This window comes from Arvicanthis niloticus, chromosome 1, assembly GCF_011762505.2.
Source record: "Arvicanthis niloticus isolate mArvNil1 chromosome 1, mArvNil1.pat.X, whole genome shotgun sequence".
Classification (NCBI taxonomy): Eukaryota; Metazoa; Chordata; class Mammalia; order Rodentia; family Muridae; genus Arvicanthis; species Arvicanthis niloticus.
In genome coordinates this window covers 116180280-116252368 of record NC_047658.1, presented here as the reverse complement: position 1 = coordinate 116252368, position 72089 = coordinate 116180280, and the positions used below count along the sequence as shown (strand labels likewise).

The 72089-nt window shown below is 39.1% G+C and overlaps 1 protein-coding gene across 2 annotated transcripts; it reads left to right on the top strand.

Moving 5' to 3' along the window:
• The first annotated feature begins 26743 nt into the window (after window positions 1-26743).
• On the top strand, window positions 26744-70074 carry LOC117718614 (solute carrier family 22 member 27-like). 2 transcript variants are annotated; one of them, XM_076916538.1, is made up of 10 exons: window positions 26744-27402; window positions 28467-28570; window positions 32175-32329; window positions 32420-32588; window positions 34581-34704; window positions 62047-62162; window positions 62781-62995; window positions 63691-63799; window positions 67426-67629; window positions 68035-70074. In XM_076916538.1, exons 1-10 carry the CDS (start codon window positions 26998-27000, stop codon window positions 68105-68107), a joined length of 1674 nt encoding a protein of 557 aa, XP_076772653.1. In that variant the 5' UTR covers window positions 26744-26997; the 3' UTR covers window positions 68108-70074. The 2 variants fall into 2 exon arrangements, with proteins under 2 accessions (XP_076772653.1, XP_076772648.1); XM_076916533.1 differs by having other exon boundaries at window positions 68015-70074.
• The last annotated feature ends 2015 nt before the right edge of the window (window positions 70075-72089 follow it).

Here is a 72089-nt window from a genome sequence, read left to right as displayed (position 1 = left end):
TATATTTATTTAAGACCATTTATACAGGTTGATTATATTTTATCATATTCATTTTCATTATTTTATAATTGTTTTATTATTTCTAATTTATTCATTATTCTTTCCAAGTGAATGTTCTCATACCCGATTTTTTGAGGTTTGTGAGGTGTGGATGTACGTCTTTGAATTTGCATACAATGCATAAAATGGTTGCATTATAATGTCATCACTGAGATGCTTTAACTGTTGATCCAACTCTGCCAGTCCTTGGTCCACACTTCTGCTGGTCCCCTTCTGTTGCTCAGTAAACCCCTTTACATTTCATGTAACATTTACACTGAAAGTCTTGTACTTTTTGAATCCTGCTTTTACCCTTTATTATCTCCATCCCAGTTTTAGAGCCTATACATATAACCCACACATGTATACACAAATATAAAGCTGAAATATAGAATTTACACATAAGATAAATTAGACAGTATTATTATTTGTTTCATCATCTTTTATAAGGAAGTGTCTTCATATTATGAATCTGACCAAAAAAATATTGCAAAGTAAAACAAATTTGAGAAAAAAACATCCTTAAGTTTCTTTGCACTGGTTTTGACTCCAAGAATTGACCTATAATCCTAAGTCACAAGTTTCAAGTGTGTATCTTTACCAGATTTATTTTTGTTCATTGTCTTCTTTCCCAAAGTCAGGAGTTTTAGAAATCATTGGAGTAATTGGTAATACTAGATTATTCCTGCCTCCCCTAATTTTGATGATTATGGCATACTCTGCTTCCTTGTTCTGTATCATCTGTGGAAGCTGCTCTATCCCATCTATGTTTATTGTGTTTCTCCTTCCTGAAACCAAGAATCAGCCTCTTCCTGAGTTAATTCATTATGTGGGAAATGATTGAGTAAAACTCCTTCCAGATTTGGGAGGGAGTGGTTTGCTAATGGACTTTGCTGTGGAAAGCAAAGAAGCAATGAAGTACCAGATGAATTGGGTTTATTTAATAATGGTCACTACTTTGAATGGGGACATTCAAAGTAAATTTGCTGCCATTTAAGTTTAATTGTGGTCACTATTTTTGAATGAGGATATTTTGTTAATCAATTTTTTCTGTAGACTCAGACACTGTGGATTCAGATGTTGCTGGAAACTCTCTTGGTCAAAAAGTCTACCTATGTAAAATCTGTGCTAAGACACAATTATTGGTATTCTCTCCTCTCTGACCTATCCATCTATCTATCTATCTATCTATCTATCTATCTATCTATATCAATATATTTATTAATATATTGGTATGTATTTATGTATCAAACTATGTATGGATACACACACAGACACACACACAGAGACACCACAAACACACATATATATACGTGTGTGTATGTTTGTATATGTCTATATATGTGTGTATATGTATATATATGAATTCTTGTGATACTCCACAAGCACACAAGCTGACCCATTTATAAATGCCATTTCACCTTTCAGACCTAGTTACATTTCATGTCATTTAATGCTTATAGACTGTCTGAAACTGACTGTCTCTATATGCTTGATTAATACTGACTGAATAATTCAGGTGAAATAACACACAAGACTAAAGAACCTGCTATAGATGACTATTCATCTAAGGGAAGCACCCTTCTATTTTATGTCACATTTTGATTATCTTGGTTTCTCTAGAAATGAAAGTGTTTATAGTATAATAGAATGGACAGATTACTAAAGGGAACATAACAAGGAAATTAATGGAGTCAATTTTAACATTTTTGGTGTACTTCACATGCTTTCTTCCAAAACTTATTGGATAATACATTAATAACCAATATAGAAAGCACCAAAACTTACAAGGGAACTTATTTTACAAGATTTACTCAAGTTCTTTGGAAGTAGTCATTTTTACAGTGGTGATGGATGGAAGGGTAGCATTCTCTAGAGAACACATGGCCTACATCCTTTTGTCTATGTTTTATAAAATTTTGTTTCCATGTTAATAATTTTGTTGAATGTGTTCCAGGTGCCAAGATTCAAGACCAACAAACAAGAACCATCTTGTCATCAAAGTCACAGGTTTTAAGGAACACCTGGAATTGGCATCTGTCCAAAAATTTATTGAAAGAAAATATGTTATTTAAGACATGGTGACAAATTTCCCAGGATGACTACTCAGGATTTATTAATATTACCTAACTTTTTAATAAGTAAAAGTAAAATACAAACCATGAATCACATTGAACTTGTTCCCATAAATTACTATTTATGAAACACCTATAACTAATCACATAAGTGATTTGAAAAAAACATAATACATCAAAAAAGATCCTCCTTGACTATTTCTGAAATCATAACCTACCAAGCTTTTGTATGGAATGTGTATTAGCCTTCTTTCCACTGCTGTGATGAAATATCTGAGAAAATTTAAAGAACAAAATCTTTATTGTTTTTCCCAATTCCACATCACTGGCGTCAGTTCATGTTTATTTAGAGCCATTTCAGCCCTAGTGTGAATCAGCATTATGGTAGAAGATAGATGCTCATTTCACACTGTCAAGGAAATAGGTAGAAAGGAAGAGAGATGGAGAGGTAGAAGGATACTGAAACAGAGATGGAGAGGGAGAGGGATAGGAAGGGAGAAGGGGAGGAAGAGGAGAGGGAGGGTTAACTGGAGCAGGAGCAGGGAAGAGAGAGAGAGAGAGGAAAAAGATGAAGATAAACACACAGAAAAAAAGAGAGAATACTAATACTGGATGAAAAGAAATTGAAGAAGAAAAATGACAAGTTGGAGAAAAGAGGAGAAAAGAAACTTTATATGAACAAAGAAGAATCCTCAAAGCAACCTTCCACACAACTGCTTTGTCCAAGTGACCCTCCAAACTGCACTTCCCCTACCTCAAATTTTCATTTATCTTCAATAGGACCAAATAGAGAAAACCAATTCTTCAGAAGATGAAATTTTACAGTTATTTAAATCCAAGAAAGTCATTTAAAACAAGAAGATTGACTACATTTTAAAAACTGTTTTTGAAGCACTACAGAGAACACTCGAAACATTGCATAGATATGAAAATAAGAAACTGCATAATGAAAATACAAGTAAAGCAAATGTTAGGTGATAACTGTCTTATGAAATAGGACAATTACACTAACAGTACCAAAGCAATACTCTGACAGCAGTGACACATAATTTCAATCTGCTCATTTGTGTCTATAACCTGGATTGCTAATAGAATGCAGGCAAAGAGAAACAGCACACTGCATATAAAGGCAGACCTATCAGAATTATACCATTTTTCTCACCAGGGACTATAAAAGCCAAAATATCCTAAACAGATGTGCTACAGACCCTAGGAGAACACAAATGCCAGCTCAGGCTATTATACCCAGCAAAATTCTCAATTACCATAGATGGAAAAACCAAGATATTCCATGACAAAACCAAATTTACACAATATCTTTCCACAAATCTAGCCCTACAAAGGATAATGGAGGAAAACCACCAACACAAGGAGGGAAATTATACCCTAGAAAAAGCAAGAAAATAAACTTCTTCCAACAACCCCAAAAGAAAATAGCCACAAAATACCTCTAATAACAAAAATGACAGGAAGCAACAATCACTTCTCGTTAATATCTCTTAACAAGAATGGACACAATCCTCCAATAAAAAGACATAGACTAATGGACTGGATACTTAAAAAGGACCCAGCATTTTGGTACATACAGGAAATGCATCTCAGTGACAATAACAGACACTACCTCAGAATAAAAGGCTGGAGAAAAATTTTCCAAGCAAATGCTCCCAAGAAACATGCTGGAGTAGCCATTCTAATATCAACTAAAATCAACTTTCAACCAGAAGTTATCAAAAAAGTAAGAATGAACATTTCATACTGTTCAAAGGAAGAATCAACCAAGATGAAATCTCTGTTCTGAACATTTATGTTCACCAAATGCAAGGTCACCAACATACATAAAAGAAACTTTACTAAAACTCAAAGCACACATTGCACCTCACACAATAATACTGAGAGACTTCAACACCCCACTCTCATCAATGAACAGATCATGGAAACAGAAACTAAACAGAGAGAGAGAGAGAGAGAGAGAGAGAGAGAGAGAGAGAGAGAGAGAGAGAGAAACCAAATAGATTTAACAGATATTTATAGAACATTTCATCCAAAAATAAAAGAATATACCTTCTTCTCAACACCTTATGGTACCTTCTCCAAAAGTCACTACATAACTGGTCACAAAACTGGCCTCGATAGATACAAGAAGATTGAAATAATCCCATGCATCCTATCAAATCACCATGGACTAAGACTGGTCTTCAATAAGGAAAAGGTTAGTGGAAAGCCTATATACACATGGAAAATGAACAATGCTCTACTCAATGATAACTTGGTCAGGAAAGAAATAAAGAAAAGAATTAAAGACTTTTTAGAATTTAATGAAAATGAAGACATGTCATACCAAAACTTGTGGTACACAGTGAAAGCAGTGCTAAGAAGAAAACTCATAACTCTAAGTACCTACAAAAAGAACCCTGAGAGAGCACACACCTTCTTGACACACACCTGAAAGCTTGACAGAACAGCTGAAAGCTCTAGAACAAAAAGAAGCAAATGCACCCAAGAGGAGCAGAAGGCAGGAAATAATCAAACTCAGGACTGAAGGCAACCAAGTAGAAACAAAAGGAACTGTACAAAGAATCAACAAAACCAGGAGCTGTTTCTTTGAGAAAATCAACAAGATAGATAAACCCTTAGCCAGACTACCAAACTATCACAGAGACAGTATCCAAATTAATAAAATCAGAACTGAAAAGGGAGACATAACAACAGAAACTGAGGAAATTCAAAACATCATCAGATCCTATGTCAAAAGCATATACTCAACAAAACTGGAAAATCTGGATGAAATGGACAATTTCCTACATGGATACCAAACACCAAAGTTAAATCAGGATCAGATAAACCATCTAAATAATCCTAAAATATCCACTAAAAAATAGCAGCAAAAACCAACAACAACAACCAAAAAAAAAAAAAAAAAAAAACAAAAATCAAACAAACAAACAAAAAGAAATAGCAGCAATTTTTAAAAGTCTCCCTACTTAAAAAAAGCCCAGGACCAGACGGTTTTAGTACAGAATTCTATCAGACCTTCCAAGAAGACCTAATACCAATTCTCCATAAACTATTCCACAAAATAGAAACAGAAGGAACATTACCCAATTCACCAATCAACCATGATCAAGTAGGCTTTATCCCAAAAATGCAGGGATGGTTCAATATATGAAAATTCATCAACAAAATCCAATATATAAACAAACTCAAAGAAAAAGCCACATGATCATCTTACTAGATGCTGAGAAAGCATCTGACAAAATTCAACATCCCTTCATGGTAAAAGTCTTGGAAAGATCAGGAATTCAAGGACCATACCTAAACATAGTAAAAGCAATATACAGCAAACCAGTAGCCAACATCAAACTAAGTGAAGTGAAACTTGAAGCATTCAAGGCAAGGTACAAGACAAGGATGCCCACTCTCTCCCTACCTATTCAATATAGTACTGGAAGTCCTAGCCAGAGCAATTAGAAAACAAAAGGAAGTCAAAGGGATATGAATTAGAAAGGAGAACTCTTGAACCTGATAAACACATTTCAGCAAAGTGGCTGGATATAAAATTAACTCAAACAAATCATTAACCTTCCCCTACTTAAAGGATAAACAGGCTGAGAAAGAAGTTAGGGAAACAACACCTTTCACAATAGTCACAAATAATATAAAATACCTCGGTGTGAATCTAACCAAGCAAGTGACAGATCTGTATGGAAAGAACTTCAAGTGCCTGAAGAAAGAAATAGAAGAAGATCTCAGAAGATCGTAAGATCTCCCATGCTCATGGATTGACAAGATTAATATAGTAAAAATGGCCATCTTGCCAAGAGCATTCTACAGATTTAATGCAATCCTCATCAAATTCCAACTGAATTCTTCACAGAGATGGAAAGACCAATTGTCAGATTCATTTGGAATAACAAAAATTCAGGATAGCAAAAACTATTCTCAACAATAAAAGAACTTCTGGGGGAATCACCATCCCTGACCTCAAGCTGTACTACAGAGCAGTAGTGGAAAAAAAAACCCTGCATGGTATTGGAACAGAGATAGGCAGGAAGATCAATGGAATAGAATCAAAGACCCAGAAATGAACCCACATAGCTATAATCACTTGATATTTGACAAAGGAGCTTAAACCATACAGTGGAAAAAAGGACACCATTTTCAACAGGTGGTGCCAGTTGAACTGGAAGTTAGCATGTAGAAAATGCAAACCAATTCATTCCTATCTCCTTGAACAAAACTCAAGTCCAAGTGGAACAAAAACTTCCATATAAAACTGGACACACTGAAACTAACAGAAGAGAAAGTGGGGAAGATTCTCAAACACATGGGCACAGGAAAAAAGTTTCTGAACAGGACATAAATGTCGTATGTTCTAAAATCAAGAATTGACAAATGGAACCTCATGAAATTTCAAAGATTCTGTAATTCAAGGAACACTGTCAATAGGAAATAAAAGCCACCAACAGATTAGAAAAATATCTTTACCAATCCTGCATCTGATAGAGGGCTAGTATCCAAAATTTATAAAGAACTAAAAAAATTAGACTACAGACAATCAAATAACCCTATTTTAAAAATGGGGTACAGAGCTAAACAAAGAATTTTCAACTGAGGAATATCAAATGGCCATGAAGCACCTAAAGAAATATTCAACATCTTTAGTCATCAGAGAAATGCAAACCAAAACAACCCTGAGATTCCACCTCACACCAATCACAGTGGCTAAGATTAAAAACTCATGTGACAGCAAATGCTGGAGAGGATGTGGAGAAAGAGGAACACTCCTCCATTATTGGTTGGATTGTAAGCTGGTACATTCACTCTGGAAATCATACTGGAAATTCCTCAGAAAATTGGACATAGTATTACCTGTGGATCCAGCAATACCACTCCTAGGCACGTACCCAAAAGATGCTCCATCATATAACAGGGACACATGCTCCACTATGTTCATAGTAGCCTTATTTATAATAGCCAGAAGCTGGGAAGAATCCAGATGTCCTTCTTGATTTTCTTTTTTTTAATTTTTTATTGGATATTTTATTTATTTACAATACAGTTGTCATCCCCTTTCCCGACTTGCCCTCCCTAGAACCACATATCCTATTCCCTCCTACTCCTTTATGCTTTAATACCATTTTAATTACATGCATGTATTAAGGTAAGTTCTAGGTTGAGGGTCTAGCAGTACAATAGATGCAAATAGTCAAGGAACAAGCAAGACAATAACCACAAATAGTCAAAGAACAAGCAAGGCATTGAACCCAATTATGTGAACACTCCTGTGATTACTGATTCTAAGGGCTTATCAGGATGACCAACGTATCTGAGCCTACTTTCCTGCCCTAGCCCAAGGTCATATCAAGTCTGTAGCCTACTTCCTTGTTCTAGCCTAAAATTTAGATTCCTGTCTGAAATTACTTCTTCATTCTAGCCTAATGTCAGATTCCTCCCTGAAGACTACTTCCTTGTCCTTGGCCAAAGTCATATTCCTGTCAAGCAGCCCACTTCCTTGTCCTTGGCCAATGTCATATTCATGCCAAGCAGCCCCAAAGGCTCTCTAAATCTCCTAATTTTTTATTTCATTTACAAGACTGAGCCTCTTTTAGGTCATTCTAACAAGAATGTCTTTCTTACCCATCATGGAATATTCATTATCAAAAGCAATTCACTTCTCTCTTAGGTTGGTAAGGCTATGTACAGAATCTTACCCATCCTTGGCTTGCCAGGCTGTTAATTTAACAACTCTGTCTGGGGATTCAGTTTCATTTTCAAGCCATGTACTTTGGCTGCCAACATGTAGATGTTGTTAAAGTACTCATGCCATGGGTAATTTTATCTGCAATATCTACTGCATCAAAGCTCAGCAGAGCAGCATTTTTGAAATTCACACATTCCCTATGTATTAAAACATCCCAAAAATGTTAGCAACCTTATTTATAATATCCAGATGCTGGAAAAAACTCAGATGTTCTTAAGCAGAGGAATGGATACAGAAAATATAGTACATTTACACAATGGTGTACTATTCAGCTATTAAAAGCAATGAATAGATCTTGGGTGGCAGCTCTGTCCCCAACCTCCAAGAACCCAGAGGAAGCAGGGATCCCAGGCGATCGAATTCAGGCAGTATCTTAGAATACACAGCCTTGGTGTATCTACTCATCAAGCATACTGAGCAGACCTGCCCAAACCTCTGATGTCCTGGAATTCCATCTGGATTCAGTGAAGACACAGCATCAGAGGCTTATCAACTTACTCTTCCCCCTACTCCTCTTCTAAAATCTCAACGCCCTTAATCAGCTTGAAGAAGTTAAAGAAGAGTCAGCGCCCCTATTCCCTGAGCTTGGGGACTAATGTGGTTAATAATGGTCTGTCTTTCTAGGGACAAGTAGTGGTTTTGTTGGAACAGGGGGGACTAGCTAGGACTAATTGCATAGCCATAACCTATTGGTAGAAATCTGTATAATTATTATCAAGATGAAGTTATAATTTCTTAAATGGTACAAAATTTACTTTGATCTCAAATTTAAGGCTTTCATTGGTACGAGCCTCTTATTAATATAAAAATGAGATGAATATTAATACGCTCATGGGCATTGTGTCTATATAACACATTTAGGAATACAATGCCTAGACCCAGCCCTTTTTAAACTTTTTTAACTGATTTGGGACAGTTAACCTATGAGTTAAGGGACTATAGCAAATTCATATTTTTGAGTTTATTGTTAGGGTGTTTTCCATATTTTATTTAGAAATAGCTGAGAGGAGTGAACAGACAACAGTCCAGGTTACCTTACATGGATAGTTGGTTTTCAAAACATCAGAAGTCCATAGAACTGACACTACAAATATTTATATATTAATGTTCATATTGATTAGAGACCTGTCTGCTCCTGACAGCTTCCTGTCGTGGATTCTAAGAAGAAATTGAGCATCCTTGGAGTTACTCCAGTTGTGAGGTAACAGCCACTAGGCAAGAATTGCCTCTTTCCATCTACAGACAAATTACTGTCCAGAAAAGGACACACATGCAGAATAGTCGACTGATTATATCTGCCTAGACAGAGTAATCAGCCCTTAATAATCCTGCATCACCAAGGTCTATCAGATGATTCTGGGCCAGAAGGCTGAAGATTTGATGCTCCAACGTTCGGTAGTATAAGGGCTTTTCAGGTGTTCAGAGGTCTCTATAAATTGGCTAACTTTTAGAAGCTATGCTTTGTGCTTCCCACAGTTATAGTTAACTCAGTCATTCTGGATTTCTGACGGGGTTGAAAACTTATAGCTATTTACCGTAAGAGAAAAGATTTGAGTGGATGGTCGTCAGCTGACATTCATCCTAAAGCCAGGTTCAGAACTAAATGTTTTAGTTAGGATAGATGACATAGGTGCTGGTTAGTCAACAAAAGGATGGACGGGGTATTAGGACTATCTTGTACTTCACTGGTACAAATTGGCATAATTATGCTCTAATTGTATTTTGAGAGAAAAGTTTCATTTTAACAGGAAGGGTGATGTGTAGGAGGAGCTAAGGTAGGAGGAGTACTGAGAGGAAGAAAAGGAGTAAGAAGAGGAGAAGAAGAAGGAGAGGAGAAGCTAGGTGATGAAAGAGAGAAAGAGGGGAGAGACAGGGAGGCAGATATTCATGTATCTCCACCAGTCAAAGATAGTTGTTATATCTAGGTTGGTCAGTGGGTTACACCTCTGATTGAACAATTCCAAACTTATAACGCTTATGATTAACATTATTTTTTAAAAAATGTATAAATGCAAAAAGGAAAAGGGGGCATGGGATAGAGGTTTTCTAAGGTGGGGGGGGGAATGGGGAAAGTGGATGGCATCTGAAGTGTAAATAAAATATCTAATAAAAAATTTAAAAATTTAAAAAAAGAAAAAAAAAAGAAAAGCAATGAGTTCATGAAGTTCTTAGGCAAATGGACGGAACTAGAAAATATCATCCTTTGTGAGCTAATCCAATCACCAAAGAACACACAAGGTATGCATTCATTGATAAGTGGATATTTGCCTAAAATCTCACAGTACCCAAGACATAACTCAGAGACCACATGAAGCCCAAGAAAAAGAAAGACCAATGTGTGGGCTCCTCAATCCTTCTTAGAAGGAGTAACAAAATACAAGAGGAAGTATGGAGGCAAACTCTGGGACAGAAACTGAAGGAGGGGCCATCTAGAGATGGTTCCACATTAGTATCCATCCTATGTATAGTCACCAAAGGTAGATCCTGATGTGGATGCCAGGAAGTGCGTGCTGACAGGAGCCTGATATACTTGTCTCTTGAGAGGCACTGCCAGAGCCTGACATATCCAAAGGCAGATGCTCACAGCTACCTATTAAACTGATCATAGGGTTCCCAGTGGAGGAGTTAGGGAGAAGACTGAAAAAGTTGAAGGGGCTTGTGGCCCCATGGGGAGAGCAACAATACCAACCAAACAGAGCTCCCTGGCTCTAAACAGCTAGCCTGGGAACACACATGGAAGGACCCATGTCTCTAGTTGTATTTGTAGAGATGGATGGACTTGTCGGCCATCAGTGGGAGAGGAGGGCCTTGGTCCCTTGAAAGCTGGATGCCCCAGTAAGGGAGAATTCAAGGGAGGCAAGGTGGGAATGGGTGGATGGGTAGGGATCATACCCTCATAGAAAGAGGAGGAGGGAGGATGTGTTAATGGGTTCCTGGGGTTGGGGAAAGGGGATAACATCTGAAATATAGATAAATAATGTACCAAATTTAAAAAAAGAAAACAAACAAACAAAAAAACAGGTAATGGAACTGACTATGGCAGTCAAATATTTGAGATGTTTTAGCAGCAATTTAACATTACACATATTGCAGGGATTCCTTATAATTATCAAGGAAAAGAGATTGTGGAAGGGGCCCATGGAACTTTAAAATAATATCTTCATAAAATAAAAAAGGGGGCGGTATACCCAATTTTTAAAATCCTGTTCCTTTATTTTTTATTTTAAAAAAATTTAAGCAATTTGGATGCCAAGGAACTTTCTGCTGAGTGTCTATGGTACTCTACAACTAGGCATACTTATATATAGGTGAAAGGAAAGAATCCACTTACTGGCATATGGCATGATCCTGACCAGGTATCTAATAAGGGGAAGCGGGCACATTTGTATTTTTTTCTGCAGGATGCTGAAGGAGCATGGTGGTTGTCAGAATGATTTGTGAGACATCCTGTTGCTGAGACAAAGAATGATGCTGACCTGTGAGCTTGCTGAGTGCCCTAACAATGGTGACTGGGAAGCTGTATTGGACATAAATTCCCGACCCACCTTTGCTTACCTATAACCCTGATGAGACAAGCTGCCTTGCCTCAAGTTCTTAGACATTGTGGAACAGAGAATCAAAAAGAGAAGTTATAATGTCTCTCATATTATTATTAAATGTGACCAGTTATTCAGTCTCAATCATGCACTGGTCTAGAAATCAATCCAATATTGGAAATAACACTCTTCATTTGGAAGTCTGGTACTGGACATTTTCAGTGACATATATGGAAATCACCTGCAGTTCTCTATGATGTTATGTTAGCAAGTGATAAAGTTGGGACAGGATTTGAATTTCAAACAGGTGTTAGCACATGTGTTAAGGCTCTTTTAATTGTCAAGTTAAAAATACTTTTGTTTCTTCCACAGTATTTAATATAAGTTGTATTGATTATACACCTTCAATTGTATTTGTGTTTTGAAATCCAGCATGTCAGCTATGCAGGTCTATCAAACAGATTTGTTTTAGTGCCCTGAGTATTACAGAACCTTGGTATTCTAAAAAATAGCTTGAAAGTACTGGAAGAAATGAGTCAGGCTTTAAGCAGAAGCAAGAAGGTAGTGGGCTTAATTACTGCTAGTATAACAGCCTTAATTACATAATATAATTGCTAGCACCATTTCTTCTGCAATTGCTGTGACACAGAATTTAAGACAGCTAATTTTGTTAATTATTTGGCAAAAAATGTTACGAATGTGTTGAATATATAAAATGATTTAAATAGGCATTTGGAAGAATGGATTGATGCTCTTTATCCTATTCAAATTACTGGAAGGAGGTTCAGAATTTAAAGGTAAGGAGCCATCTTGAGTGTCATGCCAAATACTATTGGACCATGTTAATTCTAAAATCTACAGTATTAATCACTATAATTAGGAAAAAGTTTAAAGACACTTGCAGTATATTTGGCATAATTCTAACACCTCTCTGGATGTTTTAACAATACATAGTGAGTTTATGAATTTCAAGAATGCTGCTCTGTTGAGCTTTGATGCAGTAGATATTGCAGATAAAATTACCCATGGCATGAGTACTTTAACAACATCTACATGTTGGTACCTGAAGTACATGGCTTGAAACTGAAAATGGACCCTCAGACAGAGTTATTAAATTAACAGGCTGGCAAGCCAAGAACAGGTAAGATTCTGCACAGAGCCTTACCAACCTAAGACAGAAGTGCGTTGCTTTTGATAATGCATATTTCATTATGGGTAACAAAGGCATTCTTGTCAAAATGACCTTAGACAGGCTCGGTCTTGTTATGAAATAAAAAAGGGGAAAATGTGGAGAGCTTTGGGGGCTGCTTTGCAGGAATCTGACATTGGCCAATGAGAAGAAAATGTGATGCTTGGCAGGAATCTGACATTGGCCAACAAGAAAGAAGTGGGATTCAGGAAGGAATCTGTCATTAGGCTAGATCAAGAAAAGTAATGTTAGGCAGGAATTTAAATCTTAGGCTAGAATAAAGAAATAACTTCAGGCAGGAATCTAAATCTTAGGCTAGAACAAAATGTAATTTCAGGCAGGAATCTAAATCTAAGGCTAGAACAATGAAGTAAGCTTCAGGCATCAAAATGAATTTTTGCTACGACAGGGAATTAGGATAAGGTATTTTGGTTATCCCTATAATCCTTCATTTCCTATCTGGTAATAGAGGAAAATGGGAGGAGAGGGGATGAAAACAAAGGTGTAAACATAGAAATAAAGTGTGGATTATTGAAACTACTCTTAAATTTTAAAGCTATTACTAGCTAAGTATCTTATATTGGCATTGATCTTTGTATTATGACACAAACATAAGATTATATTTTGCTATAACATGCTAGCCAAAGTGTCAGATAACCTGGAACCTTGGATCTCTCAGAGACTAAACCACCAACCAAATAGCATACAGAGACTGAACATTGTCTTCCCTGTACATATACAGCAGATGTTCAGCTTGGTCTTTATGTGAGTGAGTCCCTAACAACTAGAGCTAGAGCTATTCATAAAGCTGTTAACTGTCTGTGGGATATGTTCTTCTAGGTGGGCTGCCTTCTCTTGCCTCAGTGGGAGATGTACCTATGTTCTTCATGCTAAGTTGTTTTACCTATGCCATTCTTTTATTTAATTTTAATATTTTTACTTATTCAATTTACATCCCACTGACTGCTTTCTCCCAGTTACAACTCTCCACAATAGTTTTGCCCATAACCCCTTTCATTCTTTGAGAAGGTGGAGTCCACTGGGTGTCCATCTACCTTCATACAAGTCTCTGTGAGGCTAGGTACATCTCACACTGTTGTGCAGGTGGGGAGAAGTAGGGGGTGAGGGTGAGAAGCAAGGGTCCTGGCTTCTGACATCTCTCCCTTCTCTGTTTAGATGGAGAGGGTGTCTTGTGATCAACCCCAACTATGTGTGTTTTAGAATTTGGAGATCTAATTATGGGGGGGGGTCTTGGACAAGTTCATAACCCCAAGACATTGACGTGAAATGAGTCACGTTGATGGTCAAAGGCTTTAGGCTGTCGACGATGGGCAACGTCAAGGGACCCTGAGGTAGGTGAAAGGAGGGTGAGGGCCCTGTCTTAGGCTATGTAGGCTGCACCCACTCCCAGCACCATGCACTCCTTTTCAGCTGCATTGGGTGGGCCCCTGGGAAGTGGACCTACAATAATCCCGTCATCGTGCTAACTCACAGCCATCCTAATCCCTTTGTGAATGCTCAGGTTACCAGCCATTTGTCAGTTTGGGGTTTAATATTGCCATAAAGGAAGACTCCCCAATAGTAGAGGTCCATATCAAAGGCAGGCCTTAGTTTAGGAAAAAAGCCAATTTTTGTCAGGGTGATCAAGAGGCCAGGCTCCCTATCGAGAGAAACGAGGGCAGAGCCAGGCATACCAGGAACCCTTCTTGAGGGCATGGAAGTCTAGGGGTCGGCTGTAGGGGGAGGCAGGGGGGCTGGCAGCTGTGCCAGTCTCTGGCAGAATCACTTCTGGATCTTCTTCAGTCTTCAGTTGATGGTAATGAACTTCGACCGGCTTCCTGATAGCAGAATCAACCTGGTTCTTAACATAACTTGTGAGACGGTTAAAAGCCCAAGGGCCAAACGAGAGAAGCAAGAGAATGTCAACAAAGGGTCCTAGTAAACCAAGCAACAGGGTGGTGAGCCAAGGTGAAGTAGAGAACCAATTTTGATACCATGACTCTTGTTGTTCACTGGCTCTCTTTCTTTCCTCTAGGCTCTTTTTGACCTTGTTTAAACTATTTTGGACAAGGCCAGTCTTATCAGAATAAAAACAGCATTCTTCTTTAAGTGCCACACACAGACCTCCATGTTTTAGGAAGACTAGATCTAGTCCTCTGTGGTTCTGTAGAACCACCTCAGTGAGGCCACAGAGTCCTTGAGGTCTTGTATTCCTTCTCTCAGATTATTTAAATCTTTATCAATAAGAGACTGAAGATGGGTATAATGATTATTAGAGGTAATTAGGGAGGCAATGGCAGTACCTGCGCCAACGGCGCTGATTCCTAATATAACGGACAGTGTAAGGGCTGCCAAAGGGTCACGTTTGATCTTAAGGGAGGGGCCCCGATCTAAAATATTAAGAAAGGATTCGGGGTCATGAATGAAAAAGCAGGGGAGGATGGTAACAACGACACAATAGTCTCTGGTTTTTAAAAATTCAGAATTAGAGATATGTGGTGTCAATCCAGTGGCACAGGCAAAATAGGTACCATTGGGTGCTATGGTATATAAAAAGGTATTTAAAATCAATGTCTGATTGCAGACAGGAACTAAATCTCGGGGGGGGGGGGAGCATGGAGGGCCCCAAAAGACAAAGGCCCGCTCCTGAGATGGAACTAAGAGTAAGGCCTCCCTCAGGTGAAATAGCCCACAATAACAAATTGCTATTATTGGAAAAGGAGGGGGGGGTAAAAACGGCTATTCCTTCATAAAAAGGGGGAGTAGGTGAAAAACGAATCCAACACTCTTGATACTGATATTCACTGGTATTATGAATAGCTTCAAGGGAGGCATTTGCCAATGAGACAATAAAATCAGCAGAGTTGGGGGGTGGGGCCTGCAGGCATGGTAGGTTGAAATATGGTAGACTGGGGGGAGGTGGAGAGAGGTGAGATGGCCGGAATGGTGACCATAGGTTTGGGAGCAGAATTAGCCAGTGGTAGTGGGCGATATAGGGCAGGGTTAGGTCCCACAGCAGCAACATTTTTATTAGGGATGCTCTTAAGGAGTTTGATTTTAAAGGTGAGTCCCGGGTCCAAGCACCTGGGTGACCAGGTCATGCACTGTCTCAGACATAGGCCCCACTCATATCCATGGCTCATCCAATATTTATTCTTCCCTTTTTCTGTAAAGGATATAAGAAGAGGGACACACCACTTGGACTCACACTGGGATTTTAATGGTAGGCCAGTTGTAATACCTAGTTTCTTCTGTATATATGTAGGTAGCAACTTTCTTCTTAGGGTGATATAATCCCAGGAGGAAGAGGGCTTCCAGTATGCATCTCCCGTAGTTTCACAACCCCAAGATGCACAATAATAATCAGAGTCATAGCCACATTTATAATTTTGAGAACAATCGTGGTGGGAGGGCCCAGGACATACATAGAGGCCACACAGATCATTCTTCAAGGAGACTCTCCTGTCATAGGAGTTACATACTGTAAGGTGGCCATCATAGTTGGGGTTATTTGTATTAACTGGCTGACTTTGGGGCTAATAATGGGAGGGGGTTCACAGTCTGCACTGGCTCCCAAAGCGCGAACACAAAGGTCTACCTCCAAAGAAGGCCATGAAGGCTGGGCTCCAAGTGAAGAGCTGGAATTAACAATATCTCCTGCTTGGTTTATTATGACCCAAGTAAAATTATAAATCTGATATGGGGAGTTTTGGAGCTTGATACTCACAGTCAGGTAAATCTAGAGTATGAGCAGGAGGAGTAAGGCAACTGGATTCATTTTTCTGAAAGGAAGCACACTTAAGAACCATTCTCAGGGGGTATCCCTGGGGTGGAGTTAGCCAACTTCACCAGTCTTTCTGGTAGCCATCTGGCATTTTGTTCCTTGGAATCATATATACATGTGTGTCCTTTCCCCCAGATAAGGACTGGGTCGGGACCATTTCATTTGTGTGTCAATGGATCTTTCCACATGGCTTTGGCATAGGAGTATGCTGTAGTAGGGTTCCAGAATCTGTCTGCTGCAGACTTTCCTCTTTCATCAAGGCTCAAAAAATTGAGAACAAATAGTGCATGATTTAACAAGGTTTTATGATTCCCCTTTTGGGGGTATAAAATGCCCCCTGAATGTTGTAATTTTAAGAGCATGTTCTTTAAGGTCTGATGTGCCCTTTCTACAATGCCCTGTCCTTGGGGGTTATATGGGATACCAGTAACATGTTTAATGTTAAGCTGGGCACAAAACTGTTTGAAAGAGGCACTGGTATATCCAGGGCCATTATCAGTCTTGAGTATCTTAGGTATGGGCATAAAGGCAAGGCAAGAAATCATATGACTAATAACATTTTTGGTAGCCTCACCAGATTGAAGTGAAGTGCAAAGAAAGCCACTAAAGGTATCAATAGAAACATGTATATACTTAAGCTTGCCAAAAGAGGCAAAATGAGTAACATCCATTTGCCATATTTCTCCTGGGGTGAGGCCATGAGGGTTCACCCCCAGATGTAGCTCGGGTAGGAGGGTGAGACATCCTTGACACTGACACACTATCTGGCGTGCCTGTTCTCTGGTAATAGAGAACATCTGTTGGAGGGTCTGGGTGTTTAGATGATGTAGTTGGTGGACCTTTTGTGCTTGTTGTCTAGGGTCAGAGGGCAGGGCCAAGGACACCAGGCTGGATGGAGACCCTCGAGTGGCCCTGTCAATGAGATCATTTCCCTCGCTCAGGGGTCCAGGAAGACCAGAGTGGGCACGTATGTGACCCACAAAGAATGGGTGGGATCTAGCTAAAATTATCTCTTGGAGCTCAGAAAAGAGGGGGGAAGCATTGGTAGATGGCCGTATAAAGGGGACGTTCTCTAACAAAGGTACTGATTGAGCCACATATGCACTGTCAGTGAAAAGATTAAAAGCACAATCTGGGAGAGTCTTAAAGACTTGAATAACAGCAACCAATTCTACCAACTGTCCTGAGGAAAATTTGGTCTGAAACTTAGAAACCTGCCCACCTATATTAAAGGCTGCAACCCCACAGGAGGATCCATCTGTAAAGATCAATGGTGCTTGAGGAATGGGGGAGTTCTTAGTCATTTTAGGGAAGACCACTGCTTGATGTTCAAGGAACTGTATAAGTTTGTCAGAGGGATAATGGTTGTCTATCTTTCCCTGAAATGAAATACAGTTAATGGCCCATTCGTATCAGGTCTGGAGTAGCCATCGAACTTGGGCAGCATCATAGGGAATGCTGACAAGGCCAGGGTCTTTACCAAAGAGTTTCAGGGAGGTTTCTCTTCCCATCCTTATGATTTGTGCCACCAAGGAGGGATAAACAGGTAATACTTTAGGAGGGGTGGCAGGCAAATGAAGCCAATACAAAGGTTTAGTCTGCCACAACAGTCCTGTGGGGGCAAACACAGTGGGAAGAACCAATAGCCATAGGGGGGAGGTAGGAGAATGGTACGTAACAGTCTGTTGTTGAATGGCTTTCTCCACAAGCTTAAGGGCAGAGGTGGCCTCAGGGGTTAAGGCACAGGGGAAGGAGGGGTCAGAGTCTCCTCGAAGAATGTCAAATAGAGGCTTGAGCTTTCCAGTTGTTAATTTTAGATAGGGACATAACCAATTTATGTCACCCAAGAGGCATTGAAAATCATTGAGTGTTTGTAAGGAATCTTTTCTGAGTTCAATTTTTTGAGAGAGAACCTTAGAGGGGTAAAGTTCAAAGCCCAAGAATAAATGTGGGGGCTGTAGCTGAACCTTCTTGGGAGCAATCTGTAACCCAAGGTCTTGAAGGGCAGTTACCAACTCCTGGCCAACCCTGAGCAAGGTGGTCTCATCAAGGCCAGCCAAAAGGATGTCATCCATATAGTGGATTATGTACAGCTCAGGGTATTTAAGGCAAAAAGGGTCAATGGCCTGGGCCACAAATTTTTGGCAAAGGGTGGGACTATTGGCCATGCCTTGAGGCAGGACCCTCCACTGAAATTGTGGAGATGGCCCAATGCAGTTAACAATGGGGAGGCTAAAGGCAAAGCGCTTACTATCCTCTGGGTGTAGGGGAATACAGAAAAACAATCTTTTAAATCAATAACCATCTTGTTGTAACCCTTAGGTATTGCCACGGGGGGCGGGGGGCAGGCTGGAGGGCTCCCATTAGGACCATAGTCTTATTAATTTCTCTGAGGTCCTGGAGCAGTCTCCATCTGCCTCCTTTCTTTCGTATCACAAAAATGGGTGTATTCCAAGGGGAGGTGGAGGGTTCAATGTGGCCAGCATCTAATTGTTCCTGCACTAACTGCATGGCCGCTGAAAGTTTATGTTGGGGGAGGGGCCATTGATCAATCCAGACAGGGGAATCTGACTTCAAGGTGATTTTATCTGCCTGGCGTGCAGGGGGAGCAATGGCCCTTAAGAAAAATGTGAATCATAACCTAGTCCTGAGCGTGAGGTGTGAGGTCTTTGGTGTAACAGCAATTGGGGTGGGGATCCCTTGGTTGTGTCTGTGCAAGCCTCGTCCAGGGATAAACCCCTGGTCCAGCATCTGGTGGGTGACAGCCACAGAGGGGCTAAACATAAGGACTCCCATTTGACTCAATATATCTCAACCCCATAAATTTATAGGGAGGCCAGGTACAATGAATGGTCTAACATGTCCAGTATTACCCTCAGGATCCTCGCAAGTTAGCAATTGGGAGCTTTGAAGAGTGTTGGTGGACTGGCCAATGCCCTGAATGTGGGTTAAAGAAGGCTGACAGGGCCAAGAGGGGGGGCCAGGAGGCCTGTGAGATAACTGTGGAGTCCACTCCTGAATCAAGAATGCCCTCAAAAGTTTTGCGATTGAGTTTAAGTTTTAGCTGTGGGCATTCTTGTGAGAGTCTTTGGACCCAATAGACATCAGAGGACCCTGGGGTGGAAGCACCCCGGGATGGGCCCAAGGAGGGTGTTGAGGTGTCCAGCAGAAGGGGAAGGGCCTGTGCAAGGCACTGTCCCTGGCAGATGTGAAGGGGCCCTCTGGAGCTAGTGGCCAACACTTTAATTTCTCCAGAGTAATCCTTATCAACGATTGAAGGGAAGATGGTAATGCCTTGGAGTGTGGCAGATGCTCTGCCCAAGATAAGATAGTAAATCTGGGAAAGGGGAGGGCAAAGACACCAGTAGGGATTATCTGAACTCCTCCTCCAGCTTCTAATATTGTATTGGAGGAGGCACAGAGGTCCAATCCTGCGCTCCCTGGGGTAGCCCTATGGAGGGCTGAGGCTGGTTTAGGAGCTGTTGATGGAGGGTTTGGTGTGGCCCTGCCTGGCTGTTCCCCAAGGCTGGCAGGAAGGAGACTGGCTGAGGCATCCGGGGCTGGCCCCGCATCCCGTTTCCCTGAAGGGGAGGGAAGGGGTTGCCCAGAATATCAGTTTTGGAATGGCAGGTATTAGCCCAGTGTTTGCCTCACTTGCGAGGGCAAGGGGTCATTGGAAGTGGACGCTCTCCCCTCAGTTGAGGTGGGGGCTGAGCCATGGGTCTACCCTGAAGGCACTGTTTATCAAAATGACCCAGTTGACCACATCTAAAACAAGCAGCTCCGGTCGCTCCACCACTAGTGGCTGCTCCTACAGCCAGATTGATGGCTTGTGAGACCTTCTGGGCAAAGGGATCTACATCCTTGCAGATACGGATCATCTCATCTAAATCTTTATTTTTATATTTTCCTTGAAGGGCAGCCCTACAGGCAGAATTAGCATTCTCATAAGCAAGCTGTTGGAGAAGTTTATTCTCTCCCTGGCCAGGTCCCAAGGACCTCTCAGCTGCCTCCAGGAGGCAAGCAACAAACTCTGAAAACTCTTCTTGATTGCCCTGAGTGATCTTAGTCAAGGGAGAAAGAATAGACCCTTTCATGGGAATGGCTCTCCAGGTGCTCATGGCTGCCGAAGAGGACTGAGCTAAGAGACCCAGAGAAAATTTTTGTTGTATTTGGTTAGAGGCATATTTCCCTTGACCTAGGAGTTTATCAAGCGTCCATTTGTTGGAGGGCGGGCGTGTGCTTGAGAGAGATTGGCTTGGGCCTGAGACCTGCAGCGATCAGCCCAATTGGCCCGCCAAGAAAGGAACTGTCCCAAAGTCAGAATGGACTGGGTGACAGTGAGCCATTCATTGGGAGTCAGATATCCGCCTCCACTGAGACTCTCAAGGAGAAAAAGAGTAAAGGGGGCATCGGGGCCATAGTTTCTGATGGCTGAATTTAACTTTTCAAGATGTTTAAAATGGAGTTTTTTGAAGACTGTGGGGTCACTTATAGAGTCCTCATTATCGCTTTCATTTTCAATTTCTGAATTGGGCTCGTCCTCAGAGGAATCTGCCTCAGTCTCGGGCTGGGGGCGGGGTGTTCGGGAGGGCTTGCAAGAGGCACGAGTAGGGGAAGCAGGCACAGCAGACGTGGAGGGGGGAGGGTACCAAGCACTGGACCAAGCTGCAAGTGTCTGTGAGGAAGGGACCTGTGAGCGGGTGACAGGAAAGGCTAGGCGGAGGGAATCTTGAGGCAGGTCAGAGGAAGAGCAAAGGACCAGAAACGCAAAACCTGTTTTGGGGGACAGAGAATGTCCATCAGCTCATGAACCTGAGAAGAGAGGTGGTCCTGCATATCAGAAAGAGAGTTAGGCAAAGTGGCAGGGAAGGTCAGAAAAGCAAGCATGGGAAGGGGAGCAGAAGGTGCTGTGAGAGAAGGCCAATCAGGATTGTGAAAGTGGGCAGCTTCATCTTCAAGGGTGGCGGGGTCTGTCAGAGCCGTGGACGGCTGCTGCTGCTGTGGCTGCCTGGGGAGCCCAGCCAATATTGGATACTGTCGGCTGAGGGAGTGGCAGAGGAGAGAGGAATGGTGCTTAGCAGCAAGGCAGGGGGGACAGATGGAAGCAGATTTTTTTAAGGACAGGGTTGCAAAGGTGAGTGGAGGAGGGAGACTGCAGGTCAGCAACTACTGAAGAATCATAAGGTGGAGGCTGAGAAATCTGGGGAGAGGAGAGAGAAGTCAAATCTGGATAGAGGCGAGGCAGATCAGAAGGAGGGGTGACCTGATCAGGAGGACTATCTATAAGAGTGAAAGAAACGGAGGCCTGAGACAGAGGCCGAGAGATTTGATGAGATGGGCAGGCAGAATTAGGCCGAGACTGTGACAAACAGTATTCAAAGACACAAGATGTCGTTTCCCTGTATCTTTGTCTGCATCCTCAATAATGTCCCTAATAATACCACAAAAAGAGAAAATTGTTGCAGTAACAGTAGCATCACCTTCACTTTTGATTTTCTCATTTAATTCACGACCTACCTTCTGCCACTTCTTGGGATGGATGGTAGGACCATCAATCATAAACCAAGGACACTTTTCATCAATAAACACACAAAAAAAAACTTATGAGATCCTTTTTCTTAACCCTTATTCCTCTCTCTCTGAGTGCATGTTTGAGGTCCTTTATGAAGGAAGCCTCCTTTGATAGAGAATGACCCATTCTTATGGGAGGGAATGAAAATGAAACTTACCCGAGGACAACAGGTCGCGGGCGACGACCGCTGTCTCACTCAATCTTGATGTCGTGCACACGTCTCAATGAGGGTCTGTCCGGTGGGGTCCGTGCCTCGAGCCCCATGTCTGGGTGCCACCTGACCTGACCCACGGGTCCTAGCAATTCGTGGGGACAAGGAGGACCACAACCTGAAAAAAGAACAGGCGAGAGAGAGAAAGGACTCAAGGAAGCAATTGCTTGTCAAGAGCCATGTATTCAAGCTCGAAGTGCCTTTTTATAATACATTTTACAAGGGGAGGGGGTAAGAGGGGCCAGGTGGTGGAAAAGTACAGAATCTTCTTGGCCTATGCCCTGAAACATTTTGTGGTCTACCTGCTTCTCTCAGAAGACACGGTACACTGTTTGAGTCTATGCTTGTCTCAGAAGACACGGTACACTGCTTTGAGTCAATCTGCAGCTGCCAAACCGGACCTTGTGGTTGCCAGGCAGGATGAAGCTTCAGGGGACATTGTGCAGGTGGGGAGAAATAGGGGGTGAGGGTGAGAGGTGAGGGTCCTGGCTTCTGACAGTTACGCTAAGTTCAATTGTATTTAATTACAATAATAAGCTTTATTTAGGCTTCTTTATATGTTTTCAAGGTGAAGCTGAATTCAGGCAACTAAAAAGTAGTAAAATTTGTATAAAATCAGATATGCTTAATAGATTATGCTCTTTAAATTATCCTGAGATCTTCTGATTGTGGCATTTAAAACATTAAATGAAAGAATCATCCTGAGATAGAGAGAAATGTCAGATCCTATAGGGAACTCAGGGAACCCTAAGATCTCCCAAACAGACAAGGTGGCACTGACTATTTCACCTAGATTGTGGGAACACTAACTACTGGGAAAATCTTCTTCATGCCTTGTGGGGAAGAAATCTCGTGGGCGAGGGGTGGGGGGCTCAACTTTCCAAAGGCTGGGAACCTGGTGGTGGCAGATCAGGCGACACGTGGAGTCCGGTTTTCCAAAGCTTTTATTGTTCATGGCATGGTAAATGGATGTAGGTGGTACGCGCTTCCCCCGCCAAAGGCCAGGGGAGTCTCATTTTATAGGGAAGGAAAAAGGGGAGGGAATAACTTAATTAGCTACGCCCCTGGCCTTTTGATAATTCATTAATATTTAAATCTCTGGAGGTAGAGACTTGTTAATCACACCCTCTACCTGGAGTTACCTCGTCCAAGGCCCAACACCCCGCTCCAACAGTTCCTCATCCCATTCACTCTCCCAATTACCTCTTAGAGGGTGCTCCCCCTCACAAGGCATTTCCCATTCAATGGGGCCAAAGTCTCTTGAGGATTAAGTGCCTCTTTTCCCACTGAGCCCAGTCCAAATAGTCCTCTGCTATATAAGTGCTGGGGGTCTTGGACCAGCCCATATATGCTGTCTGGTTGGTGGCTCAGTCTCTAAGAGCTTCCAGGGGTCCTGGTTGGTTGAGACTGCTGGTCTTCCTATGGGGTTGCCTTAACCTTCAGCTTCTGCAGTACTTCCCCTAATTCAACCATAGGGTTCCCTCACTTCAGTCCAATGGTTGGGTGTAAGTGTGTCTGTCTTTGTAAGCTGCTGTTAGGACCTCTCAGAGGACAGCCATGCTAGGAACCTGCCTGTAAGCACATCATAGCTTCAGTATTAGTGTCAGGTCTTGGTGTCCCCCCTACCTACCCAATAATGTTGGAGATTTTATAGAGGAATTCTTTTGAAGGAATCTCAGACTTTGCATAACTTAGTCTTGACACATGCCTGGAAACCCAGGAAATGTGAGAATTGCTTAAGGTGATGGTTCTTTTAGGAAAATATCTAGACCAGATAACAAGTTCTGATATGCAGAAAATGACTTGCTAAAGGTATATTTTGTGTAACAACACAGAGGCCCTGCAAAAAATGCTTTGGGTTCAGTCTTTGAGATGCTGATTCCCTGCTGCATGAAGAGGCTAAACTCATCCAGAGTGTCTCACTCTTTTCGATTGACCAACCAGCAAACCAACAAACCAACCAATCATCGCATGTAATGAAGAATAACATTAATCTTTTAATTGTGGACTAAAGGTTCTCATTTGGCTAAAAACAACTCTGTCTCGTGTGTGTGTGTGTGTGTGTGTGTGTGTGTGTGTGTGTGTGTGTGTATCCATACCTCAGTATGGTGAAAAGTATGTTCATTCTTTGTAACCAAAAGGCATAGCTTTTTAAAGAACTGGAAAACATGTGTCTATCCAGCTTTCTTACAGAGAGCTGTTAGCTGTTTTTTCTACAATGTGGATTTCAGTGAATTATTACAAAGAGTGGTAATGCTAATATACCTAAAAGATTTATCTATTTTTTCAGCTAAAAAAAATCATTTAAAACTTAGGAATTTCAGGCAGTCATAAGCCTTCGATTCATCTCTCACAGATCAGTTGGACTCCAGGTAAACACAGCCTAAGTCTCCACAGCTGCCTATTCATGAGGCTGCAATATATCTCTCCCCTGGTCTTGGGACTTCTACTCTCCCAAAACTATCAGAACTGTAAACCTGAGAGCTTGAAATGTATGATTTTCCTTTAAGTTTCTAAACTTTAACTTCTGTACCCAGGCAGTATCTGTCTCAGCAGTTTTCCACTTGACCAACAGACCCTATCCAGGAATCTGTGTGGAGTACAAACTGCTTCAAATACCCTCGAGGCCTGAATTTCCTGAAAGCTAAGGTGAACCAGTCCAGCTGAAATGATTGCTCCACATTTCCTCATATGGATCATTGAACGAGATGTTTTTGATGAATCCTGGATTGCCTGAATTTCCTTCCAGCCTTTGAATAGTGATCCAGCCTTCCTGGGCCTTGGCAATTTTAGTAGTAAATAGCTACAGAAGATAGTACATCACCCTTTATCTCTGAATGCTGGAATGTTAATTCATAAGTCATAGGAGAAAAATGGCTCCATATAGTGCTTATTGGTATTTATCAGGAAATGTACTTGTTAAAACCAAATAGACCCAGATCTATCAAAAATAATTTTACAATTTGGACACTTGCACAGTGGGGTTCTTGCCTCAAAGGCACCACTCTATTCCATTTTCCTCAGGTGTATCTTTAACCAACTTATATCTTTGATAACAAGAGTTGGTTTCAATATTAGATTTTTTTGGTGCTTTTTGATACTCAACCTGCATGTTTTGTTTGGGCTTTTCTTTCTGTTTCCACTTTAGAATTTTGCAAGTGTGGTCACTAATAAATATTGTTAAGGTAGAGGTAGTTCTACTGGCCTCTTCTCAAGGAGCTAGCAATTGGTGCACCTGCCCCTGCTGTGAGAATGTCAGGGAGACATGGTGCACCCGGTGTGTGCTGCAGAAATAACTACTATCAGTCAGTCACACCAGCTTTATTTCTTTGTGTACCTCTCTCTGTTCCCTCTGTGTGATCCTCTAAGTGCCCAAGTCTGTCCTCATGATCTCTCAGTGCTGTCTGTCTGTCTATCTGCCTGTGTATGCATCACTTGTCTAAGTTTATTCTTTCCCCGGGTTCTCACTCCTTTCTTTTCCATCAATAAAGCTCTTATGTATCAGATCTTTTGCATGCCAAATGTTTTTCAGAGGTTGATCTTGGTATAGACTGCTAAATATAACCCTGGCTGTATTATATTTTATAACAACCATGCAATAGAATCAATGTTAGGCTATTTTGAAATCTCTGTCAGTGAAATTAGTACAAAACCTTGAATTTGGCCACTGGAAGATTTCTAGGACAAGGGCAAGAAGCAGGCACATTCTCTGTAAAATATCACAAGAATGGTCACTATCAAGTTGCTAATATTACTCCCTTCTGTAACTTCTGAGCTCAGACTCTATAGTCCTCATTGCTGCCAGCACTGTTGTCTTCCAAGCTTAAATGGGATCAAATACTAAGTGGAGCTTAGTAGATACTAAGATATGATGTTATTCCCCATTCTAGTCCAAAGTATCCAAATTTTCCATATTTCCCCCAAAAACCTGCATAGACAGGCCTATACCAGAAATACCACACACTCTGCTACCAATTTTTGTCTTAGTTAATTTTCTATCCCTGTGAAGAGACATCAGAAGAGACACAACTTAGAAAACAACATATTTAACTTAGGGCTTGTTTACAGTGTCAAGGGCATGAGTCCACATTCATCATAGAAAGGAGCTTGGCAACATACTGGCAGGCAAAGCACTGGAAAAAATAATTACAAGTTTATACCATTTTATGCAAGGTGGAGGCAAAGAGAGAGAAAAGCTCATTAGGAAGGGCATGGACATTTTAAACCTTTAAGCCTACCTCAAGTGTCAAATGTCCTTCACCATGGTCACATTTCTTAATATCATTACCAATTTTCATATACTGAGAACCAAGTATTCAAACATATGAGTCTGGGAGAAACATTCTTATTTGAAACAACATTTATACAGTGTTTTACCTTAACTAATTTAACTTTAATTCTGTTCCCTTTTTGGAGCCTTGGAAATTGCATGTTCTGCAATGCATAAAATGTTATAGTTTAACTTTTCTATTTTCTGAGAATTGTAAATAAATGTTTATATTTTACCATGGGGCAATAAATCTTTAACAAATTCAATTGCAGAAAGAGAAATAATAGTAGCAAGCTTGGTGACTTCAAAAGAAGATAAAGAGAGAGAAAATCTCATCACATTACAAATGGTATGGACATTTTAAACCTCTGTAATCTCACTAGAGGGTAATTGTTCTATGACAGCAATGCAGAAGTGAGTAGGGACACAGGAAGAACATCTCAGAATCAACACTATTTAGAGTGTCTTTGTGAAATATAATTTTTTAATGCTTTATACTAATACTTTTCTATAGTAAACTATTATTTTCTCCATTTTGAGCTAGTTATTTAGCCTCAATGGCCTTTCAGGAACTCCTGGATCAAGTTGGGAACCTAGGGAGATTCCAGATCCTTCAGATAGTTTTTCTTTTCCTCCTCATTGCCATTGTGACAACTCGTGCTGCAATAGAGAACTTTACTGCAGCTGTTCCTAGTCATAGATGCTGGGTACACATCCTTGACAATAATACTATCTCTGAAAATAACAGTAGTAGGATCCTGAGCCAAGATGACCTCCTGAAAATCTCCATCCCCTTGGACTCCAACCTGAGACTGGATAAGTGTCACCGTTTTGCTCAACCACAGTGGCATCTTCTTCATTTGAATGGCACTTTCTCCAATGTGACAGAGGCAGAGACTGAACCCTGTGTGGATGGCTGGGTGTATAACAGGAGCAACTTCCTATCCACCATTGTGACTGAGGTAAGGCATTTCCCAAAATGAATTCATGTTGGGGATTTACAAACAGCACAAATAATGGATATTTCTTTATCTTAGTCTTCAACATTAATTACTGATATATTAAATTTGAAACATTTCTTATTCATCTAGTGTTTTGTTTTAAGAAGAACCACAGTTTATGAAATAATTTATTTATCAGTGTTTTCTAGAACATGAGTATGTGTACCATCTGTGTGCTTGGTGAAAAGAGGGTGTTCTATCATAGGAAACTGAAATCAGAGATGTTTGTGAGCCACTATGTGTATGCTAAGAAGTGATCTCTGATCCTTTGAAGCAGGAATAAGTGCTCTCTATTGCTTAGGCATCTCTTCATGAATGTACTAATTCATTTTTTAGTAAATACTTAGGTACCTTCTTAGAAATGTTATGACAGGACAGTGTTGTTGTGCCTTGAGTTAAAAATTTAAAAGAACTAGGTGATTGTATAAAACCACAATGTTAGCTAAGGCTATTGCTCAAAGGTAGAGTGATGATGTCTCATGTGTGTGAACAAGTATTCAATCTCTGCATTCTCTAAGAAAAAACAATATATTTTAACTCTATAACAGGATAAAATATTTCTCATTGTTAGAACATTGTCCCACTTGGTTTAAATACTCCCTTCTACAAAAATAACGAAAGTAATTTGGAAATAAATAAGAGAGGCAGAAAGAGAGAGGTGTGAAGGCAGTCATTTCTAGGCTCTATCTAAACCTAGTCAAAAATATCAGATAACATCTAAATAGTATCAGAGTTTACACACTAGTATATATGATCCAGAAAATAATTTAAGTATCTCAAATGAACACAATTTATGGCCTATCTGAGAGATCTTCTTAGCATATTTCCAAATCATTACCCTGTGCTACAGTCTTAGATGAGGATACTTAGAGATTGTTAATTTTAGCTGATATTGGAAAATATATTGTACTCAAAATCAATGTTGAAGAGAAATAAGGGCTAAAGAGTAAAATCAGGGGTTATGGTGAAGGGTTAGAGTACTGAGTAGCTCTAGTTTATGATTTGGTGATTTTCTTCTTTTCTAGTGGGACCTGGTGTGTGGATCTCAGGCCCTTTATTCTGTTGCTAAATTTTTATTCATGATTGGCATATTTATAGGAAGTATCATATATGGCCATCTGTCAGACAGGTGAGTGTGCCAAAAGTGTTTCCACCCACTCTACATGTACTTTTTACAGCTGTGACTCATTCAAGATGAAGTAGTGATTGTGCATTATACTGCTCTAGTTCTGCCACTTAACCAAAAAGAAATCTATGAACATATGTTTAAGAGATGTGCACAAGACAATTTAGGAATAGAGAAAGGTTTAGCTATGGGGTCAAGACTAAAAAAATGTCACACCATTCATTACATCAAATTTATATATTTTATAGAAAACAGTGTTGTCCTTGGTCAAGGCACTTGGCTCCATTCCTTCTGGACATTGAACTAAGTTGATGTGATGCCAAGTGAAAACTACAGTATTTTAGCTGTTCTTTCATGACAAGGAGAATGCCTTTTGATGCCTACGAAGTAAACAACCATGTGTCATTGGTGATGTGTTGAGTGAAGGAGATAATTTTCTGAGTCCAGCCATCTCAGGGATAACATCTCCAACTTGCTGACATGGGCAAACTAAATTCCTGTTTCCAGACCAGAAACCAACTTCTGTCCTGCTTCTACAGATGTTTCTTGTTCCTCTGTAAGCCAATAAATTAGAAAAGAATATAAGAGAAGTTGCCTGTTGTTGAGGACCACACTGCCCCAAGCTTTGGGGCTAAGTGCTCTGGTCCAAGGGGATCAGACAACAGGGTCTAGCAAGAGAGAGAGTGGGGATGGAGGGGCAAGAGATGTGAAAAATGGAGACAAGACAGGGTGTGTGGTCAAGTCTCTAGTATCATTTATTGAAAGAAAATCCTGGGTATTTATAAGCACAAGCAGCGGAACACAGCTGAAGACACTTTACCACATGTACCTTGCAGCTGGGGGCATTAAACAACCAAACAAGATATGTGAGCAAAAGAAGATGTTTATCAGAGTGTGCTCATCTGTTATAGGCTGTTGAAAACAAGTCTCTTGCCATGGTATATGGCTTGAGATGGCTGCAAAGATGATAGCTGCTTTCTGCTAAAAGTGGACTCCCAGCAGCCTATTATCTAAACTAAGGCATCCAAGTCATAAAAGTTTATAAATAATTGCTTGTCATGACATAATTGACTTCATGTAGTTTTTCCACTCATATTTTCTCCAAAATTTCGAGGATCTGTGTCAAAAACTTGAAACCTGGTAGCCTGAATAAAGCCCAACCACCAACACAGTTTTTTTTCCTATGACTGGCTGGTCACAAGTCAGGGCAAATCTCCATTGTAAATTCCCATTCTCAACCCCTTGGGTAAAAATTATGACTGGAAAATACTACAGGCCGCCCATCTCCCCCTCACTTTATGATTTCATCCTTTTAGAATGCTGTACAGTTTCCCTTCATAAACGTTGTTCAGATCCTGAGCTGCCATCTTCCCGAGTGCTCAGAGCATAAAGCTTTCATTTATATCTCAAACTTTAAACTATCACCTCTGTGCTTGCTTCTGCTTGATGCAGCTTTCTGATAGTTACATATTAGAGAGTGTTATGTAATTAAGCAAGTAAATAGTGTAGCGATATATTGTGGAATAAGAATTGATATCTTGTGCCTGAATATATGTTCTTTAAATAGACAATTTCAGCAATAAGCTTACTTTATTTTTTCCAGGTATAAAACCACTCCTTAAAACAGGAGGTTGAACAGAACTGAAAAATCACATATTTTGAGACAAGATATTTACAGGGAAGTGAAGCACTAGGATTTTCTAAAGGTGGTATAGAATTCCACTCTGCAGGGTTGCTCAAGAGGTAAAATCACTAACTTTGAATAGTCCCTAAATTGACCAGATTCACTAGCACCCTCCTTTCTGATGCATGTATAAGTAGTAAGCATTTCTAAGAGACACTCATACAAAACAAGTTGATCTGCCTAGAAAAAGCTCAGACCAGCTGAAAACTCTAGAAGAGTGAGAATTCATCTATGTTACCAGGAAGTGGCTCAAAACAACTATATTGTCAGCAAAGGCAACTTACCAACCTGTTGAACTGTTGGTCCATGTAAGGCACTCTATTTTCAGCTTTCATGAGCTATCTCCCATGCTGGATGTGTTTTTTGATTGAACTGTCTCTGAGTCATTTTACTCCCTTAAGAAACTGCTCATCTATATTCCTTTGGCTAACTCAATAAAACTCATTGGTTCATTCAACAAGTTAGATTTTGTGGTGTCTATTTTTTGGTCTCTTTTCAGTTCCCTGTGTGAAGTGAGTAGACATTAGTTAATATATTTCAATAATAGTGCCACACAATGTTGTCATAGAGAAATATTTGTTTCGTCTTTAGAGTTGCCACAGAAAATTTCAACAATCCTAAAATGGAGAAGTATACTTAATGACATTCTAGGAGATATATGTCAAAACTTTAGATAGGATGGTGTAAGAAAACTGAGATATCAGGGACAACACAAATAAAAGAAGGCTATTTTAAAAATGATTAATTAAGTCACAAAAGTCAAGGGATACTGAAGTTTAACAATAAAATCAACAGAGTGCAGTGTATATTAATTAGCAATGAAAAACCAATATCTAGAGACCTGGGAAGTGAGAGAGACTCTTAGGACCCAAAGGGAGGGACTTTAGATGAAATCTCCTACAGTGGGGATAGGGAACTTGTAGAGCCCACCTCCAGCAAAAAGACAGGGCATCAAGTGGGGATGGGGATGCCAACCCACAGTCAAAAACCTCAATCCATAATTGTTCCTGACTGATAGTACTACAAGAACAAAAATTGAGAAGATCCTGAGGAAAAGGAGATCCAGTGACATGCCCAAAATGGGATCCAGCTCAATGAGAGGCCCCAAGGCCTGACACTATTACTGAAGCTATGGAACACTCACAAAAAGTGGATTATCATTACTACCCTCTGAAAGACCCAACAAGCAGCTGAGTCAGATGTAGATAATTCTACCCAGCCAATGTACAGAAGCTGCTGACCCCTGTGATTGAATTAGGGAAAAACTGGAAGAAGGTTAGGAGAAGGAAAAATCTGTATGAGGACCAGCAGTCTGAACTAAACTGGAACCCAGAGATCTCCCAGGCTCTGGACCACCAACAAGGCAGCATACAACAGCTGATATGAGGCCCCCCCAACACATATATAGCATAGGACTGCTGGGTCTTGGCTCAGTCAGAGAAGATGCACATGACCCTCAAGAGACTGGAGGCACCAAGGAGTAGGGAATTCTGGTGGCATGGAGGATGTAGGGGTTGGGGACACTGTCGTGGAGACTAAGTGGAGGGAGAAAGTATGGGGTGTGAAATAATAAGAGGGTAGACTGGGAGTGCTATAAAATCTGGAGTATAAAAAAAGATTAAACAAAATTTTAAAAAATGAAATTAGAAAACAATGAAAAATATGTTATATGATTGGGTGTGGGATCTTTATGGTATGTTAATTTCAAAATAATACTGTTTTATATGGCTTGAATTAATGAAATTTCTGGTGAGAAACTGAGGAGAAGCTTGTTTCATAATGTATTTATTCATAAAAGTGAAAACATATTTTGAGATCACATGCATAGATATTTCTTACTATTTATCATTTGTAATTACATTTGTGTTGACATTTCAAGCAAACTACATCATTCCCACAATCTAATTTCTTCCTTTAACTCAGGTTTGGGAGGAAGTTCATTTTAACATGTGCTTTATTACAATTGGCCATCACTGAAACCTGTGTAGCTTTTGCTCCCACCTTCCTCATCTACTGCTCACTTCGATTCCTGGCAGGAATGTCTGTGGAACCCATACTAACAAATAGTAACTTGCTGAGTAAGTCAAAGCTTTTGAAATGGGACCTTGTTCAAACTTTGGTTTTGACCCTGTACATCTTTTTCAAGCCAATATATCTTTTACTTTCAGTGTTAGAATGGACAAGCCCTAAATTCCTAGCCATGATGGCAATGCTTTTATCTTGTGCTGGTAGTTTTGGAAACATGATATTGGCAGGAGTTGCTTTTTTATTTCGAAACTGGCACCACCTCCAGCTGGCAATGTCTGTACCAATGTTCTTCTTCCTTATACTCACAAGGTATGAGCTTTCTTTCCTTTTCTGTGTTATGGAATTCTATGAAGATAATAAACATAGAATCAGGACATAAGAAATGCATTTCTCTTTGGTCTACTCCTGACAGTGTGTGCTCCTTTTGTATTGATTGGACAGGAGGACATACAGCACTATCATAAAACTCAGGACACTGAATTCAGCCTAAGCTTAAGGTAATCATTAAATAGTGTTCTAAAATTATACATAAGTATGACAAGTTTTACTGGAATATAGAAGAGAATTCACTATACAAAAGTTACATATAATGGTGGATTCTGTTGTTTCACCTTAACTGGAAGAAATGTATAACATCTCATTATTTTCATATTATGAATAAAATAATAATTTCCAAGAAAGTATTGAAATATTGGAAATATTGCATATATTATATTTACAATGTTATTGGAGCCCACATCTTCAGAATTCTGTCAAATACAGGAAACAAGCTGAGATATCCAGTCTTTTGGAACTGAGCAAATACTTGATTCTTGGACTCTCCATTCACAGCTAGTCATTGTTGGATTAGAAGAACTGTAGTCAATAAGTCACTCCAATAATTATCATATTTATATATTTGTACATGCATATCTGTATATTCATGAATATATATATATATATCTTTATCTCTATATCTCCCTCACTCTCCCACTATATATAGGGAGAGAGGTAAAGAGAAAGAGAGAAAAAGAAAGAGAGAGAGAGAGAGAGAGAGAGAGAGAGAGATGCATACCATAAGTTCTGTGACTCTTGAGAACCCTGACTAATATACTTGGTTGTGAAGCCTTAATTGAACAGTTGGTAATAAAATTTTACATAAAAGAATTTCCTCCAAACAGGAAAATCTCTGAACACAGAGAGCATACTTTGTAGTGGTATCTGTACAAATAAATATGGAAGGGAAAATGATTTGAACTATTTGGTTACTTTCATCTTTCCATGTGATGTGGATGAAGGACATAAGCACCAAATTTTTTCTCCACAACTATTAAATATAGGAAGAATTTGTCTACATAAAACACATATTTAGATGTACCCATATCACTCACTTGATGTATGGATTTCCTTCTTTTCATCTTAAAAAAATTAATAAATGCTACCACAGGTTCATCAGGATAGGCACATTTGATCAGACATGACTCTAAGAAATGAAATCTCTCTTAATACAGAGAAATGAGTTTACATAGACAAATGAAAAACTCATCTTGCAGACTTATCTGCCACACAATTTCATCACCTCAACAGGTATATCACTACTGTTATGCAGCTACTTCCATCATGTAAATGAGTATCAGGAGCAGGTTTGCCTTGCTTGTGCATCCAGGTATCAACAGCTGATTAGATGCAGTTATAAATGCAACTTAGATGATACAATTAGCATACAAAATTTATCCAAGCTGAATGATTTAGAGAAAAGAATACATTATTAAATGATATTTCCTATACCCTAATGAGGAAGTTGTTATATATCTCTAGAAGCAGTCCTCATGGTTTTGTTCAATGAGCCATGCTATAAATGAATATTCAGGTAGAAGGAAATGGACTGTTGTGGATCCAGGTTTCAGAAGTATAGTGTACTTTGTGACTGAATCAGCCCCTACTTTTACTGAAGGTATTACACAATACAAAAATATGGAGATTCATATATCAGAATGGATGGTAAGTATTCAATTAAAGAACAAAAATTTTGAAGGCTAATTTTGTTTTTTGTTTTTGTTTTTATGTGTTTATTGTTTTCTAATTTTAGTAATTTAATGTATGAGTGCTCTGCTACATTTACATCTACAGGCCAGAAAAGGGCATCAGATCCCTTTGTAGATGTTTGTGAGCTACCATGTGTTTGCTGAGAATTTAACTCAGGACCTCTGGAAGAGCAACCAGTGCTTTTAACTGCTGACCATCTCATCAACCTGGTAGTTACATTTTCTATGGAAAATAAGAGAACAAATTCATTTCTACATTCAACATCTTCCTTGACAGGTGGCTGTCAGAGTCAGCTCGGTGGCTGATTGTGACCAACAAACCCCAGAAAGGCTTAAAGGAACTTAGAAAAGTTGCACACATAAATGGAATGAAGAATTCTGGAAACACCTTAACCATGGAGGTGAGCATAGTGGGAGTTGTTATGACATGTGTATGAGTTAGTACCCAAGATGCACTATGCTGTCACTAGGTATGGGAGTTTTTTTTCTAATGAGAATAAATTCACTGATATTTTCATTCCTTTGTTAATTATAATATGCTTTTCTATGAGAGAAAAATCTTTTATTAATTATTTCATTTATTTACATTTCAAATAATATCCCCCCAAGCAATCACCACTCCTCTTTGCCTTGAAGTTTGTACTCTTTTAAAAATTATCATTCTTTAATCTTTTTTTACAATCCAGTCATTATCTTCCTCCAGGTTCATCCTCCAACATTTTCTCTTCCCATTCTTACTTCTCTGTCTCCAAGAGAATTTACTCACCTCCACACCTCGACCCCATGCTACCTCCCCAATCCCAGGGGCCTCAAGTCTTTCAAGGGGTAGGTGCATTGTCTCTCACTGAAGCAAAACCAGGTAGTCCTTTGTTGTGTATGTGTCAGGGGCATAATAGCAGCTCATGTATACTTCCCTGATGGTGGTTCAGTGTCTGAGAAATCTGAGGGGTCCAGGTTAGTTACATATGATGTCTTCATCCTCCTCATCCTCTTTCAGTTTTCCCTAATTCAAACATAGGGATCTCAAGCTTCTGTCCATTGGTTGGATGTAAGAATATGCATCTAACTCATTAAGCTGCTTCTTGGTCTTATCAGAGGGCACCAATCTAGTCACCTATATCCTGCCTGTATACACACCATAGCATCAGTAGTATTTTAATGCCTGGTAGCCTCCCTTTGAGATGGATGCAAAATTGGGCATGTCACTGAATCTCCTTTCCCTCAGTCTGTGCTCTATTTTTGACTCTGCATTTCTTTTAGACAGGAACAATTCTTGGGTCAGAGATTTTGACTGTGGTATGGAAACCCCATCCCTCCACTTGATGCCCTATCTTTCTACTGGAGGTGCACTCTACAAGTTCCCTCTCCCCACTGTAGGACATTTTACCTAAGGTCCCTGGGCCCTTTGAGTCCTAAGCTTCTTCCACATTCTAAGTCTCTACTACATTCTATAGGACACCCCCCCCCCGACCTCCTACCTTCCGATGTTGCCAGTTTTCATTCTTTCTGCTGGCCATTAGGGCTTCACTCCTGTTTGTCCCAACCCAATACCTGTTCTTCCCATTTTTCTTCCTGTAATTTCTACTCCCTCCCAAAATGGATTAAAGCATCTTCAGTTGGGCCCTTTCAGCTTGTTAAACTTCTTGAGTCCTTGAGATTGTATACTGCATACTCTGTAATTTTTTATTCAGTATTTTATTTATTTACATTTCAGATGTTATCCCCTTTCCTCATCTGCTTTACAAAAGCATTGCAGTTTTATGAGGTCCTGTTTGTCAATTCTTGATCTTAGAGCATAACTCATTGGTGTGGGGAGCCAACAGAAGGCAGCTATCATCCTTGCAGCCATCTTGAGCAATATACCCTGACAAGAGACTTGTTTTCAACAGACTACAACAGCTGAGCACACTCTGATAACATCTTGTTTTAGATACCCAGGATTTTTTTCCCTTAGGTGTGTGAGACTTAAAGGTATGATTTAGAGCTGAGACTTAAAGGTGTGACTTCAAGGTGTAATTTAGAGATAAGACTTAAAGATGTGATTTAAAAGCATGACTTAAGAAGTGAGACTTATAAAAGGTGTGTAATTTAGAGATAAGACTTAAAGATGTGATTTAAAAGCATGACTTAAGAAGTGAGACTTATAAAAGGTGAGAGGCAGACAGAAGGGAGGACTGGAAAACTTGGAACTTGGAGGCACTGGGGACTAGGAACTCGAGACTTGGGACTTGGACTAAGAACAAGGGACTTGGAAAGAGAGAAGAAGAGAGACTTGAGAATAAATGGTACTGAATCACACTCTGTCTGGTCTTCATTTTTCACATCCACCCTCACTCTCTTTCTTGCTGAACCCATGAACCAGAGCAGCAGTACGAGCTGGAACAATTTAGCCCCCAAAGCTTGAGGCAGTGCAGGCTCTAACAATTTTGGCCCCCAAGCTTTTGACAGTGTGGGTTCCAACATTTCACAGAGCAGTCCCCGACACTTTGGCACCCAACATGAGGCAGCAAGAATGAGAGATCCAGTGAGGGATGTTACTGGAAGAAGGGTCTGCCAAAAATTCAGAAGTGAAACAAAAGTGATCACTGTGGGAATCTGTTTCATCGAGAAAGGTAATTCATGATAATGAAAATGGGGAAAGAAATAAGTCAGCCTGAACTCAACACTCTGTTTTTATTTTGCTGTTTACTGCTCACATGTGTTAATTGTCTGCTTTTGATTTGTTCCTTAAGTGCTATCTTTCATGTTCAAAATAAAAAGAAACGTATTTATCCAAAATTAGAATCTAAAATACAACCAAAGGTTGATGACAATTTGTCAAAGCCAGATTGTGCTGACCTAGAGGAAGAGGCAGCCGAACATTACGACCCTGAATGGTCCCCCATCCCTATGCGCCTCTGCCTCCAAATGTTCCTGCAATGGAGATGGTGGTTATAGATCCCAGAAGGGAGTTACAGGAAAAAATATATTTTCTTAAACAACAAATAGAGTTGGAAAAAGAGTATCAGGAGTTAATTAATCAGCTACAAAAATTAAAGACAGGGAAGGTGTCTCAAGAGGTAAACTGCGAAAATCTTCCAGCTCCTTGTGTTCCTCAACCAGGAGTCAAAAGGCAGCCCCTATCATCTAGCTTTAGAATAGCCACAGATCATCCAGAGAAGGGAGATGCTGAGGCTTTTCCTGTATCCGTGACCAGAGACGATCAAGGGGTTGCCTGGAGACATCACACAGGATTTAATTTTCAAATTATTAAGGAATTAAAAATGCAGTATCACAATATGGTACAACTGCTCCCTTTACTCTTGCAATTTTAGAGTCTGCCACAGAGGAGTGGCTGACTCCTGGTGATTAAAATATGTTAGTAAGAGCAATTCTTAGCAGTGGTGACTATCTTATTTGGAAATCAGAGTATCATGAAAATTGTAAAGAGACAGCTAGGAGAAACATTAAGGCAGGCAATGGTTGCTCCTTTGATGCTTTAGTAGGAGAAGGGCAATTTGCTTCTAGTGATAATCAGATGCAATATGACCCAGGCTTATTTGCTCAAATTTAAAATGCAGCTATAAAGGCTTGGTGCAAACTCCTGGCAAAGGGAGACTCTGGTGCATCCTTAACAGCAGTCAGACAAGGACCTGGTGAATGATTTTCTGATTGTGTTGATCAATTAATAACAACAGCAGGGAGAATTTTCGGTAATGCAGAGGCAGGAGTAGACTATGTGAAACAACTTGCATATGAAAATGCCAATCCTGCCTGCCAAGCGGCCATTAAACACTACAGACCTTATGAGGTATATCAGACTCTGTACTGACATAGATCCCTCTTACCAACAGGGCTTAGCTATGGTGGCTGCCATGCAAGAACAATCAGTAAGAGATTTTTTGGCTAGTAGAAACCAAAAGGCCTGTTTTAAATGTGGCAAGCCTAGACACTTTGCAAGAGATTGCAAGGCAGAAAATGAGTTATCCCAGAGATAGCCCAGAAAACAGCCTGGGCTCTGCCCAGTTTGCAAACATAGAAGGCTAGTGAATGTAGGTCCAAAAGAGATGCACAAGGAAACACCCTTTCCCATATTCAGGAAAACGGGGACAGGGGCCAGCTCCAGGCCCCAAACCAAAACAAGCCAAAACAGGCTTATGAAGTACTCAGTTTTATACCAGCAAACAACAATCCCTTTCAGAACTTAGTGAAGAAACACCAGGAAGCATAGGACTAGACCTCAGTTCTGCCACCCATACAGTATTAAGCCCAAAAATGGGACCTCAGGCCTTACCCACTGGAGTGTATGGACTGCTCTATGCAAATGTGTTTGGCCTGATAGTAGGAAGAAGCAACACTACTATGCAGGGACTACAATTTTTTCCTGGAGTTATAGACAATGATTATCCAGGTAAGATTAAGGTAATGGCACAAGCCATTCAGAATATAGTCACTATTCCTACAGGAAGGAGGATAGCTCAACTATTGTTAGTTCCATTGTTCCCTACTGATCAAAAATATGAGTCCTAAGAGAGAGGATCAAGGCTTTGGTCCCTCTGATACATACTGGGTACAGCCTATAGTTAAACAAAAACCTATGATGACACTATGGCTGGATGGAAAGGCATTCCAAGGCTTGGTTGACACAGGAGCTGATGTGACTATCCTAAAACAAAGTGATTGGCCTGCCACCTGGCCTCTGACCCCAACCTTAACCAATCTAAGGGGTATTGGCCAAAGTCAAAATCCACAACAAATCTCTAAGGTGCTTGTGTGGAAAGATAAAGACGGTAATACAGGGAATATACAACCCTATGTCATCCCAGGACTCCCCATTAATCTCTGAGGCAAAGGTCTGTTATCCCAGTTGGGATTGATTATGTGAAGCCCTAATGAAATAATCATGGCTCAAATGGTAAACTCTGGGTTTTCCCCAGTGAAAGGATTAGGAAAAAGTGAAGAAGGGATTACTCATCCTGTTGATGTCCATGGTAACACTGGAAGAAGAGGCTTGGGGTATTTTTGATGGCCAATACTGATTCAGCTGTACTCCTAGGGCATTGTGTAGATCCCATCACCTGGAAGGGGGACTCACCCATCTGGGTGGATTTGTGATCCCTGACCACCAAAAAATTACAGGCTGCTCAATTGCTAGTGCAGGAGCAATTACAGGCAGGACATTTAGACGAAAGTAACTCTCTCTGGAATACCCAAATATCTGTCATTAAGAAAAAGTCAGGAAAGTGGAGATTGTTGCAAGACTTGAGGGTTGTTAATGCAACCATGATTAGGATGAGAGCCTTAAAACCTGGGCTGCCCACACCAGTGGCCATACCTTTAGGCTATTATAAAATAGTTATAGATTTAAAAGACTGTTTTTTACTATCCCATTGCATCCTAACAACAGAAAGCACTTTGCTTTCAGTGTTTCTGCTATAAATTTTAGAGAACCTATGAAGAGATATCAATGGAATGTCTTGCCTCAGGGTATGGCTAACAGTCCTACCTTGTGCCAAAAGTTTGTGGCTTCTGCCATAGATGGTGTTAGAACCATTTGGAAGCAAATCTATGTGATGCATTTCATGGATGATATTTTAAAAACAGGAAAATATATAGAACAGGTACTCCAGTGCTTTGATGATCTTACAGACTACTGGATTACAAATAGCACCAGAAAAGGTACAATTACAAGATCCATATATTTATTTAGGATTTCAGATTAATGGTCCACGTATTATCAATAGTAAGGCCACCTTGAGGACTGATTCCCTTAAGACACTTAATGATTTTTAAAAGTTATTGGGAGACATTAATTGGCTATGACCATATTTGAAACTCACTACAAGAGAATTGAAGCCTCTGTCTGAGATTCTCAAAGGAGATCCTGACCCTAAATCTGACAGGGCTCTAACAGAGGGGGGTAGAAAAGCCTTACAGAAGGTGGAGAGTGCTATTTCATTCCAATTTGTAACTCATATTGATTATTCTAAGCCTTTATATTTTCTTATTTTTAACACTAAACTAACTCCTACTGCAGTTTTTTTTTTTTTGGAAAAATGCACCCATATTATGGGTTCATCTTCCCTCATCCCCTAACAAGGTTCTTTATCCATACTATGTTGCTGTAGCTGATATGATTATGTTGGGCAGAGATAATAGTCAAATTTGTTTTTGGAAAAGATCCTGATGTAATAGTACAACCCTATACAAGGCATCAGGTTGATTGGCATATGCAGAGTTCTGAAGTCTGGCCTATTGCATGTACCTCATTTGATGGTCAGATAGATAATCATTATCTGCCAGATAAATTAATTCAGTTTTGTAATCATCATGCATGTGTTTTTCCAACTCGTACTGTGCATGCACCTATCAAGGAAGCATTGCTAGTTTTCACTGATGGTTCCTCATCAGGAAGAGCTGCTTATGCCTTTCAAGATCCAGTAATCTCCTTTGCTACATCATCTGTGTCAGCTCAGTTGGTTGAATTACATGCTGTTATTGCTGTGTTTCAAGCATTTCCAAATCAAACCATTAATATTTACACAGATAGCTCATATATAGCTCAGTCTATCCCTCTGTTAGGAACTGCTGCACAAATAAAGCATTCCTCAGAAGCAGCCAATATTTTTTACAGTGCCAACAATTAATTTTGAGGAGAAAGTGTAAATACTTTATAGGACACCTGAGAGCCCACACTGGGCTACCAGGTCCTCTCTCTGAGGGAAACACCATGGCAGATCTAGCTACTCATGTAGCTGCAGTGACTTTATCAGATCCACCATCTAACTTGGATCAGGCCATAAAAGCCCATGAGTTACATCACCTTAATTCTAAAACTTTAAAAATTATGTTTAAAATTATCAGAGAACAAGCTAGACAAATTGTTAAACAATGTCAATCATGTGTTACACTTGTACCAGTTCCTCATTTGGCAAAGGGACTGATACCAACCAGTCTCTGGCAAATAGATGTTACTCATTATAATGAATTTGGCAATCAAAAATATATACATGTATATGTAGATACAGTGGTTTCATTTATGCAAGATTACAATCTGGAGAAACAAACAAGCATGTGATCACTCATATTTCTACCAAGGTATGGTAGAAAGGGTGCATTGAACCATTAAATGTCAATTTGAAAAAATTAAAAATGGGGAATGGTATCCTACCAAAGGATCCCCCAGAAATATCCTTCATCACACGCTCTTTATTTTAAATTTTTTAACTTTGGATTCTGAAGGAAAATCTGCTGCAGATAGATTCTGGCATCCTGATACCAAAAAGAATTTTGCAACAGTCCTCTGGAAAGACCCATTAACTAGAACCTGGAATGGGCCAGATCCAGTGCTTATCTGGGGAAGAGGTTCTGCCTGCATATATTCCCAAACTGCAGATGCTGCACACTGGCTGCCAAAGAGACTGATTAAACAAATAGACAACAATAACAAACCCAGAGAGGAGAAAACCCCTGAGAAGCATATATTTGTTTTTCAGGAAACATGAAGATGCTTCTCAATTGCCTTCAAACTAGAACAGATCAAACCTGCAAACCTGACTTGGGAAGTCTTCAATGTGGAAGTAGACATCACCACACCTACATCCAGGGTGGTTCTATTGGACTCTTGGTTCCCCAACTTATGATTTAGTGGGGAACATTGTTTAGACCCAGGAGAAAACCCACTACCACAGCTATTATAGTTGTTTTTGGGGTTTGAGATTGACTGGAGCAGGAATGGGGATTTCCCTACTTGTTTTGTTAAGATCAAAGCTATGATCAGTTCTGTATTTCTAGAGACTTAGATTCTGCTATAACACATTTGTAAACAGAATAGAAGAGGCTTATACTTTTTACTCCTCTGACAGAGGGAGTTATGTGTTGCCCTTATAAAAGAGTGTTGCTGTTATACTTAATATTCAGGCATTGTTAAGTCTCTTGTCTCTCAGGTCCATGCTGTTCAACAAACTGATGGCTTTTGTATGACAACAGATAGACACTATAAAAATGAAACCCATACGGGTCCATCATTACAGGCTGGAAGTAGGGGATTCTAAAACCTCTGTCATCAAGACTAAGGAGGATTAACCCCTAATTTATGTGCTAAGCTGGATAGTCAATGACGGGTAAGAGAACACTTCAAGACCCTTGCCCCTAAAAAGGGAGGCCTCACCATCCTAACACACGAGCTCAACCAATGGCTGTTGAGTATCCAAAGACTGGAAAGGGAGGCTGGGGTCCTTTGTTCTGACCTAAGGCAGGCAAGGTTTCTGTAAGTTTTCCCAGCCTTCCCTTTTGAAAAAAATTTTAAAAGGGGGACCTCTGGGGAGCCTATAGAAGGTGGCTATCATCCTTGCAGCCATCTTGAGCCATATACCCTGACAAGAGACTTGTTTTCAACAGCCTACAACAGCTGAGCACACTCTGATAACATCTTGTTTTATATACCCAGGATTTTCCCTTGGGTGTGTGAGACTTAAAGGTGTGACTTAAAGATGTGACTTAAGAAGTGAGACTTATAAAAGGCAAGAGGCAGACAGAAGTGAGGACTGGAAAACTTGGAACTTGGAGGCACTGGGGATTAGGAACTAGGGACTAGGAATTCGAGACTTGGGACTTGGACTAGGAACAAGAGACTTAGAAAGAGAGAAGAAAAGAGACTTGAGGATAAATGGGACTAAATCACACTCTGTCTGGTCTCCATTCTTCGCATCTGCCCTCACTCTTTCTCTTGCTGAACCCTGACCCACAGACTGGAGCAGGAGTACAAGCCAGGACAATTTAGCCCCCAAAGCTTGGGGCATTTCGGGCTCTAACAACCTTGGCCCCCAAGCTTTTGGCAGTACAGGTTCCAATATTTGGCAGAGCGGTCCCCGACAATTGGTACTCTGTTCAGGAATGTTTCCCCTGTGCTGATGTGTTCGAGGCTTTTCTGCACTGTCTCTTCTATTAGTTTCAGTGTATCTTTTTATGTGAAGGTCCTTCATCCGCTTGGACTTGAGCTTTTTACAAGGAAATGAGTATGGATCAATTTGCATTCTTCTACATGCTGACCTCCAGTTGAACTAGCACCATTTGTTTTAAATGCTGTCTTTTTCCACTGGATGGTTTTAGCTCCTTTGTCAAAGATTAAGTGACAATAAGTATGTGGATTCATTTCTGGGTCTTCAATTCTATTCCATTGATTTTCTTGACTGTCTCTGTACCAATATCATACAGTTTTTATCATTACTGATCTTTAGTACAGCTTGAGGTCAGGGATGGTGATTACCCCAGAAATTTTTTTTTTATTCTGGCAGATAGTTTTGCCATCCTGGGTTTTATGTTATGTCAATGAATTTGAGAATTGCTCTTTTCATTGCTGTGAAGAATGAGTAAGAATTTTGATAAGTATTACTTTAAATATGTAGATTTCTCTCAGGAAGATGGCCATTTTTACTATATTAATCCTTCCAATCCATGAGCATGGAAGATCTTTCCATCTTCTGAAATTTGCTTCGATTTCTTTCTTCAGGCACTTGAAGTTTTTGTCATACAGATCTTTCACTTTCCTTGGTTAGATTCACATCAAGGTATTTTATATTATTTGTGACTATTGTGAAGGGTGTCATTTTTCTAATTTCTTTCTCAGCCTGTTTATCTTTTGAGTAGAGGAAGGCTACTGATTTGTTTGAGTTAATTTTATATCCATCCACTTTGCTGAATTTGCTTATCAGGTTTAGGAGTTCTTTGGTGGAAGGTTTGGGGTCACTTAAGTATACAATATCATTTGCAAATAATGATATTTTGAGTTCTTCTTTTGCAATTTGTATCCCTTTGACCTTTTGTTGCCTAATTGCTCTGGCTAAGACTTCAAGTATTATATTGAATAGGTAGGGTGAGAGTGAGCAGCCTTGTCTAGTCTCTGATCTTAGTGAGATTGCTTCCAGTTTCTCTCCATTTAGTCTGATGTTGGCTACTGGTTTGCTATATATTGCCTTTACTATGCTTAGGTTTAGGCCTTGGATTCCTGATCTTTCCAAGACTTTTACATGAAGGGATGTTGAATTTTGTCAAATGATTTCTCGCCTTCTAGTGACATGATCATGTGGCTTTTTTCTAAGAGTTTGTTTTTATAGTAGATTACATTGATGAATGTCCATATATTGAGCCATCCCTGCATTCCTGGGATAAAGCCTATTTGATCATGATGGATTATTGTTTTGATGTCTTCTTTTATTTTTTTGAGAAGAATTTTATTAACTATTTTTGCATTCATATTCATAAGGGAGATTGGTCTGAAGGTCTCTTTCTTTGTTGTGTCTTTGTGTGGTTTATTTATGAGCATAATTGTGGCTTTATAGAATGGATTGGGTAATGTTCCCTCTGATTCTATTTTGTGGGATAGTTTAATGATAATTAGTCTTCTTTGAAGGTCTGATAGAATTCTGCACTAAAACCTTCTAGTTCTGGGCTCTTTTTTGGTGAAGAGACTTTTAATAACTGCTTCTGTTTCTTTCAGGGTTATGGGACTGTTTAGATGGTTCATCTCGACTTGATTTAGCTGTGGTAACTGGGATGTGTCTAGAAAATTGTCCATTTCATTCTGATTTTTCAATTTTGTTGAGTATAGGCTTTTGTAGTAAGATCTGATTTTTTAAAATTTCCTTGTTTTCCTTTGTTATGTCTACCTTTTCAGTTCTGATTTTATTACTTTGAATACTGCCTCTCTGCCCTCTGTTTAGTCTTGCTAATGCTTTATCTATCTTGTTGATTTTCTCAAAGAACCAGCTCCATGTTTTATTCATTGTTTGTATAGTTCTGTTTGTTTCTACTTGGTTGATTTCAGCCCTGAGTTTGATTATTTCCTGCCGTCTACTCCTCTTGGGTGTACTGCTTCTTTTTGTTCTAGAGATTGCAGGTGTGTCATCAAGCTGTTAGTGTATGCTCTCTTCAGTTTCTATTTGTATGTGCTTAGAGCTATGAGATTTCCTCTTTCAATGCTTTCATTGTTTCCCCTAAGTTTTGGTGAGATATGTCTTCATTTTCATTAAATTATAAAAAGTCTTTAATTTCTTTATTTCTTCCTTGACCAAGTTATCATTGAGTAGAGCATTGTTCAGTTTCCACATGTATGTATGCTTTCCATTATTGTTGTTATTATTAAAGACCAGTCTTAATCCATGTTGATCTGATAGAATGCATGGGATTATTTCAATTTTCTTGTATGTGTTGAGGCCTGTTTTGTGGCCAATTATATGATCAATTTTAGAGAAGGCACCATGAGGTGGTAAGAAGAAAGTATATTCTTTTGTTTTAGGATGAAATGTTCTATAGATATCTGTTAAATCCATTTGGTTCATGCCTTCTCTTAATTTCACTGTGTCTCTGTTTAGTTTCTGTTTCCATGATCTGCCCATTGCTGAGAGTGGGGTGTTGAAGTCTACCACTATTATTGTGTGAGGTGCAATGTGTGCTTTGAGCTTTAGTAAGATTTCTTTTATGAATGTGGGTGCCCTAGTGTTTGGAGCATAGATGTTCAAAATTGAGAGTTCATGTTGGGTGACTTTTCTTTGATGAGTATGAAGTCTCCTTCCTTATCTTTTTTGATAGCTTTAAGTTGAAAGTCAATTTTATTCCATATTAGAATAGCTACTCCAGCTTGTTTCTTAGGACCATTTGCTTGAAAAAATGTTTTTAGCCATTTATTCTGAGTTAGTTTTTGTCTTTTTCACTGAGGTACATTTCCTGTATTCAGCAAAATGATGGGTTTTGTTTAAGTATCCAGTCTGTTAGTCTATGTCTTTTTATTGGGGAGTTGAGTTCATTAATGTTAAGAGATGTTAAGGAAAAGTGATTGTTGATTCCTATTATTTTTGTTGTTGGTTGTGAAATTATGTTTGTGTGTCTATCTTATTTTGGATTTGTTGGAAGAAGATTACTTTCTTGTTCTTTTTTTCCATTGGTTTTTTTTTTTTCAAGACATGGTTTCTCTGTGTAGCCCTGGCTGTCCTAAAACTCACTCTGTAGACCAGGCTGGCCTCAAACACAGAAATCCACCTGCCTCTGCCTCCCAAGTGCTGGTATTAAAGGTGTACACCACCACTGCCCAGTACTTTCTTGCTCTTTTTACGATATAATTTCCCTCCTTGTATTGGAGTTTTCCTTTGTAGTGCTGGATTTGTGGAAAGATATTGTATAAATTTCATTTTGTCATGGGATATCTTGGTTTCTCCATCTATGGTAATTGAGAATTTTGCTGGGTATAGTAGCCTGGGCTGGCATTTGTGTTCTCTGAGGGTCTGTATGACATCTCTTCAGGATCTTCTGGCTTTTGGAGTTTCTGGTGAGAAGTCTGGTGTGATTCTGATAGGTCTGCTTTTATATGTTTTTGACCTTTTCCCCATTCTGCTTTTAATATTCTTTCTTTGTTTTGTGCATTTGGTGTTTTGATTATTATGTGATGGGAGGGATTTCTTTTTGGTCTAGTCTATTTGGAGTTTTGTAGGCTTCTTGTATGTTTATGGGCATCTCTTTCTTTAGGTTAGGGGAGTTTGCTTCTATAATTTTGTTGAAGATATTTACTGGCCCTTTAAGTTGGGAATCTTCACTCTCTTCTATACCTATTATCTTTATGTTTGGTCTTCTCATTGTGTCCTGGATTTCCTGGATGTTTTGGGTTAGTAACTTTGCACTTTGTGCTTTCTTGTGTCAATATTTTCTATGGCATCTTCTGCACCAGAGTTTCTCTCTTCTATCTCTTGTGCTTTGTTGGTGATGCTTAAATCTATGACTTCTGATTTCTTTTTAGGTTTTCTATCTCCAGGATAGTGTCTTTATTGTTTCTACATCCATTTTTTTTTGTCCTGGATGGTTTTGTACAATTCCTTCACCTGTTTGGTTGTGTTTTCTTGTAATTCTTTAAGGTATTTTTGTGTTTCCTCTTTAAAGGCTTCTATGTGTTTACCTGTATTTTTTGAGGGGATTATTTATGTCCTTCTTAAAGTCCTCTACCGTCATCATGCGAAGTGATTTTAAAACTGAATCCTGTCTTCTGGTGTCATGGGGTATTCAGCACTTTCTGTGGTGGGAGAACTAGGTTCCAAAGTTGCCATGTACCCTTAGTTGCTGATCCTTATGTTCTTGTGCTTGCCTTTTGCCATCTCATTATCTTTGGTGCTACCTGCACTTACTGTCTCTGACTGAAGCCTGTCTTTCCAGTTATCTTGGTTGTGTGAAAACTCTTCAGAGTCCAGCTGTCTCTGTGATCTTGTGATCCTGAGATCCTGGGTGTAAGACCTTCTGGGAGTCAAGCTGCTTCTGGGATCCTGAAATAATGTTGTGACCTATCTCCTGAGATACAGTGATCCTATGATCCTATGTTCCTGAGCATGTTAGAGCTACTAGGAGTAGTCCAGCCTCCTCTGGGTTTGTTGGGATTGTGTGCAGCTCTGAAGCTCAGTGCTCAGGCACAGACCAGAAGAAACAAGTACACCTAGCCAGGAATGAGTTCCTGGTTACCTGTGGGTCCTAGTTACTCCCTGTTTGGAACTGGTGTTGCTGCTACCTTAACTAAGATTCTGCAGTGATTAGAGCTCCTGGGAGTCCTGCTTCCTCTGTGTTTTGTGGGATTGGGTGCAGAGCTGAAGCTCAAGATCTACTCATTGCTTAGGCACTGACCAGAAAGAATATTCTGTAATTGTTATGGCTAATAATCACTTATTAGTGATTACATACCATGCAAGTCCTTTAGGGTCTGAGTTACCTCACTCAGGATAACACTTTCTAGTTCCATTCATTTGGCTGTAAAACTCATAATGTCCTGGTTCTATTTTTTCTTCTCTTGTCTTTCATTTTAATTTATTTTTATTTTTTATTTCTTTTTTATCAGTTATTTATTTACATTTCAAATGTTATCCCCCTTCCCAGTTTCCCTTCCACAAGCCCCCTAACTCCCTCATCTCTCACCCTGCCTCTATGAGTGTGCTCCCTCACTTTCCCACCCACTCCCGCCTCATTGGCCTAGCATTCCCATATCCTGGGTTATCAAGCCTCCACAGGACCAAGGACCTCCCTCCCACTGATGCCAGATGTCTGTTACATGTCCTTCTGGAGCCATGTGTATCCCCTGTATGCTCACTGATTGGTGGTTTAGTCCCTGGTTGCTTTGGGGGTACTTGTTGGTTGATATAGTTGCTCTTCTTGTAAGGTTGCAAACACCTTCAGCTCCTATAGTACTTGCCCTGACTTCCCCATTGGGGTCTCTGTACTCAGTCCAATGTTGTTGGCTGTGTACAACCACATTTGTATTGGTCCATTTCTGTCAGAGCCTCTCTGGGGACAGCTATACCAGCCTCCTGTCAGTAAGCATTCCATGGCATTAGCAATAGAATCTGGGTCGGTGTCAGCAGATGGGATGGATCCCTAGGTATGGCAGTCTCTGAATGGACTTTCTTTTAGTTTCTGGACCACCCTCTGACTGTTCCATTTACCATACATCTTCCCCAACCCCCTGTCTCCAGGAGGAAGTCCCATCCACCAATGCTCCACCCATTCAGGCCTCTAAACTCCCTGAGGCCTCCAGCCTCCTGAAGGTTAGGTGCATCTTCTCTGACTGAACCCAGACCTGGCAGTCCTCTGCTGTATATGTGTTGGGGGCCTCATATCAGCTGGTATATGCTGCCTGGTTGGTGTTCCAGTGTCTGGAAGATCTGGGGGGGGGGGGCATCCAGGTTAACTGAGACTGCTGGTCCTCCCACAGGGTCACCCTTCTCCTCAACTTCTTCCAGCTTTTCCCAAATTCAAACACAAAGGTCAGCAGCTTCCGTCCATTGATTGGGTGCAAATATTTGCATCTGACTCTTTCAGTTGCTTGACGGGTCTTTCAGGGGGCAGTCATGATAGGTCCCTTTTTGTGAGTGCTCCATAGCCTCAGTAATAATGTCAAGCCTTGGGACAAACATTGAGCTGAATCCCACTTTGAGGCTATCACTAGAACTTCTTTTTCTCAGGCTCCTCTCCATTTCCATCCCTGTAGTTCATTAAGACAGAAACAATTGTGGGTCTGAGTTTTGACTGTGAAATGGCAACTCCCTCCCTGTCCTCCTGTTGGAGGTGGGCTCTATAAGTTTCCTCTCTCTAGTGTTGGGCATTTCATCTAAGAGTTCTCCCTTTGAGTACTGAGAATCTCTCACATCCCAGGTCTCTGATATATTCTGGAGGTTCTTCTCAACCTCCTACCTCCCAAGGTTGCCTGTTTCCATTCTTTCTGCTGTCCCCCAGGTCTTCAGTCAGTCTCCCTCAACCAATACCAGATCAGGTTTCCCTCTTCCCCCCAAAACTATCCACTTTCTCTCCCAGGTTCCTGCTTCCCTTCCTTCCCTCTCTCCCCCAATGTGATTGATTTCTTTTCCCTCACAAGTGGGACCGAGGCATCCTCACCTGGGCCCTTTTGCTTGTTGATCTTTCTTAGTTCTGTAGACTGTATTTTGATATACTGTACTTTTTGGCTAATATTCACTTATTAGTGTGTATGCATGTCATTTTGGGTCTGAGTTACTCTACTCAGGATGATATTTTCTACTTCCATCCATTTGCCAGCAAAACTCATGATGTCCTCGTTCTTAATAGCTGAGTAGTATTGTATTGTGTAAATGAACCACATTTTCTGTATCCATTCTTCTGTCGAGGGACATCTGGGTTGTTTACAGCTTCTGCCTATCACAAACAAGACTGCTATGAACATAGTGGATCAAGTACCCCTATAGCATGGTGGGGCATCTTTTGTGTATATGCCCAAGAGTGGTATTGCTGGGTCTTCAGGTAGATCTATTTCCAATTTCCTGAGGAACCTCCAGATTGATTTCCAGAGTAGTTGTACCAGTTTGCAATCCCACCAGCAATGGAGGAGTGTTTCTCTTTCTCCACATCCTTCCCAACATGTGTAGTCACCTGAGGGTTTGTTCTTAGCCATTCTGATTGATGTAAGGTGGAATCTCAGTGTTGTTTTGATTTGCATTTCTCGAATCACAAATTACTTTGAACATTTCTTTAGGTGCTTCTCAGCCATTGAAGATTCCTCTGCTATAAATTTTAGGTTTAGTTCTATACCCCATTTTTGATTGGTTTGTTAGGTTTTTGGTGGCTAGCTTCTTGAGTTCTTTATATATTTTGGATATTAGCCCTCTATTGGATGTGGGGTTATTGAAGATTTTTTTCCTAATCTGTAGGTTGCCAATTTGTCTTCTTGACTATGTTCTTTGCCTTATAGAAGCTTCCCAGTTTCATGAGGTCACATTTATTGATTCTTAATCTTAGAGCATGAGCCATTGGAGTTCTGTTTAGAAAATTTCCCCCTGTGCCAATGAGTTCAAGGCTTTTGCCACTTTCTCTTCTATTAGATTCAGGGTATCTGGTTTTATGTTGAGATCTTTGACCCACTTGATCTTGACAAATATGGGTCTATTTTCATTTTTCTATATACAGACAGCCAGTTAGATCAACACCATTTATTGAAGATGCTTTCATTTTTCCATTGTATATTTTTTGCATTCTTTGTCAAACATCAAGTGTCTGTAAATGTGTGGTTTTATTTCTGGTTCTTCAATTTTATTCCACTGATCAGTGTGTCTGTCTCTGTACCAATACCATGCAGCTTTTATCACTACTGTTCTGTACTAAAGGTTGAGGTCAGGGGTGATGATTCCCATAGCCATTCTTTTATTGTTAAAGATTGTTTTCATTATTCTGGGTTATTTGTTGTTTCATATGAAATTGAAAATTGATCTTTCCATGTCTTTAGAGAATTGTGTTGGGATTTTGATTGGGATTGCATTTATTCTGTATATTGCCTTTAGAAGGATGTCCATTTTTACTATAATACTTCTACCAGTCCATGAGCATGGAAGATCACCCCATTTTCTGAGATCTTCTTTAGTATTTTTCTTGAGAGACTTGAAGTTCTTGTCATACAGGACTTTAACTTCTTTGGTTAGAGTTATGCCAAGTATTTTATATTATTTTTGGCTATTGTGAAGGGAGTTGTTTCTATAATTTCTTTCTTCATCTATTTATCAGTTGTATAAAGGAAGGCTACTGATTTATTTGAGTTAATTTTTTATCCAGCCACTTTCCTAAAATTGTTTATCAACTAGAGTTCTCTTTTAAAATTTTGGGGGTTGCTTATGTATACTATCATATCATCTGGAAATAGGAATACTTTTATTTTTTCTTTGCCAATTTGTATCCCTTTGATTTCTTTTTGTTGTCTTATTGTTCTAGTTGGCACATTGAGTACTATATTGAATAGATATGGGGAGAGTGGACATCCTTATTTTGTCTGCAATTTTGGTAATATTGCTTCAAATATGTCTCTGTTAAATTTGACATTGGCTGATGGTTTGCTGTAACTTGCCTTTATTATTTCTAGATATGGGTCTTGAATCCTGATCTCTCCAAAACTTTAATATGAAGGGGTGTTGTACTTTGTCAAATGCTTCTTCCACATCTAAGTAAATGATCATGTGATTTTTTTTTCTTTGACTTTGGTTATAGTAGATTATGTTAATGGATTTTTATATATTGAACAAACCTTGCATCCCTAATATGAAGCCTATGTGATCGTGGTGAATGATAGTTTTGATGTGTTCTTGAATTCAGTTTGTAAGAACTCTATTGAGTATTTTTGCATTGATATTCATAAGCAAGATTGGTCTGAAATATTCTTTTTTGGTGGGGTCCTTGTGTAGTTCTGATATCAGAGTAACTGTGGCTTCATAGAATGAATGAGGTAGTGTTCCTTCTGTTTCTATTTTGTGGAAGAGTCTAAAGAATATTGGTATCAGGTCTTCTTTGAAGATCTTAGAATTCTGCACTAAATACATCTGGCCCTGGGCCTTCTTTGTTTGGGAGGTTGTTAATGACTTCTATTTCCTTATGTGATATGGGCCTGTTTAGATAGTTTACCTGCTCTTGATTTAACTTTGGCATATGATATCTGTCTAGAACACTATCTATTTCATATAGATTTTCCTCTTTCCTAGGATTTCCATTTCCAGGTTGCCTCCGAATGTGTTTTCTTTATTGTTTCTACTTCCACTTTCAGGTCTTGGACTGCTTTATTCAATTCCTTCAACTGTTTGAATTGTGTTTTCCTGTATTACTTTAAGGGGTTTATTTGTTTCCTCTTTAAGTACTTCTACCTGTTTACCTGTATTTTCCTGTGTTTCTTTCAGTGAGTTATTTATATCTTCCTTAAAGGACTCTATTATCTTCATGAGATAAGATTTTAAGTCAGCTTCCTGATTTTCAGGTGTGTTGGTGTAATCGGGCTTTCTGTGGTGGGAAAACTATATTCTGATGATGCCTATATATATTGGCTTCTGTAGATTACAATCTTGCAATTGCCTCTCACAATCTGATTGTCCCTGGTGTTTGCTGCTCTGGGTGACTCTGTCTGGAGTCTGCCTCTATTGTCCCTGGGTTGCTTCAGGTCTCCTGGTAGACCTGAGGCCCTGGCTATAGCAGACCACTTGTGGGGCCTCTTAACTGGGGGCTCTTTAGATGAGCAGAAAAACTGCTGATCTGTTGTACTAGATCTCCTGGGAGGCCTTCAGACTGTTGGGCATTCACAGGAGCAGTCAAGCTGTTGTCCTGTGTGAAGATGTTCTCTAGAGGGTTGTACAAACTGTGGTTTCTATTTTTCTGTGTAAAGCCAGAACTGCTGGGAGGCTTTTAGTCTGTCGGGTCAGTTGCCCTGCATGTCACAGAGCCCCCAGGAGGTCTGCAGACTCTGTTGTCTGTTGCACAGTTGTCCTGTGTACAGAGGAACTCCTGGGATGTCTTCAACTTGTGGTTTTTTAGTGGAGCAGACAAGCTCATGATCAGTTGCTCAGTTGCCTTGTGTGCAAAAATCTGGGATGGCTTAGGCTGTGGAGTCAGTTGTCCAACTGCTCTTAGAACAGTAGCTCTTCAGGGATGGCTCAGGATATGGTGTCTTTAGGGGTGCAGACCGGCTAGCATTCTGCCCTAGCAGAAAGGACCAGACAGAATGGTATATTGCTTTTATTATGTTTAGGTAAAGGCCTAGGCCTAGAATTCCTCCAGTACTTTTAAAATGAAAGATTTTTTTGGTCAAATGCTTTTTTAGCATCTAATGAGATGATCATGTGTTTTTGTTCCTTTGAATTTGTTTATATAATGGGTTAAATTAATAGATTTTTGTATATTGAGCCAACCTTGCATTCCTGGGATAAAGCCTACTTGATTGTGATGAATGACAGTTTTGATGTATTCTTCTATTTGGTTTGTGAGAATTTTATTGAATACTTTTGCTTCAATAGTCATAAGAGAAATTGGTCTGATGTTTGTTTTTTGTTGTTGTTATTGTTGGATCATTGTGTGGTTTGGGTTTCAGAATAATGGTGGCTTCAAAGAATAAAATGGGTAGTGTTCCTTCTGTTTCTATTTTATGAAATATTTTGAGGAATAATGGTATCAGGTCTCTTTTGAAGATCTGTGAGAATTCTGTACTAAAGTCATCTGGCCCTGGACTTTTTTTGGTTGGGAGGTTTTAATGACTTCATCTATTTCCTTAGGAGATATGGGCCTGTTTAGATAGTTTACCTGCTATTGACATAACTATGGCATATGGTACCTGTCTAGAAAATCATCCAATTCTAGATTTCATTCAACTAGATTTTCAAGTTTTCAACTAGAAATTCAACTGGATTTTCCAGCTTTGTTGAGAATAGGCATATGTAGTAGAATCTGATATTTTGAATTTCCTCAGTTTTTGTTATTATGTCTCCCTTTTAATTTCTGAGTTTGTTAATTTTGATACTGTCTCTGTGACCTTTAGTTAGTTTGGTTAGGGTTTTTTTTTTTTTATCTTCTTGATTTTCTCAAAAACAGCTTTCAGTTTTCTTGACTCCCTGCATCCTTCTCTTTCTTTCTATTTAGTTGATTTGGGCTCTGAATTTGAATATTTCCTGCTGTCTACTCTTCTTGAGTGTTTGCTTTTTTTTGTTCTAGAGGTCTCAGGTGTTCTGTTAAGTTGATAGTGTAAGACCTCTCCAATTTATTCACCAGGGCCTTTGGTGCTGCTATTTTTTCCTCTTAGCACTGCTTTCATTGTGTCCCATGAGTTAAGGTATTCATTTTCATCTCTTTCATGGAATTCTAGGAAGTCTTTAATTTCTTTTTTTATTTCTTCCCTGACCAAGTTATCATTGAGTAGAGAGTTGTTCAGTTTTCATGGGTCTGTAGATTTTCTATTGTTTTGGTGTTATTGAAGTCTAGCCTTAGTCCATGGTGATCTGATAGGCTGCATGGCATTAATCCAAGCTTCTTTCATCTGTTCTGTGACTGATTATATGATCAGTCTTGAAGAAGGTACCATAATGTTCTAAAAAATTTTTAAGTGTATTATTTTCTTTTAAGGTAAAATTTTCAGCATAAATCTGTTGAATCCATTTGGTTCTTAACTTCTTTTAGTTTCATTGTGTCTCTGTTTAGTTTCTGTTTCCATAACCTGTGCATTAGTTAGAGTTGGGTATTGATGTCTCCCACTATTATTGTGTAGGGTTCAATCTGTGTTTTGAATTTAGTAAGTTTCTTTTATGAATGTGGATGCCCATGCATTTGAGACATAGATGGTCAGAACTGAGATTATCTCTTGGTAGATTTTTTTGTTTTGATTAATATGAAGTATCCATCCTCATCCATTTTGATAACTTTTGGTTAAAATTCTATTTTATTGGCTATTAGGATGGCAACTCCAGCTTGTTTCTTGGGACCATTTGCTTGGGAGAATTTTTTTCAGCCTTTTACTCTGAGGTGGTGTCTATCTTTGTTATTGTTGTGTTTCTTGTATGCAGCAAAATGCTGGATCCTATTTGGGTATCCAGTCTGTTAGCTTATGTCTTTTATTGGAGAATTGAGTCTGTTTATATTGAGAGATATTAAAGAAAGATTTTTGTTAGTTCCTGTTTTGTTTGTTCTTGAAGGTGTCATTATATGCATGTGATTTTTCTTTTGGCTTTGTTTTGAGATGATTAATGTCTTGTTTTTTCTTTGGTGTTGGTACCCTTCTTGTATTTTCCTTGAAGAATCCTATGTAAGCTTGATTAATAGACAGATATTTATTAAATTTTGTTTTGTTCTACAATATTTGATTTTTTCATCTATGTTGATTGAGTGGTTTGCTGAGTATAATAGCCTGGGGTAGAATGTGTGTTCTCTTAGGGTCTGCATGATCTCTGTCCAGGCTCTTCTGTCTATTCATATCTTTGAGAATCTGGTGTAATTCTGATAGGTCTTCCTTTATATGTTACTTAGTTTTTTCCCTTATAACTTTTAATAGACTTCATTTGTTCTGTGTATTTAATGTTTTGGTTATTATGTGATGACAGGATTTCCTTTTCTGGTCTAATTTATTTGGTGTTCTATATGCTTCTTGTACATTTATGACCATCTCTTTATGTAGGTTTGGAAAGTTTTACATGATTTTGTTGAAGACATTTTCAGGTCCTTTGAACTGGAAATATTTACTCTCTTCTATTCCTATTATTCTTACATTTGATATTTTCATTGTGCTCTAGATTTCCTGAATGTTTTGAGTTAGGAGTTTTTTGTGTTTTACAATTTCTTTGACTGTTGTGTCAATATCTTCTAGCATATCTCCTACACCAGAGATTCTATCTTCCATCTCTTATATTCTGTTGGTGATGCATCTTTTCTGCCAATTCTTGACCTCTTTCCTAGGTTTTCCATTTTAAGGGTTGCCTTCATGTGTTTTCTTTATTGTTTCTACTTCCACTTTTATTTCTTGGACTGCTTTCTTCAGTTCCTTCACCTATTTGATTATATTTTACTGTATTTCTTTAAGATATTCATTTGTTTCCTCTTTAAGTGCTTCTACCTCTTTTCCTGTGGGTTTTTTTCATTCATTGAGCTATTTATATCCTGCTTAAAAGACTCTATTATCTTCATAAGATAGTATTTTAGGTCAGCTTCTTCATTTTCAGGTGTGTTGGTGTATTCAGGTATTGCTGTAGTGGAAGAACTGCATTCTGATGATTCCAAAGTATATTGGCTTCTGTTGCTTATGTTCTTATGCTTTCCTCTCACCATCTTGTTATATCTGGTGTTATCTTGCCTGGGTACCTCTCTCTAGAGCCTCCCTCCTATGTTTCTGGGTTACTGCAGGACTTCTGGGTAGGTCTGATTCTTTGTCTGCAAAATATTCTCTGGGGTCTTCAGAGGAGTAGACAGACAGATGTTCTGTTGCCCTGTGTGCAGCATATTTCCTGGCAGGCCTTCAGACTGTTGAGTCATCAGAGGAATGTTCAGGCTGTTGTCCTACGTGTAGCTGTTATCCTGGGAGGCTGTCTGACTATTAGTCAGAGTTTCTATTCCTGCACAAAACATCATGACTAAGATGTAAGATGCAAGTTGGGGAGTAAAGGGTTTATTCATCTTACACTTCAACATTGCTGTTTATCACAAAAGGAAGTCAGGACTGAAACTCAACCAGGCCAGGATACAGGAGCTGATGCAGAGGCCATGGAGGTATGTTTCTTACTTGCTGGCTTCCCCTGGCTTACTCATCCTGCTTTCTTATAGAACCCAAGACTACCAGCCCAGGGATGGTACCACCCACAAGAGGCCCTAACCCCATGATCACTAATTGAAAAAATGCCTTAAAACTAGATCTCATGGAGGCATTTTCTCAACTGAAGCTCCTTTCTCTGTGATAATTTCAGCTTTTGTCAAGCTAACTCAAACCAGTCAGAACATAGGAATTAAATTGTGGAATCTGTTGTTCTGTGTGCAGCAGAACTCCTAGGAGGCTTTCAGACTGTGGGGTTGGTTGCAAAGGGCAGACAGAACCTGTAAAAACTATATCCAGTGAGTAGGCTCAGCCCTCGATGGAGGGATGGGACCACCTACCAACCACAAAATATTAATCCATAATTTTTGCTGTCAAAAGAAAATTCAGGGATATTGTAGATGCCAGAAACACTGGATACCTGTTGCAAAACATCGCATTCATGGAGTATAGCTGTCTCAAAATCAAAGTTATCTGTGATCTAAACAATATATCTTGAAAGGTAAGCTACCTAAGTCATGAAAACATAAAACATTCTATTACAAACCACAAACTGAAAATGTAAAACTTGTACTGGCTACTCATATGAGCCCCTTGACACACAACAAGAAGTATCTGAAAGGATGGAACCTTACTAGAAAAAAAGCCTCCATCAGATCTTGCTGTAAGCATTTTCCAAATTAGTTATTGGTTGTACAAGGTCCCAGGCCATTGTGGGTGGTTCTATGCCTGTACTGGTTGGTGGTCCTGATTTTTATAAGAAAGCAAGCTGAGCAAGCCATGGGAAGTAGCACTCCTCCATGGTCTCTGCATCAGTGTCTGCCACCAGGATCCTGCCCTGTTTGATATTCTGACCTGTTTGCTCTTGGTGATGAACAGCAATGTGGGAGTTCAGGCTGAATAAATGCTTTCCTTCTCAACTTGCTCTTTGGTCACTGTATTATATTGCAGCAATAAAAAAACCTAATACCACTTGATACAAGTGATAAACCTGAGCCTGTTTTGGGGAAGATTATTGAAGGACTTTGAAAATTTGGTCTAGAAAATCCATTCAGGGTTGACAGTGGATTGTTTTATAGGATCTTAGAAGAAAAGCATGTTGAGAGAGAAGATTCAGAAAATTCAGGTCTAAGTTATAAGTTTTCAGAAAGAAGCAAAGACTCTACCAACCATTTTGGTGAATGGGCTATGGTTCTAGTAAGCTGGTGCTGAAAAATCTTCTGTAATAACAGCCTTTCCTTTTGTGGGATATTCAATGCTGGATGGCTGCATTCAAGAATTTAGCAATGATTAAGAAGAGCCCAGCATCACAGTGGTGAAATAATCTTGTATGTGGTTCATGATGCTCAGCACACAGAAGCTGTGTTCCAGAAGTGATAAAAATGATACCTGATTCTGACAACTGAGCTTGTAGTGTATGAATCACCTAAGTAGTTCTGGATTTGGTGACATTAAGGAAGTCATGGAAAGCAACTGAAGATTGGCACCATGTAAGGATAAGGGAGTCTATTGGTGAAGCTGCAACCTCAGTGGCAGTTGAAAGTCCAGGACTGAGGTTTTCATGTAGACACCTTAAGGCTTAGCACTGTGAGAGGCTATTGCTGAAAGCACAGTCCAATTGATAGAGAAGACCCCAAGATGTTGGATGTCAATACCATGGGATGACCACTAAAAGAAGCAGCAGCAGTATAGTGGAGCCAGCTGAAGCCTAGAAGACAAGCTTTGTATGTGTCCTTTAGAGAGCAGAGCAGGAAAGGTGACTCAAGTTTCTTAAAGGAGCCCAGATGATCATCAGTGAATCCAAGATAATTGGACATTAAGATATTTATATTATTGGACTTTGGTTTTGCTTGGTTCAGATTGTGTCTTGTTCTTCCCTTTTAGTGTTATAAGGTATTTTAATTTTGATTTTTAGAGGAACTGACAGCTGAAAGACTGAACTTTTAAAGAGATTTTGAATCTTTTTTTTAACTTTTTTAACTGATTTGGGACAGTTAGCCTATGAGTTAAGGGACTATAGCAAATTCATGGCTTTGAGTTTATTGTTAGGGTGTTTTCCATATTTTACTTAGAAATAGCTGAGAGGACTTAACAGACAACAGTCCAGGTTACCTTACATGGATAGTTGGTTTTCAAAACGTCAGAAGTCCATAGAATTGACATTACAAATATTTCTATATTAATGTTCATTTTGATTAGAGACCTGTCTGCTCCTGACATCTTCCTGTCTTGGATTCTAAGAAGAAATTGAGCATCCTTGGAGTTCCTCCAGTTGTGTGGTGACAGCCACTAGACAAGAATTGCCTCTTTCCATCTACAGACAAATTACTGTCCAGAAAAGAACACACTTGCAGAATAGTCGACTGATTATATCTGCCTAGACAGAGTAATCAGCCCTTAATAATTCTGAATCACTAAGGTCTGTCAGATGATTCTGGGCCAGAAGGCTGAAAATTTGATGCTCCAACATTTGGTAGTATAGGAGCTTTCCAGGTGCTCAGCGGCCTCTATAAATTGGCTAAGTTTTAGAAGCTATGCTTAGTGTTTCCCATACTTTTAGTTAACTCAGTCATTCTGAATTTCTGACAGGGTTGAAGACCTATAGTCTCATAGCCAATCATGGCTATTTACTTTGAGAGAAAAGATTTGAGTGGATGGTTTTCAGCTGACATTCATTCTAAAGCCAAGAAAAAAAGCCAGGTTCAGAACTAAGTGTTTTAGTTAGGACAGATGACAGAGGTTCTGGTTAGTCAACAAAATGATGGACTGGGTATTAGGACTGTCTTGTACCTCACTGGTACAATTAGGAATAACTATTCTCTAATTGCATTTTGAGAGAAAAGTTTTATTTTAACAGGAAGGGTGAAGCTAGGTGATGAGAGAGAGAAAGAGAGAGAAAGGGGGGCATGAAGGCAGATGTTCACGTGTCTCCACCAGTCAAAGATAGTTTATATATCTAGGTTGGGTATTGGGTTACACTTTTGATTGAGCATTACCAAACTTATAAAGCCTTTTATTAACATTTTTAAAAAATGTATAAAAGCAAAAAGGAAAAGGGGGCATGGGATAGGGATTTTCTAGGGAGGGGAAATAGAGAAAGGGGATGGCATCTGAAATGTAAATAAAATGTAAAAAAATAAATAAAAAGTAAATAAAAATAAAGAGGAAAAAAGAATAATAGAAAGAAAGAATATTTTAAAGAGACTGAAATATTTTTTAGGAAAATATTCTGAGGATTTACTAAAGGTTTAAAACAAAAGGTACACATAGGCTTACTATCCAGAAAATTTCTACAGTGTAAACATTAAAATGAGCAGAATTATCTCCAAGGGAAAAAAATTCCTAAACATTGGAATAATCACATTGATTACTTGATTACAATTATTTACTTTGTGTACAAGATATTCAATGCTATACAGACACCTGTTTTTGTTTCTAGGACAGCATGTTATTGGATTATAAATGCTAAAATAATTATATAACATATTCAATATATTGTATAAGACTGTCATAACAGTAATATTTAACTCATAATAGACTTCAACAGACAATTAGGACAGGCCATTATATAGGCAAAATATTTATTTCTTTGTCTTTAGGAAGCATAGAATTGGAAAACCCTGTTTTCACTGATGATGAGCACATGGGAGCTGAATGCAGGAAAACAAGATGTCAGAAGGGCAGGTGTGTTCACTACTCATGGCCACAGTTTTTCAGCAGGAATCATCCAGAGTGTCAAACTAATGTATACAAAGCAGAAGGCAGTATCAAAACTCAGAGGAATTAGAATGATACATATGGCTCTGACTTCTTGGGGACCATTAGAAGAAAGATAATATCTATGAATGTGTTGGACTCTATTCTGGTGTCTTCGAAGCACAGTTACCACAAATTCACTGGACAAGACCAATAAAATCAAACATATCATGTCAGGAAAAAGTAGAAGAGTGTGTATTATGAAGAACATGTGCTTATCACTGTCCAGGATTAATACACATAGTTGCTTTGTACCCTTAGATTTTTCCCATTTAATATAACATTCATTACAAATGGAAAAAATAAATTCTTCAGGAGATTTAGGAACCAGGTTAAAAGACATCAGTAATTGATAACATTACAGGGATTTTTCCAAAATATATCTATTCTGCATCTCATTTTGTCTGTTGGTCTGTCTGATTGTCTATCCCTCCTTCCATCTCTACTTTCTCTGTGGGTGTCTGGTCCAACAATACTTTATTTGATGTCATACAAAGGCTATATTACTATATTTTATTACTATATCACACAGACTTAGATACTGAAATTTTAATGAGATTGAATTAAAATTCTGCTTTGTTGGTACAATAACTTCATGTATCTGGTACTTATTTTTCTTTTAGATTGCTTTCACAATACCACAACCAGAATTACTGATAAGAACAGGTTAAACGCAAAAATATCAGTTTGGGTCACAAATTCAAGGTTTATTCAATCATAGTAGACAGAATATGCCAGCACTAGGGGATGTGGGTGTTTGTGGCCTAGGATTCTAACATCATGGAAGACTTGACTGTCATTGAGTTTCAGACCACAAGTGATCGTTTGGCAGAAAGAACCTAACTCCTAAAGGGTTATCACCCTCAGAAATACTACCACCACCATTCTGAAGTGAACCTAGGAGATGTTAATAACATCTGGCTCCACTTAATAGCATCCTCAACTAAATTCTAGGCATCGTGAAGACACTGTGTCATGTTTTGTTTAAATTAAAATAAAGAACCTCTGCCAAGAGTTACTTTTTCTGAGTCTATTTTCAGTCACTATGAACCAGTGAAAGACAAAGCTCATTTGTATTAGCATTTAACCTCAGTGGTCTATGTGAAAATTCAGATCATGAGTTAAATAACTCCTCAGTTGTTCTCCTTCCTAACCTTTAACTTCAGCTCTGAGAACCCTTTCAATGTACTATAGTCACCTAATTCCTTTGTTTAATATGCCTTTACTGTAGAAGTCCTCTGAGCATCCTTTGTGTCTTGGGATTTTATTTCATACTAATTTTTGACTCTAGAAGTGCTTTAGTATTCAGATTTTTGGTGAAAAGGCAATGACTATTGATCCAGTCTTCTACAAGTGTGCAGAATGCCCCAGAGTTCTCATCATTTTGGGACAACTAAACAGACTGTTGGCTTTCTTTTCAAAGGTTGTGAGAACAAGTATGAAGAAGGAACTTGAGGCAGCAAAGACAAAACCTTCTCCAAGAGACTTGTTCCACACACCCATCCTACGTAAGCGGATATGTCTCCTGTCCATTGTGAAGTAAGCTCACAATAGTCCCTATTGAAACAGTGCCAAATTATATTTTCTTACTGACAGATGTGAGGTATAATATAACAATTTCTGTAGCTACAAATAGTGAAATGTTTTGAGTTTAGCAATACAGAACTTGTTGTATGATGATTAGTATGTGCATCCAAACTCTCTGCCAGGCTCATAACCACAGACTGATGCTGAGAATGGATATCATGGTGTAAATTTGAAATGTGTTACTGCTCATTTGTCTGGTTCCATTTCAAAATGATGAAAATTCTAATATATTATATAAATACACTCAAGTCATGAACATGTATAGACATAAAAATGTAACTGTCACACAGGTCAACTTATGGAAAAAAATCCTAAGTGTAGATAGGACCCACCATGTACACTCCATACACATTAACATATTCCCAAACTTCAAGAGTAATTATGTGCTCCCTCTTCACACAATCACTTTATGGTAGGTGTAAAATTACCCCCTATAAGAAAATAATTCTAAAAAGCCAAGATACTTTCATAGTGAAACTACTAAAACAGTGTCTTGTTTAATAATATTAATAGCTTTTCAACATAAATTTTACACCTTGTGATATAATTTTCTTCTTTTTTTCACTACAGATTTCTATCACTGTTAGCAGGTTCTGGCCTGGGACTTCACCTCCAACACCTGGGTCCTAATATTATCCTGTTGCAGTTTCTCTTTGGTGCAGTGGCCATACCAGCCAGTTTTGTTGGTCATTTTGTACTTAATCACGTGGGTCGTAGAGTAGGCCAACAGGTTATTCTGTCCTTGAGGGGAATTTGTATTCTGACTGCCATATTTGTGCCTGAAGGTGAGAAAAGAGTACAGTGTAAGCAAAAAAACACTTTGTTTTCTTCCATTTCCTCAGATTTATCATTAATCAAACAATTTCTTGTGACCATGCTGGTTTTTTAGAGCATGTGCTCCAGTAGGTACTAGATGAAAAATACGTTAAAATTTAATAATGAATATTTATTACAGTTAAAGTTAATTATTTCCACTAGAGATTATTTAATTTTCTTCATTATATTTTGTTTTTGTCTTGCCATATATGGTTTATGCCTTACAATTCTGCTCCCAGAGTCCAACAAAATATCTGACCAACTGTATATGTCATCATAAAGTTGTGCCAGTTTTAATTGTTTATCAAGAAAATATTTTTTTATTCATGTTAAATTATAGTACAAATAAAATTTGTACTTCTGCACAAAAGTAAAAATGGAGTGAACATTACAATTCTCATGACAAATTTCACTCATTAAATGAATATATGTGATGGGCTGGGAAACCCATGTAGTGAAATAGCTTTGCCAAGATGTAGTGTTATAATGTGCTATTATTTTTTTTTAGTTCTTTGATGATAGATATAGCCCTTGGACACAAGCACTAGTATCAGACTTTCCCTCATTTTCTCTTAGTAACCATTCTATTTCTGTTTGGGAATTAAAAACTAAAAATTACAACAGGTAGGCTAAACTAACCACTGTTCTTGACCTTCCTATACAGAAATACAGACTGTGCGTATTAGTATGGCAACAGTGGGAGGAGCAGTTTCTTATCTATGTTATGCCCTTTATCAACTACATGCAAATGAGCTACTTCCAACATCATTAAGGTACAAGTTTCAAGCCTAGCATGAAACAGACATCTCTATTAATTCTATTTTACTTAAGGAAGAAAATAAAAAGTGGTTAGTTATCTAACCAATTAGCCATAATGATAATGTTTATAGCTTTAATATACTGAAATATCACATTGTTTTGGGACTGCTATTTAGAATCTCATGTAAATATTTGGAGCCACTAAAAAGGTGTGTTTCATAGTAAACATCATGCTCTAAATTTCTTTATCTTTGATACATTTTAAGGTTATTTCATACAGATATGGATTATATTTTTAAATCATATTCATTTTCACTATTCTCTATGGTCATCTTATTATGTCTAATTTATTCATTATACTTTCCAACTGAATGTTCTCATACCCTAATTTTTTAAGGTTAGGAAGGTGTGGATGTAGGTCTTTGAATTTGCATACAATGTAATTGGTTACATTATAATAATTTTTAAAGTTTTTATTTTTTATTGGATATTTTATTTACATTTTATATGTCATCCCCTCACCCAACTCCCTCCCCCTTCCTGCCCAGGAACCCCCTATCCCACCCCACCTCTTCCTGCTTCTATGAGGATGTGTCCCTACCTACCCACCCAGTCCCACCTCAAATTCCCCCACCAGTTGGGCATCCAGCCTTCATGAGACAAAGGATCTCCTCTCTCACCTATGCTCTACGAGGCCATCCTCCCCTACATATACAGCTGGAGCCATGGTTCCCTCCCTATGTGCTCCCAGGCTGGTGGTTTATAACCTGGGAGCTCTGGTTGTTTGGTATTGTTGATACACTAAAACTAATAGAATAGAAGGTAGTGAAGAAACTCGAATACTTGGACACAGGGGAAAAGTTCCTGAACAGAACAACAATGGCTTATGCTCTAAGATCAAGATTTGACAAATGGGACCTCATAAAATTTGCAAAGCAAAAAGTTGTAAGGCAAATGACACTTTTAATAGGATAAAACAGCAACCAACATGTTGGGAAAAGATCTTTAACAATCCTACATCCTATAGAAGGGTAATATCCAATATATACCAAGAAATTAGACTTCAGACAATCAAATAACCCTATTAAAATGGGGTTAACCTATTGGTAGAAATCTGAATAATTGTTATCAAGATGAAGTTATAACTTCTTTTTTTTTTCTGAGACAGGGTTTCTCTGTGTAGCCCTGGCTATCCTGGAACTAACTCTGTAGACCAGGCTGGCCTCGAACTCAGAAATCCGCCTGCCTCTGCCTCCCAAGTGCTGGGATTAAAGGCGTGCGCCACCACCGCCCAGCAAGTTATAACTTCTTAAATGGCACAAATTTACTTTGATTACAAATTTAAGGTTTTCATTGGTATGAGCTTCCTATTGATATAAAAGATGAATATTGAGACTCTCATAGGCATTGTACCTGTACAACACATTTAAGAATACAAGGCTTAGACCCAGTCCTTCTTTAACTTTTTTAACTGATTTGAGATGGTTATCCTGTGAGTTAAGGGACTATAGCAAATTCATGGCTTAGAGTTTATTGTTAGAGTGTTTTCTATATTTTATTTAGAAATAGCTGAGTGGAGTTAACAGAAAACAGTCCAGATTACCTTACATGGATAGTTGGTTTTCAAAACATCAGAAATCCACAGAATTGACATTACAAACATTTCTGTAGTAATGTTCATTTTGATTAGAGACCTGTCTGCTCCTGACAGCTTCCTGTCTTGGATTCTAAGAAGAAATTGAGCATCTTTGGAGTTGCTCCAGCTGTGGTGAGACAGCAACTAGGCAAGAATTGCCTCTTTCCATCTACAGACAAATCACTGTCCAGAAAAGGACACACTTGCAGAATAGTCGACTGACTATATCTGCCAAGACAGAGTAATCAGCACTTAATAGTTCTGCAGCACTAAGGTCTGTCAGATGATCCTGGGCCAGAAGGCAGAAGAACAGATGCTCCAATGTTTTGTAGTATAGGGAGTGTCCAGATGTTCAGAGGTCTAAATTGGCTAAGTTTTAGAAGCTATGCTTTGTGCTTCCCACAATTTTAGTTAACTCAGTCATTCTGGATTTCTGATGGGGTTGAAAACTTATAGTCTCATAGCCAATCCTGGCTATTCTCCTTGAGAGAAAAGATTTGAGTGGATGGTTTTCAGCTGACATTCATTTTAAAGCCAAGGAAAAAGCCAGGATCAGAACTAAGTGTTTTAGTTAGGAGAGATGACAAAGGTTCCAGTTAGTCAACAAAATGATGGACTAGGTATTAGGACTATCTTGTACTTCACTGGTACAAATCAGCATAATTATGCTCTAATTGTATTTTGAGAGAAAAGTTTCATTTTAACAGGAAGGGTGACATGTAGGAAGAGCTAAGGTGAAAGGAGTACTAAGAGGAAGAGAAGGAGTAAGAAGAGGAGGAGAAGGAGAGGAGGAAAAGGTAGGTGATGAGAAAGAGAAAGAGAGGGGAGACAGGGAGGCAGATATTCACATGTCTCCACCAGTCAAAGATAGTTGATATATCTAGGTTGGTTATTGGGTTACACTTCTGATTGAGCATTACCAAACTTATAAAGCCTTTGATTAACATTTTTTAAAAAGTGTATAAATGCAAAAAGGAAAAAGGGGCATGGGATAGAGGGTTTCCTGGGGGAATGGGGAAAGGGGATGGCATCTGAAATGTAAATAAAATATCCAATAAAAAATTTAAAAAAATAAAATAAAAAATGGGATACAGAGCTAAACAAAGAATTCTCAACTGAGGAAACTTGAATGGCCAAGAAATACCTAAAGAAATGTTCAACATTCTTAGTCATCAGGGAAATGCAAATCAAAACAACCCTGAGATTCCATCTCACACCAGTTAGAATGGCTAAGATCAAAAAATCAGGTGATGGCAGATGCTGGCAAAGATGTGGAGAAAGAGAAACACTCCTCCATTGTTGGTGTGATTGCAAGCTGGTACAACCACTATGGAAAGCATTCTGGCAGTTCCTCAGAAAATTGGACATAACATTACCTGAGGACCCAGCTATACCACTCCTGGGCATATAACCGAAAGATGCTCCAACATACAACAAGGACATATGTTCCACTATGTTCATAAGAGCCAGAAAGAACCCAGATGTCCTTCAACAGAGAAATAGATACAGAAAATGTGGTGCATTGTAATATTATCACTGAGATGTAATTTCTGTTGATCCAACTCTGCCAGTCCTTGGCCCACACTTCTGCTGATCCCCTTCTATTACTCAGTAAGCCACTACTTTTTTGTCACATTTACCTGAAACTCTTATACCTCTGGAAACCTGTTTTTACCCTTTAATATTTCCATGCCAGTTTCAGAGGCTATACCTATAACCCACACATGTATACACACATACTAAGCTAAAATATAGAATTTACATATAATAAAACATACAGTATTATTATTTGTGTTTCATTGTGTTAGATAAGAATGTTTCTTCATGTTATGAATCTGACCAAAAACATTATAAAATAAAACAGATTTGAGGATTAAGAATAAGTTGCCTTAAGTTTCATTGCACTAGTTTCTGACTCCCAGAATTAATGTACAATCCTAAGTCACAAGTTTCAAGGGTGTATCTTTACCAGATTTTTGTTGTGCATTGTATTCTTTTCCCAAGGTCAACAGCTATAGCAGCCATTGGACTGACTAGTAATATGGGATTATTCCTGGCTCCCCTATTTATGATGCTTGAGATATACTCTGCTTCCTTGCCCTGGATCATCTATGGAAGCTGCTCCATCCTCTCTGCTTTTATTGTGTTTCTCCTTCCTGAAACCAAGGATCAACCTCTTCCTGAGTCCATCTATGATATAAAAAATGAGTGAGTAAAACCTCTTCCAGATCATTAGGGAAGTTGTTTGTTAATAGACTTTCCTGAGGGAGGCAAACCAGAAATGAAGGACTTAATAAATTGGGCTTATTTAATAGTGGTCACTACTTTGAATGGGGACAGTAACTTCTAGGTATGTTGCTATTTGAGTTTCACTGTGGTCACTATTCTTGAATGGGAACATTTTGTTAACCTACTTATTCTGTGGATTCAGATACTGTGGATTCAGATGTCCCTGGAAACTTTCTTGGCCAAAATGTCTACATGTGTAAAATCTGTGTTAAGACACACTCATTGGTATTCTCTCCACTTTGACATATCTATCTATCTCTCTATCTATATCACTATATATATGAAATCTTTTGATACTTCACAGTGCTGCTCTCTCAAATCCAGTAGAGACAACACCATGTCCTGGAACTGGCCTGGGACAACAAACTGCCTTTCTCCAGACACCTCATCTGACTGAAGACTCCGGAGACACACACTGAGATCCAGAGACATGTGCTAAGTTCTACAGAGGACAGACTTAGACCTTCCAGTTACATATGAACTCTCTTGCCAAAGTCAATATTGAACTTGGGGAAAGTTACATGTTAGTAAGGAAAATATAATGTCTATCTAGTTAATCAAATGTTACTTAAAATGGATGTTATCACCCTCAAATTGTACTACCAATGAAACAATTAATTTGTTCAATGATCCCTTGTCTTTCCAACCCTCACCTTCAACCTCCTTACCCTATGACTTAATTGAGCTACCCCAACAGCCTGTGTAGTGTTTTTTTTTTTATACTTCCACCTCACCCAAAATTTTCACTACAAATGACATAGTCACTCCAGTGATGCCTGTCTTTTTAAAAAGCAAAAGGGGGATTTGTGGGGCAGTGGGCTGTGAAAGGCAGCTAGGTACATGGTCAAGCAGGCTTTGAACCCTGGAGACCTTCAAGGATGATAAAAGTTTGGCCTGGTTCCTGGGACCATGGCTCCATTCACATAGCTACAGCACCCCACAGAGAGTCTGTAGCCATGGATCACATAGGACAATGCTCCTACTAGCCCCTCCACAGGTAGAGGGCATGACTATGGGCCACAGAGCCTCAAGACAAATCTCCATATTAATGAGATACCTAAAGGCCAGAGGGAGTAGCCAATTAAACATTACTTTTGAGATCCTCCTCCTTGCAAAATATATTTAACCTCAGGCCTGCCCTGAAAATGCTGTGGTATAGCTTCATCCATTTTCTGCCATGACAATAAACATCTTAGGACCATAGCTTATGACCATGGACTATCTCTCTTCTTTGGGACTCGCCATGGGGAAATGTGGAGAAGGTTTTCAACTAGTGAGCCACTGCCTAATCTCCCACTGATGACTTCTCTACATCCCAGCCATGAACACCCAGCCAAGCAAGTTGCTGAGACTAAGAGTCTCATCCTTGAGAGACACAGCAAGCGCTTCTCCCCCTACCTCCTTTGGCTGAGGTGGATCTAGTCTGTATGCCCCCCCCCCATCTCAATCCTTCTGTGGTCTCTCAACAGCACCTGAGAGCCCACCTGAGAATCAAACAGTTCCTGGGTGCCTTTTGGCCCAGGGACACCCAACTCAAGAGCTCTGGCCCCTGTGGGACCTAAGACTGTGTTCACTACCCCAGACCCAAAAGGAGTCCTGTGGCTTCTCACAGCCCAATGTTCACCAAGCACTGACTTGGAGTGAACACAGTCAATTTCCCATACTTCTGCCTCTCTAAGCCATGGCCCTAGCCCACAATTTAACCAAACAATGGATCCATGAAAATAACAACCAAACAAAAATATAAGTGTCATTTTTTTCCTTCAGAACCATTTCAGGTCATTTAATGCTGATAAACTGTATCAAACTGACAATCTCTATATTCTTGAGTAATGGTGACTGAATAATTAAGGGGAAATAAGATGCAAGATATTAAAACCTACAATAAATGACTGTGCATCTAAGGGAAGCATGCTATTTTATGTGACATTCTGATCATCTTGGTTTCTCTAGAAATGAAAGAGTTCATAGTAGAATAGAATGGATAGGTCAGTAAAGGAAACAGAACAAAAAAATGAATGGAGTCAATTTTAACACTTTTTGTGTACTTCACATACTTTCTTCGAAAACTCATTGGCTAATACCATGATAAACAACATAGAAAGCAGCAAAGCTGACTCACAAAACTTACCAGGGAATTTATTTTACAAGATTTCTTCAAATACTCTGGAAGTAGTCATTTTTACAAAGGTGATGGATGAAATGATAGCATTCTCTGAAGAACTCAGAGCCTACCTCATTTTCTCTACATTGTAACAGATTTTTTCCATGTTTATGGTTTTTTCTGTATGTTTTCTAGTTGGAGAGACTAAAGACAAGCAAAGAAGGAGGATTTCATCATCAGAGTCACAAAGTTGTAAGGAACACCTAGAATTGGCATCTGATCAAAAAGCTATTAAAAATGTTATTCAAGACATGATGAAAATTTCCCAGGATGATTATTCAGGGTTATTTATTGATATTAGCTAACATTTTAATAAATAAATATAAAATATAAAGCATGAATCACATTGAATTGCTACAATAAGTTACTATTTTCCAAACACCTATGATTAACCACATAATAGATTTGAAGAAATATAGTACATCAAAAAAGATCTTCCTTGATTATTTCTGTAATATTGAATAGCTACCAAGTTTTTATATGGTTATATATTAGCCTTCTTTACACTGTTTTGATGAAATATCTGAGAATAAGTAACTCTCTTCCTACCTATTCAATATAATACTCAAAGTCTTAGAGCAATTGGGCAACAAAAGAGGATCAACAGAATACAAACTGGAAAAAAAGAAGTCAAAATTTCACTATTTGCAGATGATATGATAGTATACTTATGTGACCCCAAAACTTCCATTAGAGAACTCCTAAAATTAATAAACAACTTTAGCAAAGTGGCTGGATATAAAATTAACTCAAACAAATCAGTAGCTTTTCTCTACTCAAAAGATAAACATGCTAAAAAGAAAGTAGGGAAATGAAACCCTTGACAATAGTCACAAATAATATAAAATACAGTGCTGTGAATCTAATCAAGCAAGTAAAAGTATGACAAGAACTTCAAGTGCCTGAAGAAAGAAATCAAATCTCAGAAAATGGAAAGATATCCCATGCTCGTGGATTGGAAGGATTAATATAGTAAAAGTGGTTATCTTGCAGAGAGCAATTAACAAGTTTAATGCAATCCACATCAAAATTCCCACTCAATTCTTCAAAAATAGAAAGAGCAATTCTCAAATTCATTTGTAATAACAAAAAACCAAAAATAGCGAAAATTATTCTCAACAATAAACAAACTTCTAGAAGAATCACCATCCCTGACTTCAAATTGTACTACAAAGCAATAGTGGTAAAAACTGCATGGTTTTGGTACAGAGACAGGCAGGAGGATGAACACAATAGAATAGAAGACCCGGAAATGAACCCCTATACCTATGGTCACTTGATCTTTGACAAAAGAGCTAAAACCATCCAGTTTTAAAAGACAGCATTTAAAAGAAATGGTGCTGGTTCAACTGGAGGTCAGCATGTAGAAGAATGCAAATTGATCCATAGTCACCTCCTTATACAAAGCTCAAGTCCAAGTGGATCAAGGACCTCTATATAAAACCAGATACACAGAAACTAATAGAAGAGAAAATGGGGGAAAGCCTCAAATACATGAGTAGAAGGGAAAAGTTTCTAAACAGATCACCAATGGCTTATGCTCTAACATCAAGAATTGACAAATGGGACCTCATCAAATTGCAAAGCCTCTTTAAGCAAAGGACACTTTCAATAGGACAAAGCTGCAACCAACAGATTGGGAAAAAATCTTTACCAATTCTACATGTAATAGAGGGCTAATATCCAAGGTATAGAAACTGAAGAAATTAGACTCTAGAAAATCAAATAACCCTATTAAAATGGGGTACAAAGCTAAACAAAGAATTCACAACTGATAAAACTCAAATGACCGAGAAGCACCAAAGAAGTGTTCAACATACCTAGTCATCAGGGAAATGCAAATCAAAACAACCCTGAGATTTCACTTCATACCAGTCAGAATGGCTAAGATCAAAAAATCATGTGACAGCGGATGCTGAAAAGGATGTGGAGAAAGAGGAACACTCTTCCATTGTTGGTGGAATTACAAGCTGCTACAACCACTCTGGAAATCAGTCTGGCAGTTCCTCAGAAAACTGGACACAGCATTACCTCAGGATCCAGCTATACCACTCCTGAGCATATACCCAGAAGATACTCCAATATATAACAAGGACACATGCTCCACTATGTTCATAGCAGCTTATTTATAATAGCCAGAAGCTGGAAAGAACCCAGATGTCCTTCAACAGAGAAAAGGATACAAAAAAAATGTGGTACATATACACAATGGAGT

Bases quoted from the DNA above. Each gene is read 5' to 3' on its own strand.
- LOC117718614 (XM_076916533.1), top strand. From the start codon at position 26,998: ATGGCCTTTCAGGAACTCCTGGATCAAGTTGGGAACCTAGGGAGATTC. The intron at 32,330-32,419 runs GTAAGTCAAAGC...TTTTACTTTCAG, and splicing joins AACAAATAGTAACTTGCTGA to TGTTAGAATGGACAAGCCCT. The intron at 63,800-67,425 runs GTACAAGTTTCA...TCTTTTCCCAAG, and splicing joins CTACTTCCAACATCATTAAG to GTCAACAGCTATAGCAGCCA.